The sequence below is a fragment of the Anoplophora glabripennis genome, unplaced genomic scaffold, assembly GCF_000390285.2.
Source record: "Anoplophora glabripennis isolate ALB-LARVAE unplaced genomic scaffold, Agla_2.0 scaffold189, whole genome shotgun sequence".
Classification (NCBI taxonomy): Eukaryota; Metazoa; Arthropoda; class Insecta; order Coleoptera; family Cerambycidae; genus Anoplophora; species Anoplophora glabripennis.
In genome coordinates this window covers 314,480-386,568 of record NW_019416355.1, presented here as the reverse complement: position 1 = coordinate 386,568, position 72,089 = coordinate 314,480, and the positions used below count along the sequence as shown (strand labels likewise).

Sequence of the window (72,089 nt, the reverse complement as noted above, 5' to 3'; positions counted from 1 at the left end):
AGGTACCTCGCGCTCAGTCATGGCTGTACTGTGGACAGAACAGAGGCAGCTGCTACCCAAATCGGTTTCCCCCATCCTCATAAACCAAACAACACTCGAGCATCGAATCCTCTAGATCGGAATTACGTGCTAAGCTAAATATTAAAATTACCGTTTATATTTGATTCCCCCTCGTAAATTTAAATGACACCACTTGCCCGATAAACCTTAGTATTGAGACAAGGCCTCCGTGGCATATTGAAAGGAGTTAAAACATATTACTACGTGCTTTTCTAAGTTTTCTTTAGTAAAACGGCGACGTTTATCAGTTAATACTAACTTGTGTAGGGAAAATGACCGTTCAACGTCTATTGTTGACAATGACAATATGAGAAATTTTTGAGGCATATACTATATATTAATATATTTTCTGGTAACTCCTGATATGTACCAGAAAAAACTTTACATATGTTTTCCAGAATGCTGTATCCTTAATTTTTTTCTAACACTTTACATTTTTTCTTTGGGCGTACATTATTGGCATCGTATACATTTGTTTGTACGTCATCCATTATATCATATTGTTCATTTAGGGATAGTCCATGTGATTCCAATTTACGGAATTACGAAACTTGGGGTTCTCTAGTTTGTTTAGTGGAATATTGCTTGAAAGAATGACGTCTGTAGGTTCATAGAGTCTTCTGCGCTGGACGAGGCTTATCACTTTAGTTTTGTAACAAGAATTTATAATGCATTCACACTCAGTACAAAACAGGTCATTTCCTTTAACACGCATGTCCCTGTAACCTTCGGAATCACTGTCAACCACATTTGAAATAATTCCCGTCTACTTCTTTTCTCTTTCCCCCCCAACTAGTAGTTGTTAGTGTAAATTATGTTACTATTTATAAATACGTAGTTATTTAAATACACACGGCAAATACAATTTACAGCAGACGTAAAAAAAAAGATATCGACGCGACACCAACTACTACAAGGTTCCGTAAATAACTGAACAGTTCAAAACGCGAGTCAGCTGTGAAGGCCACCGACTCCCGCGCCGGCTCTGTTAGACTCTGCACGTGCACTAAGCCTATAGTAGTAGTCATAATCATATTTATGTAAGAGAAGTTTATCTTGATACAGGTTGCATGTTGTTGAGATGATGACTTCCTTTAACATCAGAAGTGGAACGTTTATCTCCGTAACGCATATACGAGTATGTGCATTTTTTTCATAAGTGCGATTAAAATAAATTCAAAAAATGTTTCTAAAACATCCTATCAAATCTATACCAAAAATCGAAGTATGCAAAATATGCCTACCCTCGCAGACTAAACAACTCTCTAGTGTGAGCTACATGACCCAACTAGCATTGAATTATACCAACAATATCAGAACAATGTTAGAACAACAGAAATACAAGATCTTTTCTTTGAAAGATTACATTATTTAACAATTCCACTGTCAGATTTGCGTTTTTATATTAATACCATTTGGACATATCATTTTTAATTTTATTTTAGAAAATTATTAATTACTTAGTGTGATATTATTGGTGTAATTCAATTCAATCAGTAGTTAGGAATCTTTTCTGTGCTTTTTGGTACCGGTAATTTATTTGAATTAGGCTTAGAGTAGACTGTAAATCTTTAAGTGTTTACATTAGTAAAATATAATAAGTATGTATGTTGTTTGAAATATGACTGATTAGGACAGTCATTTATGAACTGAGGCAAACTTAGAAGTTATTTAATAATGATCTTCCTGGTATAATAATTGTACATTTTAGCAAACCATTAAAACAAGAGAAAAATTGTTATGTTACAAAGTGTAAACAAGTGATGTATTAAGTTAGTAATAAATGATAAAAAAGTTTATATAGGCAAAAAAGTTAACGTTTGGGAATAGTTTTTATTTTCATTTTGTCAATTTTATTTGTAGTGTGTCGATGTACAACAAAAAAAGTATGATTTTTTTATAACCTGAAGAAAGTATTTAGTGATTCTAATTTGAAAATAGTTAAGAAATTCACCACTAATAAACGTAGTTACAGTTTATTTATAAACTCTACACAAAAACTGTTGAAAATACATCAAATTTACATTGGGGAATTGCTTGCAAGTTGCCGTTATATTTCTGATATTTATTGGGGAACAAACTAAAAAATTTTTACCAGATAAGTATAAAAGTATGTTACATGGAATACTGAGATACTATGTATCTGTTTAAAATCTCTTAAAAGTGGCATACATGCTTGCAAATAATAAATTCTATAAATTAATATAGATGTTATTTTAAGTTTTAATAACAGGGTGTAAGAAGTAAGAATGTTTGACTGCCATTACTTCAACATGAGATAGAGTAATCATAAATGAGCAAAAAAGTTATATATTACATGTGCGTGAGATTAACAGTTTTCAAAATACAGGGAGTATTAATATTGGGGAGTTTCATCACAACGTGACAACAGCGCTTAACCTGCTGATGCAATGTACACGCACCATACTTGTCCTACGGAAAAAATGTAAACAGCTATTATTGTGAAACATTTAGTAAATTTCAAGACAATTGTTTTCCAGTTTTTAAATAAATAAAATGTATCGATTTTGTAGATAGTGTTGTGCTTAAATTTTAGCTCGAATTTTAGAAATTATGAATCTCTTAAAACAGGAACTTAACTATTAATCAAATTACGTACTTTATAAATATGTAATTAAAGTACCCAAAGATTCACGTCGTCCAAACAATCATACATATTAAAAATAATGTAGGTGTAATGTACCAAAATTCAGTAATTTTTAATCACACAAGTATAAAACAAACTACAACACATGCCCAAATGTCTACCACCATTTTCGATGCACGCACGACACCTTCGAATCCAATTTTCGCGCACTCGCCGGAAAACACCTCAAGAACAGGAAATAGTGACACGCAAAAAACACTCCGACACGGTCGAATCCAGATACTAACTGAATTGCGTATTGGTGGTATGTTAATATTTCTTAATTAATCGAACTTTTGTACATCAAGTTGGAGATTTTGATAATTTTCTTGGAAATGGTTGAGTTTAGGACCCATGTCATATAAGGTTTTTTTGTTTATTTTAATCTATTCTATCGTCTGTTAAAATTAAGGCAGTCAAACACCCTGTATAAGTTTTTATTTATTTTTTTTTGAAATTAGTAAAACTGCGATATTTTCAATTCATTTAATAAAACTTTGTTAAGCTGTCCTGTGGAAAATTTCTAATTTTTATAAACCTGATGACTCACAACAACAACAATAACAAAAACTTCGATAAATACTTTCCTACCTCGTTACTAAAAAACAGTACCGAATTACGCCATGCTAATACCCAGTAAACCGCTAGTAATAAATAATTATATGAGCAGCCAATTCTGATCAGCAAAACGGGAAATTACACGATCAGGAAATGATTCATGCAGTAATTGAATTGTTTCCTGGGCTGTATGGCATGTGGCACCGTCTTGTTGAATTCACATGTTGTCTACATCCATATCTTACAATTTAGGCACGAGAAACTGGATTACGCGTATCATGTCGCGATAGCGAGCACCATTGACTGTTATTGTCTAACCAGCCGCATTTTCGAAGAAGAATCATCGGACCGATGATGTCTCCAGCCCAAAATCCGCACCGAACAGTGCATTTGAGAATGCTTTTGTTTCTCAACAACTCGTGAATTTACTGAACCCCAATTGCGACAATTTTGTCGTTTAATGAAGCCATCAAGATGAAACTGAGCCTCATCGCTAAAGATGATTTTGTTCGATAAATCAGCATCCACTTATTGCTGTTCCATAATCCATTCAACGAACTCTATTAGCTCTGTGTGATCAGTAGGCTTCAGTTCATAAGTCAATTGAACTTTGGAAGCATGAAGATGTAAATCCCACCATCTGCTTCGATATGTTTTGTATTGAAAAACTTGTTGAAGGACGGCCAGAGTATTTAAGATCTGTAATTGATCCAGTCTCCCTGAATTTTTCAATTAATTTCTTCAGAGTTGTTGAAGTTAAATAACTATTCCGACCATATTTTGTACGAAAATTGCGAATTGTGGCTACCAAACTTTCATTATTTTTTTAAATATTGCTCTACAATGAACCCATTGTTCTTTCCTGTGGAGCTCCATTTTCAGTAATCCTGAACTGTCAGCTGTCATGCTGTCTTTTTTTCGCTGGCAACACTTTATCGCACAAAAGGCGCAAAATTAAAATTTTGCATGAATTTTGGGACACCCGATACAAAAACGTATCCTGAAATATTTAATGAAATAATGCAGTTATTCAAAGAAACATCCTGTATTCTTATTGTCCTATTATGATCACCCTTCACACAGACTAATCACGTAAAAAACAGCTGCTACACCTAAGGAGATCTCTTTGTTTCCACATTTTACTTGGGATTGGTTCGTTGTTTCATTTCATTGTTTCGCTAATAATAAAATATAGGTTTTAAGACTTATTTTTTATAAATAAATAATTATTGATCTTCCTTAAACATAATATCTTGACTTCAGATATTCTCAGCATTGACCTAACGTTTCTTATATCATATTCATCTAACTGCAGGTAATATATTTCAAGAAAAAAGTATTAAAGAGAATTATATGATCCCCTTCTAAGTTTATTACGTTGCCCGGACGTACGTCGTTAGATAAAATGAAAGATTTACTCGAGTAGCTTTTCGTTTCCGTATTCGATGCACCCCGCTTAGAAGATATAAAAATACGCTCGTATTGAAAAATAACCTCAACTTAAACGGAAGGAAGTGTAAAATCGTATATGGCAGAGTATATTTAAAATTACATACGTAAGTTCGCTCACTTATATGGGTATACAGGCTGACTCAGTCATAATGTCATTAATTTTAAGAGCAGATAGAGAAAAATTAGTATAATACGATGGCGTGATTAAAAAAAATTAAGTGTATATTTAAGCTGAAAAAAAAATTTTCAAATCATTATTTAACTCCCTTTTCAGGCTATTACTGACCGGCTGACGTCAGCCGGCTACGATATAAACAAAGCGCCCTAGATGCAATGTTGCCATATTTATATATTTTCGCTCATATAAAGACAATAAATAAACGGATTGCTCACGTCAGCCAATAATAATTTAAAATGCTATAAATTATTTTTTATAATTATGCATTCAATATATTAAATTGTTAGATACTGTTGCCCAGCAAGAACCTCGAGGAGGTCTGAGCATGACTTGCCAAAAACCATTTTTTATGAACATCATAGTGATAATTTTTTAATTTGCTGTAAGCCTTCTACTAAAAATTGAAAGTAACGCGGCCCATTCAGATGTTCAGGTAGACAATGCGGCCCAATTAAACGATCGCCATATACTCCTGCCTATACATTGACACCGAATCTCCTCTGAAAGCTAAACCGACGAGTAATGTGCGGGTTTTCATCTGACCAAATGTGACTATTATGGCTGCAAAGAAATTAGCTCTGTTTCACTTTAAATAAAATTTAATATTGAAGTTACAAAACTCCAAGAGTTCAAATAATTTAAATTTCATTTCATAACCATTTCAATTTCATTACAGAAATAATGACATAAAAAACCAACACTCACTAGATAAATTATAAAGAGAGGGTGAAATGTATGTAGTATTTAAATATTGACTGTAAGTAATAGAAGATAAAAATACAATCGGACGGAGACAAATAAACAACTCGGTACGTGTTTCCGACCTAGGCTAACCTGTGTCGAGGTCAATAACCTTCTAATTTGCACGTGCACTTTAGTCTAGGAGCCAGACAGGGTTCCGTTGCCAACCAGAGTGCCACGGCTGCAAACAACTTATTCTAAAGTATTTTGACCTCCTGAATCCAAAAAACTTGGTCGCAAAGCCTGAAAGTGGTCAGTTTAATTGTTATCAACAAATTAAATGTTTAAATGGCTGTAAAAAGTTTATTTTTATAGCTAGTACACGGAACCTGATCTGGCTCCTAGACTAATACGAACTGTAGTAGGATCGTATTCCATGCAAAGTAGAGCAAAAAGTTGTCGGTCTTTTATCAAAGGAAAATCGTGTCATCAAATTGAATGTAATGACTAGGGATGATTGTTTTCAAATGTACGGTTATTACAATTTATCATTTTTAATATTATTAACGTTTTCACGTTTTATAATTTATTATGTTAAATAATACACAGTTTTAGTATTTCAATTTATTATTCAATATGCAGTTGCGTATAACCAAAGTTTACATAATAAATGTAAACTTTAGTGTAAATCTAAACTTTGGTGTAACCTAGGTAGGCACTTATTGTTTTTGAGAAAGCAATACTGATGTTTTTTACCTGTTTAAAATACCAGCACGAGTAAAACAGCATTCATCCGTCAAAGCACTTTGTTAATAAAGTTCTGCTGCACTTAGGAACCAATTGCAAAATTCAAGACGATTGGGGAAATCAGCTGCTTCTAAAGCTTGAACTTTTTGAAAATGTATTATGTTAACTCCTTTGCGGGAAAAATGCGGGAGATATGGAGGGTGGTAGATTGGAATAAACCCTTTAAATTGTTAGGAACTTGGCAACACTGTTCGCTTCAGCTGACGATTTGTTCGTGACATTACGTTACAAAGTTTTCCGAGCATCCAGGCATCTGGCAGGGCCGCCCTCTTAGCGGGAGTTATGGGTTGATTTCCTTCATCTTTAAAAGTCGAGTAAAAATTTTTTTCTGATTTTCTGTCTTTATTAAGCCTTCCGAATACGTGGTTAAAATTAATGACATTATGACTCAATCACCCTGTATAGCTTAAGCTTAGGACACATTATTGTGTTGTGTTGTAATATCGCGTTAACACGTTTTGCAGAAATACATATGTATTACATTATTTTAAATACAAGCATACACGATAAGGTATACGAAATCTAATTCAATTCCCTGTGATCCAAACTTATTTTTTCGTCTAATATTCATAATTTTAATTTTCATAAATTATTCTGATGTCTCGACAGAAGCTGATAACTTATTTAAATAATGTAATGCAACCCTTGTTTCGAATATCACATAGTTCGAGATAACGCTGTCACCGTGTTAAGGCATCAGCCGGCGTTTTTATTTATTATTATAAAATATCTACCCAACCAGCTAAAATGCCACTAATCTCAAGTCTCAATGCAATATGTTGTAAATGCTATTGGTTATAATTATTTCTGTAGCAACACTGAAATGGAAAGGAGAAATTTTAAATAAATAACATCTTGAACCAAATAAATCAAGTCAAGAGGGTGATAAAGTAGGGTGGAGTAAGTGCTATTAAAATTTTTATTTTTAATATGTATGTGTTGCCATCTATCATATATGTTGAATAACAACCTATAAATGAAATCTATCTCTTACTTGACTTCCGTAGTTGATCTGATTTCGTGAAATATGTTACGGATATTATCTCGGAATGTAGTTCACTTTTGTTTTTTTAAGATTTCGTTGCATGTGTATTTAAACGTTTATAACTTTTTATAAGATAATAAAAGATTCAGTTCTGGAAAAGGGTTTAATAATAGACAAATATATTGCATATACGAAGGTAATGTTTTTTTAGAAGGCGTTCACCGCTCAAATATTCTGTTTATTTCTGCGTATTAAACAAACAAACACAATACATTTTCAATATAGAATTATACCCAAATTATAAAATTTATAAAAAATTAAAAATAATTTTAAATTGCACAACCAAATGGAGATTTTAGATGAAGCGGTGCGTCACTTGCGTCACCTGATGAGCCGCCATTTGACTCAAATAATAGGCACGGAATGCATTTGCCCCGTCATGCGGGGAATGTCGGAAATGATATGTCAGATCTTTGACTTTTTTGTGTGCCTGATATTCTATTAATTAAAATGGCCAACCCTAATTATTAGGAGCCAAACTTTGACTAAGAGTGTGTTTTATCGATTATTGACATCAAAATGAGTAGCACTGCCGGAGTCAACATCTTCCCACTCGAGGTTTTTTGTGTACCGGTGTTATTAATTATTTAATATGCTTTGACGTACTCTGAAAATTTCTTAAATGCCAATAATAAACTTTCCTATCTCTCCATTTTTCTATCAAATTACCTTGACAATTGTTTGAATTTGATTTTTAGTTCATTTTCCTCTATTTTTATTAGAGAGATTATAAGTACTTTTAATAGTTAACAAGTATTTTCAATGTCCCAGATTTGTAGCATCGTAGAGTATAGGTTTTCATTTAAAATATTTATCTTATTTATTTATTGTTTTGATGAAAGGAATCAGGTCTGAGAGTTTATCTCAACATCGCTGTTACATCCTGTATATTATAATATTCGGCACACACCTTCATGTATTCAGCAATCAATAAATAACTTTTTGAAACTTTTTTCGTATTTCACCAATTTCGTTCGTTATATGAACCATCCATAGGAGAAATACAATAATTGGTCAGCACCACGTTTTCCTAATAATTTTAGTCTAGACTGCGGTAATTCGATTAACCAATAAAAGCACCTCGAAGCGCAAAGGTGTAATAAAAATTATCCAACAGCACCAGAGAGTTGGAAAAAGTTGAAGTAATGCTATTAAATCCGGGATGGGCGGGACTACAAATTCACAAGTAGAACGAGTTTTCTGTGTTGTAAATCTCTATAATGTTTGGTTCTATTTTAATGCACTTATATTATCGTTTTTGGTCTAGTTGTAGGCACTGTCGCATGTTTATGTACTTGGACGTAGACCAAGACTTTGCCAATTTTGAACCAATACGCTGTTATTTTCCTCCGTGGCTATATCTTAATGGACCTACTTACTGCCCCGTTTTCGATGAGTGTCCTCGAGCTTGTCAAATTAGAACTATCTCTTGTATTTGACTTGAATAAGATGATACTGATTTTCTTTATATTTTCGACCACTTCTGTAAGTCTACCGCTAGATGGATTAAAGTAAAAATTGTTCTATATGAACTTCTCGGAGTAAAATTATTGGTAATATTAGTTTTTCGTATGTCGCATTGTTACGGAGATATGTGAGCATATGTCTTTTTAATAGATGTTACAATTAGTCATAGTCTAAAATACTACATATTATGACCAAAAAGAAAACATGAAACAAGACGTTGGGATATTATTTAATTAGTTAAAGTAGTAGTATATATTTAAAACTGATCAAAAGGTCAAATAAATTAATGTTTATAAAAGTATGTTCTTCTGCGTGTTCAAATTTCGCTGCGCTTTCCAATCGAGGTCGTCTCAAGCCCCCATACGTGATTCCAACCCCAATATTTGAAGATACATAGACGCGACCCCTCCAATGAAGTCGAAGACTCGGTGCAGACAAAATTTTCATGTGAGTTTCGAAAATATTCGTCTGTATCCTCCACGAATTTTCATTTTCAGCTTCCGAATATCTCTTGGTTTGTCAATGAACACCTTGCTTTTTAGATAGCCCCACAAAAAGTAGTCGCATGTCGTAAGATCTGGCGATCTTGGGGGGCCACTCAATGTCTCCATGTCTGGAGATAACACGACCTGGAAACAATCTTCGCACGGAATCCATTGATGCTCTTGCGGTATGTGAAGTAGCGCCATCTTGCTGGAAAGTAGTTCTAGATAAGGCCAAGGCCTGGCTTTGTTTTCGACTTGAACGTTTTGGACTGCGCTCTACAGATGCTCTAACGCGATCAATGTTTTCAAGACTTCTGACACTTCTATTTGGTCCCTTAAGTTTGACATTTTCAGCTGATTCAATATCTTCAAATTTACGAACCCACTCCTTTATGGCATGGGCAGATGGCACTCTCCCGTGACGAGCAATGTTGAAATTAATTCGAAATTGCCGCTGTGCTGCGACCACACAATCATTATTTTTGTAGTAAGATTTAATCACAAAACAACATTGTTTGCCGGACCACTGTTCCATGATTACTAAATGGCATAAAATGACAGATAATTTGTCAAACAAATACGCGGCATCCTATGCATAGTAATGAAATAATAACATTTTCAAAACTTCCCGCTCCCATGGTCCACCTGTTACTAGCACGAATCAAGCAGATTATAAAGATGGACAAAAAGCAAAGATCGTTGGAGGACCTCTGCAGAGCCATTGTATAAAGTGTTCGATCGTCAACTCTGACACCTGGCTAATACATGTAGTACGCTCCAAACTATTTGTATTTGCATTGTATAAAACCCTTTGCAGATCATAAACCTATTTATTGTTAACACATTTAATCAATAAATCCATTTTTTCATCATTCAAAACATTGTCGAAAATTTTCAAATTTCTGCCTAGAATCATGTCTAGTTGCCAATCATCCAGGTGTTTCTGAGCTTGTGGCGAAGCTGACGCGGGATACATCAAACTCCATGAAGTTTCCAAAACCACTAAGTAATCTAAAAGGACCTACACAAGCTCCAAGAAGCTTCCAAAACCTTAGGCAGCCTAAGGAGAATTACATAGTCCTAAAGTCCTTAGGTAAGACAAGGCCTACAAACCACTGCTTAGGCAATTCAAAATCTACGAAGACAGCGATAGAGCATTAGAGAACTCATACTCGAAGGACCTAAAAAATATTTTATCAGAAAAAGGCTCAGTTGAAAGCCTCTGGTGAAACTAGTGCCATCCCGAGAGGCATCTAGTGTGGTAAGGGCAAATAAATTAGAGCGTGGATGAGACCCCTAGGCAGAAGACTTCGCAACCGGTGGAGGACGACAAACAAGCGCGACGTACTCTTACTCATAGGCGAGCGGTTCACCCCAAAAAAAAAGGCATGAACCGACTAAATTTTTAAAACAAAAACCTATAGCATGAAACTTTTTTTATTTTATAAAGTGTATTTTTCTGATAATTTACATTTTTTTTATATTTTTCGGCGTGGTCAGTCAATAGCCAAACAAAAAAGTTGTAAAAAAAATTACGCGTCGAATGGCTTTGAAAACAGTTTTTATTGTAAAATGGACCAAAATAAACACTTTTTGTTCTTTGACAAAAATTCAAAAAATGCTTGAGTGACGAAAAGTGATGAAATCGACAAACTTTTAAAATTTTTTTCTCAAAAACTACTGAACAGATTTTAATAAGTCTTTTAAAGAATATTTTGATAACACTCCAAATTTAAATTTTCTTTTTACAGTATCTTGGAGTAGATTATATTTACAATAAAAATTATTATATTTTTTAATCGATATATGTTAACAGTACAAATGCTCAAAAGATCATTTTGGTTGGTTTTGTCCGGAGTAAGGTTTTTGCAAGTAATTAGTAAAATTTAAATATTCGATTTTTGGTTTTATAAATGGCTAAAATTGACTTGAAAATTATACCAAAACTAAACTAAATAAGCTTTTTAAATCGTAAAATTAACCTAATNCGTGATTCCAACCCCAATATTTGAAGATACATAGACGCGACCCCTCCAAGACTCGCTGCAGACAAAATTTTCATGTGAGTTTCGAAAATATTCGTCTGTATCCTCCACGAATTTTCATTTTCAGCTTCCGAATATCTCTTGGTTTGTCAATGAACACCCTGCTTTTTAGATAGCCCCACAAAAAGTAGTCGCATGTCGTAAGATCTGGCGATCTTGGAGGGCCACTCAATGTCTCCATGTCTGGAGATAACACGACTTGGAAACAATCTTCGCACGGAATTGATGCTCTTGCGGTATGTGAAGTAGCGCCATCTTGCTGGAACCAGTTATTGTTCTGTGGAAACATGTTCAGTTGCTGTGTAAGGAATTGGTTAATCATGTCAGTATAGCGTGCAGCATTGACTGTTAAAGCATTTTCATTGTGATCCTAAAAAAAAATAGGGACCTATGATTCCCATTGAAGATATTGCGCACCATACTGTTACCTTGGAGCTGTGTAACAGCTGTTGATGAAGTTCTTGTGGATTTTCCAAAGCCCAATAACGGCTGTTTTGTTTATTGGTATAGCCAGATAAATGGAAATGTGCTTCATCAGACATAAATTATATTATATAGTATCTTGGATTATATTATATTTACAATAAAAATTATTATAATTTTTTTAATCGATATATGTTAACAGTACAAATGTTCAAAAGATCATTTTGTTTGGTTTTGTCCGGAGTAAGGTTTTTGCAAGTAATTAGTAAAATTTAAATATTCGATTTTTGGTTTTATAAATGGTTTTTATTTTACAAAAATATTAAGAGCAATAAAAGTATATTAATTTCTTTTTTATTTAATTTTTAAATAATAAGTTTTTCGTTATTTTCGACAGGTTCTTGAGTTGAAATAAGCGTTTCATCATCAATTTCGAATGGAACATTCTGACATTCATCTGAGCACGCACAGACTACACAGCATTCCAGGTTCGATGACAAACAGTTACAATTTTTCGTAGAACATTTTCCACTACATGAACAAACATATTTTTGAAACATATCTAACGCAGTTTCTCCTTCGAAATAATTAAAATCCAAACAACCATTTTCGATTTTCCATCCATGTGTCAATAGATCTAGAGTTACAATTTCGCTATTTTTAGCCTGCTTCCATTCACTTATTTGCCATTTTGACCTCAAATAATGTTGCAATAATGCTGGGTACGAAGGTAGCAATCTATCGTCTTAATTTATTTATAGATTTCGAGCAATCTTTCCATTTATTTTGAGACACATAAATTTTTGATAAATATAACATCAAAATTTCAAGCGCATCTTCTAAAGTTAAACTTTCTACATTAGCAAATATTTTTAATTGATCATTTGTAAGTTTATTTAAAGCCTTTAAAGCAGTCTTTTTTCCAATATTAAATATCGAACATGTCGTATCACAGCTATTACTATATATCGATTAAAAATATCCTAATGACAATATGTTTACTGTAAATATAATCGCGACGTAGCGCCACTGACGCCGCCATTTTGATGCGTATGTTTGTCATGATTTTCTTTAAGACTGTTTTTTACTCGCTTTAGACCTTTTTGAGAAAAAAATTCCGAAATTTTGTCGATTTCGTCACTTTTTTCACATTAAATTGTAAATATCTCGGAAACGAAGCATTTTTCGAATGTTGGTGTTTATTTTCGTCCATTTTACAATAAAAAACTGTTTTCAAAGCCATTCGGCGAGTAATTTTTTTTACAACTTTTTTGTTTATAACAATTGACTCACCACGCCGAAAAATATAAAAAAATAAGTAAATTATCAGAAAAATACACTTTATAAAATAAAAAAAGTTTCATGATGTAGGTTTTTGTTTTAAAAATTTAGTCGGTTACCTTCATTTAGAAGCATCTTTTTAGGGGTGAACCGCTCGCCTATCAAGCATCCGTTAAGGTTGAGTGGTGAAGGAGGCGATAATCCCACCAGTGGCTGCTGGAGCCGGGGAGCGCTAGGGCGCCGTCCCCCCTATAATTTCATAGCAAAAAAATTTAATTTAAAATTTAGTTTACAATTTTATCTAAATAAATAAACAGATTAGCCTTATGAAACACATTAAAAAGGAAATAAATGTTAAATTTTTAATATGCAGTCAATTTAAATCGACTTGCAAGATTCATTTGAAAAATACTGAATACGTGGATTCCTCGCAGCTCGCACTGAAATCTGTAGTGTTTACAGCGGTGGCCATGGTTACTGCCGCGAAGCAGTGAAAGACGAATTGGTAGTAGCGCATGTTTACTATGCAGTTTGGGTTCTGTTTAGTCTGCCCGTAACTAAATAATAGCTATTTACCGCTTTTTTTTTATTAAAGGTAATTAAACTAGATTCTAAAAACAGACTAACAGCGCTTGCTGCTGCAGCTATTGAAAAATCAGTGGTATGAGAAATATCAGAGGTGAAAGAAAAAATAACTGAATTTACTACGTTTTGTTCAGTGTGCAACAAAAATTTTTGACATAATGAGAAATTGTAAATGTGCCAACATGGTAGTTTAACATTGTTTTTTAAATTAACTAATGTAACATAAATTTGAGACAGAAAAACGGAAACAAATTTTAATTGGCAATTAAATAAAACCTTGTAATTACAAAGAGCTTCTCAGCGCACTCAGATATATTAATCAGGACTTGTTTTTACTTGTTAGTAGCAAAATATAAACAATGGTGTTATTAACAATTAAATTATTTATATTTCCTTATTTTTTATCTAAAACGAGCATCAACATTTTTCAATATTCTTATTTCCTCTTTAAAAATACATTGAAAATAATTGAAAATAAAATTATTACAAGTTACAAAATATATAACCTCTGTAAGGGTTTCTTGGAGCCTTTCGGAACTACAGCTACATCATTCTTTTAGATGCCTCCTTGTTTCCGGAATTCTTCCTAGATTGTACTTGCCCATTTGCCCTTCTGCCGCACGTTGGGCGCCAGATGTAAGGGTTTTGGTAAGTGTTATCAGTAGTGAAAATGGTTTTTAAGTATCAGACACACCTAAAGCAGTTGTTGAATAACTGTACTGAATAAGTATCCATAATAAATAATAGAGTAATTAGAAATATTAACAAATTAAACAGCAGGTATAAAAACTATAAAAACAGTAATTATGACAAACAGCTTAATTAGTTGATTTTAATTTAATACAAAATAAAGAGGTAAGTAATATTTCCTCGCAGGATACTTACCTAAAACCAGGTCTTTGGGTCGTATTTTGTACACAAAATCTGCCGGATTACCTTGTAGCTTTTAGGAACAGCACATGAAATCTTATTACCACATATTCTTTTAAGCAGAAAATTTAAGAAAAGTTTTATATATAAAGTGTTAATAACTGAACGGACAACTACGGACATCTGTTCATTCATTCAATTAAATACAGATTTCTTTACCTGGATATTGTTGTTATTTTATTTCAAATATTCATCCCTTTTTTTTTCTCCTTATAAATCACTACAAAATGGTTTCAAACAGTCTTTAAATGATCTGATAGTAACGATAAATATTTTATTTTTCTTAATGATAATGTTTTTGGGAACAGCTGACTGTCCTTCCATCAATTCATCAGAAAAACCAAAATGCAACTTTAACAGAAAACACCAACAAATTGATCGGTTTAATTAGAAAGTGTTTAAGTTTAGATGCCTTCTAATGCTTCATCTGGTAATGAGAAACTTTCGGTTACTTATGCCATTGTCCCAAATTTAGAAAATTAGTTGTTATTTTCATTTTTTTACTCACTTCTTATGCATATTTCTACTAGAAATGATGACCGTATTTATAAAAAAAGAGGTGTTAAATAATAATAAAAGTGGAAATCACCCATAAATTTTAAATACCAAACTTTTTTTCCATTTAGTTCAACACATAATAGTTTTGTCTCAGATTTATTCTCTCAGCCTTTCTCAGTAAAATTTCATATACCTATACTCACGTGTAGATAATGACCATTCATCACGAAACTGAACGTGACATTTCTTATAAATTACTACCCCCTAAACTTTTAATATTACCAGACATGAAAGCCTCTGTTTCGAAACTATAAATTTTAAACTGTCGCTGCTCTTTAATTATTAATTATTAGCGTAAAAATATTAAAGCTCCAGAGTTATTAACAATAATTTAAGGCGTGGAGACGTATAATCAATTTCGTACTGTAGCAGAATGTTATTTGAAACTACATCTGCTTATTCAAATGATCTCTTATATTTATAAGCCGCAACTAGGTATGGCGTCATCAATAAGGCATGCGTCATGCGGGAAAACTTCTTCATCAAATAATCCTTGTGACCCGACATGTAGAAATCACACGGACTTAGATCTGACGATCGTGCGCACTAAAAGACCATTGCGTCTTATCCAAGTACCTGTAAATCTTTAATATAAAAAAATTGGGTACCTCGCATCGAAGTGTGGTAGAAACACATCATGCAACAATCGCAAGTCCTGTCAAATATTAGTATACCATTTTGTAAAAATGCAAATAGCGCCACAATGAGTTCTCATAAGGATTTTCGATGGATGTGGCTATTGTGAATATTGTTTACATATAAATGTTGTCTCATTAGTTATTAACACACATTTAGTGGAATTTTGAGTCTCATTATTTTGTTCTAATAGTTACTCGCAAAAACCGACCCTTTCAAGATGGTATTCGGTTTCAATGCTTGTACATAATGATTATGGTATGGATACAGTTGGATTTTCGAATTTAACCTCACTAGTTTGACTGGTGCTAGTCGTAGGTTGATCTGCGATAATGTTGACAATTTCTTCCTTAATTTATAATATCCCATTTGATAGAACTCATCAGCATATCTTACTTGATGGATTTTTGGGATCTCGAATGTATCCTCCGCACAGATTTGAAATGCTTGTATAGCATTTTGATGACATACCCCGTAAACTAAAATCATGACCTTAGGTCAAAAGCGATTATTAAAATGTTAAAAATGAATGAGCGTTAAAACACAATGACAATAAGCAAGTGCTAGATTATTTCCATGCGGTATTAGGAAGTATACAAGAAGAATTTAGAAGAAATCCCATTAACTTCAAGTGTAAATATGTGTGTTATTACTGCTATTAGGGAGATTTTTGTGAAATGCATTATTTCGGCGACAGCTTCAACACTTTAAAATTAAAATCATACTTTCGAAAACACCCTGTTAATAATATCCTTAGACCAGGAACAAGGAACCAACTGAAATGAAATTGATAATGGTTACTAAAAAACGAAGCGTCGCCGTAGCACTGAAAATCTGTTCCATATTTAAAACAAAAATGTTAAATATGTTTTCATAATACCTAAAACTGTTAAAAAATTAGAATCAGATCAGTATTCCAGTTTCGCTTAAATTACGCAACAGCATCAGATATTTTCCGATATAGCATTACTATTGCTTCTAATTTAAAACACTCTGTATTTATCTAAATGTTCTAAGGAATATCAATGGCAACGCATAACATGCACGATGCCATAAAAAAAGTGGAATGTTTAAAACAACTCAGGTCCGATTTCGTTTAATTTGCCACTTAAGGAACAGGGACTGCTGAACATTTTACGCAATCTTATACGCTCACAGCACAGCCTATCTGATTATCTAAGTCTATAACCTTCTCATCTTCTAAATCAGAGTTTTCTCTTTTCCGAAAAAAGTACCGAATCACCTACATACAACTAATTGGAAGCGTATCCTCATAAGGTAGTTTTATTTATTTATTTATTTATTTATTTATTTATTTAAGTATTTATTTATTTATTTAACTATTCGCATATTTATTTATTTGCCTGCTTTCTTGTTGCTTATTTGTTGGCGAGTTTCGTAGATGCTTTGCTTGTTTGCTGTCGCTCACTCGCTTGTTTATTTATTTATTTATTTATTTATCTGTTCATTTATTTATTATAAAAATAGCCGACAAGCTTAGCATTTAATTATAGGATAAGTTTAAAAATATATTTTTGTAAATGTATACGATTAAATATCAACAAAAAAATGTGTTAACAAAAAGAGACAAATTAACCATAAAATTAGGAAAACGCATATTTATTATTTAAATATTTATTTATTTACTTATCTATTCATTAATTTGCTTATTTTTTGTTTATTTGTTTGTTTGTTTGTTTGTTGGTTTGTTTATTTTGTTTGTTTTATTTGTGTGTCTTGTTCGTTTTGCTCGTTTTGCTCGCACGTTTGTTTGTTATTTATTTATTTAATATAAAATCTCAGTTAGAGGATAAGTTTGAAACTATATTTTTTATAAATGTACACGATTAAATAGCAGGAAAAAATATGTTAACATCGAGAGATATTTATTTATTTACTTATCTATTAATTTATTTTCTTATTTTTTGTTTATTTGTTTGTTTGTTTGTTGGTTGGTTTGTTTATTTTGTTTGTTTGTCTTGTTCGTTTTGCTCGTATTGTTCATTTTGCTCGTTGTGTTCGTTTTGTTCGTTTTACTCGTTTTGCTCGTTTTGTTCGTTTTGCTCGTTTTGCTCGTTTGTTCGTTTTGTTCATTTCGTTCGTTTTACTCGTTTTGTTCGTTTTGCTCGTTTGTTCGTTTTGTTCATTTCGTTCGTTTTGCTCGTTCTGTTCGTTTTGCTCGTTTTGTTCGTTTTGTTCGTTTTGCTCGTTTCGTTCGTTTTGTTCGTTTTGCTGGTTTTGCTCTTTTTGCTCGTTTAGTTAGTTTGTTTCTTTATGTGCCTGTTTGCTTGTTTGTTTATTTGTGTATTTGCTTGCTTGTTTGCTGGCTCGCTCGCTTGTCTGTTATTTATTTATTTAATATAAAATATCTCAGTTAGAATCTCAGTTAGAGGATAAGTTTGAAACTATATTTTTTATAAATGTACACGATTAAATAGCAGGAAAAAATATGTTAACATGGAGAGATATTTATTTATTTACTTATCTATTAATTTATTTGCTTATTTTTTGTTTATTTGTTTGTTTGTTTGTTTGTTGGTTTGTTTATTTTGTTTGTTTTGTTTGTTTGTCTTGTTCGTTTCGCTGGTATTGTTCGTTTTGCTCGTTCTGTTCGTTTTCTTCGTTTTGCTCGTTTTGTTCGTTTTGCTCGTTTTGCTCGTTTGTTCGTTTTGTTCATTTCGTTCGTTTTGCTCGTTTTGCTCGTTTGTTCGTTTTGTTCGTTTCGTTCGTTTTGCTCGTTTTGTTCGTTTTGTTCGTTCGTTTTGTTCGTTTCGTTCGTTTTGTTCGTTTTGCTGGTTTTGCTCATTTTGCTCATTTTGTTTGTTTGTTTATATGCCTGTTTGCTTGTTTGTTTGTTTCTGTATTTGCTTGCTTGTTTGCTGGCTCGCTCGCTTGTTTGTTATTTATTTGTTTAATATAAAATATCTCAGTTAGATGATAAGTTTGAAACAATATATTTTTTATAAATGTAGACGATTAAATAGCAGGAAAAAATATGTTAACATCGAGAGACGGATTAAACATAAAATTACGACATGAGTAAAATAGGATTAACAACCATTTGGTAGATTGGCAAGCTCTTATCAAAATCGGTATAATGGTTTACAGTCCAGAGCAGGTATTATTTCTGGCATTTAGCCTAAATGTGTGAAACCGTAGATAAAGTAAGTGCTCGCAATTTATTTTGTTATTAACTAGGGAAGTATTATCAAAAATAAATGCAGCTGATTTAAAAAATCTACGTTGAATCCTCTCAGTTCAAGTAATATGTATGTGTGAAATAAATTGCACTCCACACTACACATGCATATTCAAGCTTTGATCTCACATCCGCATTGAAAAGTAATTTAAGCGCTTCAAAAAATCTGACTGCCGTGTGTTGCGAGTTAGAAAACCAATACTGTGTATTCGACACGAAATTCTGAATTCGTAAATTAAAAATGCTTAGGATCCAATATGATTCCTAGGTCTTTTATTTAGTTGGGCTAGTGTAGTTCCATTAATTACATAGTCACATATTAAAATATCTATTACGGTATACGGAATTGCATTACATTTATTTATACATATTAAAAAGTAATTGATTAAAGTGTACACCACATGTTTCCTTGAAACTGTACAAGTTCGAATAGAATTAATTACGCAAAATACCTTTAATGTAAGTTTACAGCAATATCGTTGATAAAAATACCGAAATGCAATGATGTGAGACTTGAACCTTGAGGGACTCCAAAGGTCTGAAAAAAAAAGACTGTTGCTGTTCCATAATCCATTCATCAAACTCAGTAGGCTTTAGTTCTTGAGTAAATTGAACTTTGTAAGCATGGAGATGCAAATCTTTCGTGAGAATACGCTGTAGAGAGCTTTTCGAAATGTCCAGTTCTTGACCACGGTACCGAATTGATATTCCTGGACCCTCACCAACACTCTCAGGAACTACTTCGATGTTGTGTGTTGATTGACTTGTTGAAGGCAATTAATCTCCTAACATCTGATGTAGTTAAATCAATATTTCGAACATATTTTATTGAAAATCGCGAACTGTAACTGTTCGTGCCTAAAGCGATTACGATCATTTAAAGTTTGGACTTAAAACGGTTACTAGTTTTACTCAACCATCATTGAAAATATTATTATAAACTTCAAACTAGTTTCCTGAAGTTGAATAAAAACTGACTAGTCATTAGGAGGAATCTGAAGGGTTTCAATTACCGAAAAAAGTGGGAAATCGACCTTGCAACTTTGTTGCTATATTGCTGTTACACCCTATATAAAATGAAAAGTATTTATTTTGAACCAACGAAAGCCTTTATAACATTATTATAGAAAATATTTTACCAAATAGTATGAGTACTGTAAATTAATTGATAGACAGTGACACAAATTTAATTGTAGGTATAAGACGCAGACAGAAACTTCTGAATTGGCAAAAAAGCTCGTAGGATCAAATCAAATTTTTAGGGTCGTTTTCTCCGGTTAACTGCGAACAGTAAAATGTCACTTTAATATGAAACCTTTGAGGAATTTCATTTCGTTACAACGACTAAGCAACTCATTTTATACTACTTGAAACCTAAAAGAGATCAAAATAATGTGTGAACACGTTTCGAGTGTTCGGGAGACCCTAATCCAAATTCACTAATAACTATGAACAGTCACGTCTATGCAGAGTAATGGCATTTTCGGATTTTCCTTTTAAATTTTTTCTCTTAGTAGGCTTACGTCTGACCTGTAGGTTAACAAAATCTGTTGGAAATTCATTCAGCTTTTACATGATCATTTTTCTTTGAACATGAGTGAAATGCGTATTCTGAATAAATGGAGAAATATTGGCTACCGAAGTAGTATGATCTACAGAGGATATATAATCGAGTTTAAGAAATTTAACAAAAATTTCATCTGACCAAAACAAAGCCAAGTACCAAGGATTTTTTAGAAAAGATCATTTTGATTTTTTATGAATTTTGTTATATTAATATTTATTATTTCCATACAAGGAAACAATCCCAAGTAAAATGTGGAAACAAAAAAATCTCTTGTCGCAGCTGTTTTTTTAAGCGTTCATCTTTGTCAAAGATTGTGAGAGAACAAACATAAAAACACTTCTTTGAATACTAATTATATTTAAACATACCATTTTTCGCTTTTACTTTGAACAATTATTTATTACTAGCTATTTACTGAGCATATAGCCCACAGAATACCTAGTTGTAAAACAAAATTAAAGTCATATCAGTCATTAAACGTTTGTTTTGGTTTATAATTTTCGACAATTCATCACACTTTCCATTCAGTACTACAAAATCGGAAAAAAACGCCTCAAACCAAATCGATCATAGCTGGAGACGAAGACAATGTCCCAAGGACCAAGCACCCCAGCGTGGCGGGAAATTGGAAATTCCTGTTGTGCGACCAAAAAACTGCACCATGCACCCCAAACTACTCTGAAATAGCAGGCCACATCCCTGACAGCTCGAAATGAGGGCCGCGAAGCTGATATTAAGTCGTACCTAATTAAAACTAACACCCTGTACAACGTTAAAATGGATATCATATTTCTAAGAAGCCAAAATAGACCTAGATCACGCGCGAGATTTTTTAACAAAATTTGAAACATTTAAGTAAAAAATCTCACTCGCTGCCGTGAGCGACATTAACGCGCATGCGCGGGCCCTGCGTTCTTTCTCCCGCCTGCAGGCCGTTCATTAACATTAACTTTTACTGCTACTAGAACGTTTATTACATGAACTATCAATGTAGAACTTTCTAAAAATAAAAGTTTTACACTTACTTTAATTGTCTCTAAATTCCCGGTTCAATACGTCCAATTGTTGGTTAACAATTAACGTTATAAAAGAAAAACTATCTCATGAACAAAAAGGCGTAGGTGATTTCTCTTTTTTTTTAATTACAGTAAAAATAAGCTTTATTTAATACAAAAAGAGCGAATTCCCGAACGGCTTTTGCCTGATACTGGGACAATTTGTTTAGAACGTTGTTTTGCACGTCCTGCTACCTACGATATTAACTTCTAAAATGAACGTTTAGTAATTAAACAATTAGTTGCAAAAATACGAACGAAATTAATTAACAAATAACTGGAGCAACAATTTTCCATAAATTTCATCAACATCCATCGCTTTTTGCAATAACTAATAATGACCAATTTTCGACAACTGATTTTTCCTCGTTCGACATTTATTTCACAGTTAACAAATTGGTGAAATATGACTTACCTTAAACTGTAGGTAATTTAATTGCCTACAACATAAAATAACTAATTTTCCCATAGGTCAACTAGATTTTCATGGGCAGTAGAGTTACTTTTTTGATATTATCATTCTACAAACCGTTTCTCGCTATTAAGTGCAATAAAATGTCTACTAATAATTTTTTCACGTTCAAACGACTGGAGTATTAGAATATTTGTTGTATTAAAGTGTTGCAATATTTCGCCTGTACTAACTGACAACGTAAAAGAAAAAAAAGTTTTGTATGAACATAGGTCCACAAACGCTTTGTTTTTTGAGGTTAAGGTTGAACAGTTTCCAGGCTCGTTACCACTTCGTCTGTTTAAACTTCTTGACGTTTCGACATATTGCTATCTTCTCAAAAGAAACTCTGTAACTCAATCAAGCTAACAGATTAAGGTTTTATTAATTTACTAGTTAGTACTTGGTAAAATGAAATTAGCATAAACACATTTTTAAGTTAGCAATATACCAACAATTAAACTGATGAATGTAAAATTAATGCCCTTCTGTAATATTGTTATTGTTAGTAACTAATTTAATCTGTTTAATGCTCTACATAATAAGTTTCTTTATTTAAAAAATAATCTGTTTACATTTTCTGCTTGTTTGAACTATAACTGTGTTAACATGGATAAATGTTAATGTAACTAACTGGGGAATATCATCACCTCATTTTGCACGTGCTTATAGCCTTTTAATCCAACAAAATTATATCTGCTCTCGCTTTTAATAGAAAACGTAACGAGAAAGGATATTATTCTAAAATACCCAAACGTTCTGTTAATTTGTAATTGACATACCGGGTGATTCAGTTTGATATTCGCGGCCTAGTATCTCTTTTGTTTTATCAAATGACTATAACAAACCCTATATATTTTTAAATCGCCGCTCAAACTCTATCAAATGACATTATTAGATCGTCTCCATGTAACATATGTCAACTGTTTTTTGTTCAAATGGCACAACTATATATTTTTTATCAATTCTGGAAGATTTTTTTTTTCTGCATTCAGCTATATAAAGAAGTCTATAGTTTCATTAGAAATATTGCTAGAAAAACAGCAAAAAAGATGAACCCTACTTTCAGTAGCTTTATTCTGAAAAATGATAGCCAGCTGCGGAAACAACTGAATTTTGACGTTTCTAAATAACGGTTTTTCAAAATAATTGACATTTTGTACCTACCTATTTTATCTGTAACTCGCCATTATTCCATAGCTAGAAATTGGCCTCAATGATTTGGGATCGAGGGGGATTATCCCTCTTTATCCTGCCTCATCTCGTGTAGGCCTGGACAGCCTTCGTAGGTGGGCCCCATCCGTCGTCTACCCCGACCGCAAATGCGGCCGGTGTAGGCGCTTTGTGGGACCTCCTTTTGTCCTGGCTGGGCCCCGCCGGCTAGGGCCCTTTCTTCTGGCGCTCTTCTTGCTTCGCCGGCTCGTCTGTGTAAACCCCGGGGGTATATCTGTAACTAATTATTATTACTGTATCATGAATACTTATATTACCTAACCAAGAAAAACTAGATATGATTTTAATTTCTGGAGAGTGCTGAAAGAACGCTAAAGCTGCCAGGCATTTATACCAACATCGTTTTCCGCAGAGACAACTTCCATCAGATAAAATTTTCGGAAAGTTAGTCAGGTATTTGGAAGCAAGAAAAGAAGAGTTTTTAAACCCAGAAGGGTAAGAGATGAAGAACATTCGATAAAGATGTTAAATGGCCTGCTACAGATCTCCGGATCTCATTCCTATAGATTTCTTTCTTTGACCTTACCTAAAAGAAAAAGCTCACTCTTCGCCCTTAAATGATATTGGCGACCTTAAAACAGAATAAGAGTAGAATGTCGGAAATTAAATGAAGAAATACTAGAATGTGTTTGTAGAGAGGGAGTGATAAACAGAGCTATTCTGTGTTTGGAAGCAAATAGAGGTCATTTTGAACATTCGAAATAAGTATTGTTTTAAATTGTTATCTTATTATCGTATTAAAAATAAAATATGTTACTTTAAAAAACATAGTAACTTGTTTTCGCAGCTGGCTATCATTTTTCACAATAAAACTACGAAAAGTAGGGTGCATCTTTTTTGCTGTTTTTCTAGCATTATTTCTAATAAAACTATAGACTTCCTTACATAGTTGAACGCAGAAAAAAAATATCTCCCAGAATTGATAAAAAAATATATAGTGAGCCATTTGAACAAAAACAGTTGACTATAGCAATTTTGACATATGTTACCATGGAGACGATCTAATAATGCCATTTGATAAAGTTTGAGTGGCGATTTAAAAATATATAGGGTTTGTTATAGTTATTTCTTAAAATAATAGAGATACAAACTGAATCACCCGGTATATAGTTAGGGCCATTTGCAACATTGTTACTTGTATTTCAGTAATGCTCAAACATCAAATTAATTCTCAGAAATATTCTGATTATAGAAGTAGGGTTCTTCATCGTAAGTGGCCTATTAGAGGTTTCAGAGGAACCAAAGACAATATGACTGAAATTTTGTTAACGAGGTTGTCAGATAATATTCTCTTCAATAAAATAAATTCAAAATATCTTCTTTAGAATAATTATTCTGCATTTTTCTTGATAAGAAAGTACTTGATACTAGTAGAATCAGTGGCGGTTTTACCATAAGAGCTGCGGAGCTGCAGAACACATACAATTTTATGTATTTAATCATATTATTATATTATTTATTGCGACGCGAGCTACGCTTCTTAATATATGCAACCTCATATACAAAATGTGTGGACAGCGAACAATTAGATGCGTCCTTTGTTTTTATTGGCTAATCAGGCACGTGACCCAGTACACGAAGATAGGGACTTTTGCGGCTGCAATAGCGACAGCCACTGCGCTGCAGTAAATGCAGTAATATTTCGTACGTGGTATGTGGTGGTTTATTTCTGCGAGCGGCACGTGTGAATATTTTCGTTTAGGCGTCTACGGATATTATAGTTATTAAAATGAATAGCGTTTCGTTTAAAAAAAAAACTTTATTTGGTTCTCTGCCTTATGAGGATAAACTAAAAATAAAAGTAAAAGTTATAAAGAAACAATAATGTATACACAAAAGCAGAGTGGGTGTGCGGGTGTGATTTAAAAAATTCACTGTTTTGTTTTCCGTGCTTACTTTTCGGTGGGGATAAAGCATGGACAATATACAGTGTGAAAGATTTAAGTCATTAAGTCTTTAGGAAAAATAAACATAAGAAGTCAGTTAGATTCTGCATATTGGGATAATATACGGAAACACAATCAAAAATCGTTATGTATTATCTAAAATCATAGATTGCATAAAATTTTGCGGAGCTTTCGAATTAGCACTTCGCGGACACGACGAGACAGAAAATTCGGACAATCCTGATGTGTTTCGTGGACTCATAAATTTTAGTGTAGATCTTGACGACATATTAAAAGAACATCTGGCCACATGGGTATGACCGGGATTTTCTGTGATTGTACCGGGAATTAGCTGTATGGTCCCGGATTTCGGATTTGCACGTATAACTCCCGGAATATAATATAATGTACATATATAAAAAAAGATAAAGAAAAAATCATAACACGCCGAGGAAAATTAAAATTCGTTGAATCGTTGGTAAATTTCACAAACGATTTTTTTGTTTATAAACAATATTCAATAATTTAATAAAATATATTTAGTTTATTCCAATTTATTTATACCATCAGTAAGTAATTCGTAAATAGATATTTCAAAAAGGTATCAATTTCAAAAATCATTCTTGTGAAAATCTGTATTTTTTTAATAAATTCATTGTTCCTTGAAATTCAGAAGTGCCAGGAAAACGCGTGACCTTGAAAATTTTAAAATTTTTCACCTGCGGCGCCATTTAGAGACTCCGGGCACTTAATATCTCGGAATTCAATTCAACAAATGTAACAACCCTAAGCAGAACACATTCAATCAATGTTCACGCGCCGCCACTGAGTAGAATACTGAATGACAATACTAATATTAGCCTTTCAAGGCACATGTGATGATATTACGTAATATTCTTGAAAATGTAAGTAAACCGCAAATATCTGAGAAAATTGAATTTGATTTTCTATAATATGATGCAGTGTGTTCCATTTGAATTTAAAAAGTTTTGTCGGTTTTCAAAATGTAACGTGAAAAAGGGACACTTACTATAATTTTTTTCAGGTAATTTTGATAGAGGACGGTAGTGCATCTTATGTTCTTTTATAATTCCGAAAAGCAAGTGAAAGCTCCCAGAACGAAGAAAGATATAAGGAATTTTCGAAACGCTTTGTATCTATTAAAATTTATGTAAAATGGTGATTATCTCGAAAACGGTTAGATTTAAGTACAGGGAAGCTTTAACATTTTTGACTTATTTTTTATTTATCTTCTCGATAATGCAATAAATACCTATATAGGGTACCTATTCCATTTAAAATAACGAAGTTGACAGCTACTTCCGGTATAACCGGCATTATTGATGGCTTTATTTTCATTGAAGAGAACATATATGAACCCCCGTAATCAAAATTTCATAGTCATATTGTCTTTGGTTCCTCTGAAACGCCTAATAGGCCACTTACCGTGAAGAACCCTGTATAATTCTATTATTATCTCTTATTATAAAGTATCAAGGTGTGCACGAGATATCTAACCTCACAGGTTGCCAATGGTTAATTCGTATTAATTAAAATAAAAGAAATGTTTACTCCATGAGTGTGCGTTAACAACTAACAACGCGAGGACTCCTAGACTCCCAACAGGCTACCTGTTGCTGTTGCTTGAACTTGCCTATATACATTTAGTTCGTCTAGTCCGTGTATTTTAATTTCATGTTTCAAAATCCCAAAATGAAGAAAAAGCTAAAAATTTCGTTGGCACTTCCATTGGTGAATAATAGATGTGGCGAAATTTAACCACTTTCGTCCTTAGTGTACAGAACAGATTTTACCAATTTGCAATAATGTGATCCCTTTATTACCGTTTATTTATTTATCCTCATTCGCTGAGTAATTATTTGTCCGCAATTATAATTGCGAAGCGAATGTCTACAAATTATCGAAAACAAAAGAATATTCATTAAGCAGATAGAACCAATTAACATCGCACAGTAGAGGAATGCTGCGTAAACATTAATGCCCTTAAAATGCCTCGCTGGGGCTTTCTTTGCTCTGACACAATAAAGGCGCTGGTAAATAAGTTGTTGAATGCGGTGGTTTACTTCCAAGGCACGTCTTTCAAGGTACTTACATAAATGACACCTTCAATAGTTAGTTTTAAAAGGTAGTTAGGAATTTATTTGATTTGAAAGCTTTTGTGTTACAAGAGGTTTTGCGCTTTGAAAGAACAATAAAGGCGATGATAATGGAAAGGACAAATAATGGCTTTCCATTTAATATACTTTTACTGCTTGAGTGTTTCATTGTCTTAAAGGAAATTCTCCTGTTCTGCGAGACATTCGAAGAAAATCCGTAACTGTATCATTTTCTTCTCGATTTTTACTTTATTTACTGCATTCTTCGTTAGTAAATTGAAAAGTTGGAAGTTGACATATAGCGGATATTTTTTTGTTATACTGTAAAACGGCAGATCCTACATCTTAATATAATGTTAAAAGTTCCTATAGACATAAAAGGATCCATCTTCGAAACAAGGAGTACTACACAATTTCTAAAAAATTTCAATGTCTTTTAAAATAAAAGAAAATAGTTGACACGACTAAAGTTTTTATAAAAATGACTGTTCGTTTTACTTTTACTTAAAAAATTAAGATTTTTACTTGTTTTATTACCTACTTCCTACCACTTTCTCTTTCAAAACGACTGTAACAATCTTCACATTTCGCAACAATCACAAAGCTCACTTGTTTGAAACAGCAATTCAATTTTACTACGTACAAAAGACAATCTTTGACAACTTCAATCACAATGTTAGAATGTTTATTTAGAAACATTTCCAGTCAACTTTATAGGTTTCAACTTATTGTTAGTTTATTCTGTATATTTCCAATCCTTAAGTTTATAACCAAAATATGTTGATCAATTAACAGTACTTACGAGTATTTATTAATATTTCTGTGAATATTATTTTATCATTGATCCGAAATATTTAAAATACATTTTGCTTGGTACTGATTTGGATAAGACAATACAAACTTCAGATTTGAAAGAGTGTCGATATTATAGATATAAAACTTAAAGTGATTTTTCGTGAGCATAATCCAGGATAATCTCAGAAGATTTTCACGTAATTTGCCATTTCCGTGACATAATGTATCACAAGAGAGGCAGTTATGACATCCTCGTTGTGATAAATCAAACAAAAGGCCCTCTGGTTCAGATTATACTACAGAAAGTGGGGAGGATATGGATTTTTTACAATTCGATACGTGACTTAGCTGATACTACTTCAAATATTTGATAAAATTACAAATGAGCAATTTTCTACAGGGTGTTAGAAAAAAGAACTGTAAAAAAAAATTAAAATCCAAAAATTTAAAATTGCATATGCTAAAGAGAGAATCTCCGTAAAACAATATATTTTTGTTTATATCCTGGAACCGAGTTGACCAAATTGATTCACATTTGGTGCAGAGTATCTAACAAGTCCACATAATATGAATACAGGGATGATTAATGAGATAATTCAAGGGCGGATTTTGTGTTACCGTCAAGTTTTTTGCGCAGTCCCTCTACACCACTGAAATTTTATATGATGAAGTCATACGTCGTCGTGAGCAAAATCGAAAAAGCTTTAAAATGAGGTATATCTCAACATAGGGTGTCATTTAAAGTTTAAAGGTATTTTACATCCCAAAACTTACGCCATCATGTGTTCCCCTTGAAGAGAAAATCAAGGTGTCTCAGGTCTTTTTTTTATTTCCTATATTTTGCAGGTAGGAAGTTTTAATTGAAACACCCTGTATGACATAAATTTCATCAGTTACTATAAAAGTAACAAATCTTTAGCGCTTCTTTTACTTATACACATACTAATTTGAGGCTTGGGGTAGAAAAAAATCAATTTTTTTATTATAAAAATGGAACGTTCTCATTAATAGCAATATATGTTTGACTAATTTTTCATAGTCACTTTTTAAATTTTGATTGTCAATGGCGTAGAACATCAAAAATTACATTATTTTGATTTGTCTTATGAAAAAAATAGAACACTATTATCCATAGGAGTAAATTTTCACACCCTTCCCTCTAATTTTTATTTCCAGTGGCGTAACTTCAAAAATAAAAAACAAAACAATTTATCTCGGGTATGTAATAAATATGTATTTTTACCTGTGTAATATTGCAAATAACAGGGAAGAAATTAAAATGTTTCAACAAAAATAAAATCTAAAATTTGTTTTACAATTTTTTTTTTTCAAAATCTTGTAATTCACAAAGAGATGTTTAACGTTATAATATTCTGCAGTATCCCATCACACCACGTTTATTTTATTAAGTAGGAAATAGCTGTTACTACATAGTTTCATATTATAAGACAGGCTTGAACTCGAAGTGAGTGAAAGTAAGTTTACATTTTAAATTACGAGATAATTTTCCTAGTAATCTGAGACTTTAAGATTTAATATCAAGCATCGGTGGTTCAGTGGTAGAATGCTCGCCTGCCACGCGGGCGGCCCGGGTTCGATTCCCGGCCGAAGCAATTTTTGTTTAATTTTCATAAAAAGTAAAATATAATAACAGTACAGAACTCTGAAGAGCAGATTTACGACTTAATCAAAGAAATTTGCTCTTCTTTTTTTTTTGTAATGGCTACTACCTGCCAGTCACTGTTGTTTCCGCAGCGACTAAACCTTTTAACACTGTTTCCAGAATCAATTTCTGCAAAATTTATAACGAAAGAGAGCCAAAATCATACCGCTAATATGTAATTTCCATTTTCTTATATTTTTTAACAAAAGAAATGAAAACAAAAAGAAAAAGTTGTTTACCTTCCATTTAAACTACATATAAATGTTTTAGAAAACAATAAATCACTTTCCCATTCGTTAAATTTAAATCACGATTCATAATAAATTATCCTCAGATACTAGGAACGAAGGGTATGAAATTACTTGAATAATGAGCCTAAAACTTATCCTAGAAAGATAAACAAAAATAAGCAACAAGATCGTTTGAAGCTCCGGTAAATTTAATTAGCGCTAGACGGTTGAGGATCAGATAACAAAATAAGAACCGAAAAAGAAAATATGATCATAGCCAGTTTAAAGTTAGTCGTATAAAAATATTAACGTAAGCTTGAGATACTTATAATTAACTGCTATAGGCAGACAGTTTTTTATACGCAGAGTACACGTCTGTTTCGTGGATGAACCGTTTCTCAAAAAAAGTAAAGGAAAAGCTTTATCACTAGATAACACAGAGACGTTGGTTTAAACCGTTACTTAACGAAATTATTTCTCTGGGAATNAGAGCTCTGGCGCTTGTTTAAACATTGGTCGAATTTTTGTACTTATAAACAATTAGAACTTTGTGAATATTTAATCAAATCAAATTTTTTAAAGCAGGTTTTAAAAGTTCTTGGAAAGACGCTTCTTTTAAAAAAAAACAGATCGATTGATCAATTAGTTACGTAGTTATAGCCGTCATTTACACTAAATATACTGGGACATCCGGGCTAATTTTTCGGAAAATACCTTTGGTATTCCGAGTACTTACCAGGTCTAAGATTACAATACTTTTCTTCATTGGCAACCTACTTTAAAATGTGTTTAAAGTTTTTTATGCAAGCGTGAAATTCAATAAAATCGTATGGGTGGTGGTGGTGGGGAAGCAGAGAGCGCGGCCTCTTCGGCCTGCTCGAAATTGAATCGGCTATAACTATGTAACCAATTGATCAATCGATCTGTTTTTTTTTTTTAAAGAAGCGTCTTTCCAGAAACTTTTAAAACCTACTTTAAAAAATTTGATTTGATTGAATATTCACAAAGTTCTAATTGTTTATAAGTACAAAAATTCGACAAATGTTTAAACAAGCGCCACAGCTCTCCTAATTGACGAATTCGAATTTTTCAAAAAAAGTTTGAAAACTTGAGAGCCCTTCTATATGTATTTAAATTTTCAAGTATTTAAGGGCCTTCAAAATCTGGATTGCAAAATGATTATGCAAAAACTATCGAACCGATTTTGATGAAATTTGGTGTGATGATTCTACATAACATGAACTTTTCTTGAGCCAAGTATGAAGGTCTTATACCCAATTTAAATACCCCAACAAAATTCCCTAAATAGTATTGTTTTTTAACTCCATTTTTGCGATTTTTTTCGATTTTTACCATAATAAACATGATTCGTTCGATTTGTAACTAGACGTGCTTTGTAAAAAATTTAATTGCGAACATTTTTTTCCTCTTCGATTTTCGCCTAGAATCAACTCTTGAAAAGATACATATTTAAATAGGAAAAAAAATATGAAATTTTTCGAATTTTTTTAACATATTGTGCCGCCAAAAGTTAAGCCCACGTTTTTTTTATGCGCATAGAAAAATTTTCATTTCTAGTGATATTTGAAAGCCAAAAAGCCAAAAATCTCCGTGGATATACGATTCACCCAAATATGGCTTTTTGAAACAGATACCGTTTGGACTATTAAACAACATTAATGAAAATTGTGATATGTCTAACAGTATGAACTATAAACTGTTTTTCTTCAACAAACTTTACCAAACCATTTGATAGGTACCTAAATCGACTTAATCAAAGAAATGTGCTTTTTTTTGTAATGGCTACTACCTGCCAGTCACTGTTGTTTCCGCAGCGACTAAACCTTTTAACACTATTTCCAGAATCAATTTCTGCAAAATTTATAACGAAAGAGAGCCAAAATCATACCGCTAATATGTAATTTCCATTTTCTTATATTTTTTAACAAGAGAAATGAAAACAAAAAGAAAAAGTTGTTTACCTTCCATTTAAACTACATATAAATGTTTTAGAAAACAATAAATCACTTTCCCATTCGTTAAATTTAAATCACGATTCATAATAAATTATCCTCAGATACTAGGAACGAAGGGTATAAAATTACTTGAATAATGAGCCTAAAACTTATCCTAGAAAGATAAACAAAAATAAGCAACAAGATCGTTTCAAGCTCCGGTAAATTTAATTAGCGCTAGACGGTTGAGGATCAGATAACAAAATAAGAACCGAAAAAGAAAATATGATCATAGCCAGTTTAAAGTTAGTCGTATAAAAATATTAACGTAAGCTTGAGATACTTATAATTAACTGCTATAGGCAGACAGTTTTTTATACGCAGAGTACACGTCTGTTTCGTGGATGAACCGTCTCTCAAAAAAAGTAAAGGAAAAGCTTTATCACTAGATAACACAGAGACGTTGGTTTAAACCGTTACTTAACGAAATTATTTCTCTGGGAATTTTTTAAATTGCGATCGATACGGAGGCTACATTTGACCTTTAGAAACACGTATCAGTAGCTTATTCCGTTGTGAAAATTTTTTTTTAACCTTTTTTTAGTCATTTTCATACCCGACCGCTAGACCTTAAACAACGGAGCACGTAAGTCGTAGCGCAAGCACAATTGGGAACTGGGCTGTACATTGTTGTCATATTTCATAATTTAAAGGTAACGTTAATAAAAAGCAAATGACCCCGCAGGTTCCTTATAGAAAATGGATTTCAGCCGATAGTTCTGAAAATTTAGATTTGAATAGTTCTCGAAGCTTAGATAAAAAGTTGTCATCCATACTAAGCTGAGAAAATTATATTTATAGAAATATTGTCGCCGAAAGGTAGGAGTTATAGTACCGCGAGGTATAAATTGAAGAAGACTCATTGTAAGGTCCAATGAAGAGAAGCCGTGCAATCTGTCCAAAACACATACTTCTTAGATTGTCGGGGTTACTGAATCCGAATTAGCCATCCATTCGGATATACAGATGCTATACAGGGTATACAATATACAGAAGGTGCTTAGGGAAAATAATGATGAATTTCAATTGGATGAACATATATGTGAACCAGGACTGCAAGACGTCAAATATTCATTAGTTATGTCAACGTGGATGAAGACTTAGATAATTATGGTGGAGATCAAGATAATGGTCCAATCCTAGCATATTATTGCAGGGGCGAGAGTAGTAGGAACTTGTGCTCATGTGGCCAATGTTTTTTGGTTTCTAGGCTATGCCCGCCATCAATCACATGTGAAGTACCTAGATGATACACTATTAAATACTACAATAAATGCAAATAATTAATTGATAATTGAATTACTTAATTATAATTTATGTTATACCTTTTATTTCAGACAATATTATTTCTTGTTTGAAAATGATTCAATATGTATTCGTTACGATGTATAGTAAAGTCAAAAACATATGTATTCATCAATGATGTTTGATAGGTGTGTAGTACAATATTAATAAAGAATATACTTTAGTTAAACAAGTGTTTACTTATCGATTTTTCAACCTACCCAATTAATTAGTAAACTCCAGAACCAGGTTGGACGTGGAACATCTTACAACCTGTTATCCTCTTAAGACTTCTCACTGTATTCTTTGCAAATGCGCAATACAATATAATAAAAAATATCCTAAAGCTGTAATAAAATATTACTTAATATTATTATAATATGATTACATATGTTTGGGACAGATTACATTTATAATGATCTTACAATGACCTTCATTTGATCTTGATGTGACCTTGAAACTCATTCGTACAGCCGAATGGATGGCAGATTCGGATTGAGTGACCACGATAACGTAAGGAACATGTGTTTGGGACAGATTGCACGGCTTCTTTTCATTTGACCTTACAAGCTAAGAGGCTTCTTTAATTTATACCTCGCGGTGCTATAACTCCTAGCTTTCATTGACTATATCTCGGAAAATATAATCTTCTCAGATTAGTGCTTATGATAACTTTTTATCTACGCTTCGAGAACTATTCAAATCCAAAGTTTCAAAGCTATCGGCTGAAAGCCATTTTCCATAAGGAACCTGCGGGATCCTTTCCATATCATCCGCCTTGAGGTGTTCGCCATAACATTCCACATAAACGAAAATTTAAGTCTTTTAAATAAGATAAATTATGAAACGGTACTTAACAAGTGATGTAACAAAACTCAAGAGATAATCAATAAAAAATTAAATACACAAAAATAATTAATAATCTGTTTGTTCATCTAACTTTTACAAGATATGACTTGAACTTTTATGGCTAATCTTTGAGTACTGCTACAAGCTCCTGCAATCTTTTAAATGTGAACCAGTCTTGTAAATATTTCCTTATTCGGTATTTATAAATAGAAATAATTTATCTGACATCGTCATTGCTCTTGACGAAAAGTAAGTTCTAACCATATCAGCTCTTTCTTGATTCGTATACATACTTCTTCATAATAGACAAAAACTTGAAAATAAAACAAAAATACACTTTACTGTTACTGAACACTGAAATAAATAACTAAGGTTATACACTTACACCACCCAGACAGAGACACTTTACGAACATCCTCTCATAAATCGATCAAGTCAAAAACTAAAATATATGTAATCAAATGAAACAGTGATGATGTATTCAGTAATCGACAGTAGCCGCTCTGAAACGCGGATATATGACATTGAAAGAGAACAGCGGTGGCTAACCTCCATTGCCCCTCGGAAGCGTTAGGAACCAGATGGAATTCTGCTTAAATTTAAACTGGTCAATGGCTAAAAGTTTTTAATTGGCATACTTACAAGAATTTTAATTTGTATTGTCTGTTTTCCTTACTTATGTTTTTACTCACAAACAGGTGTTTTTTATCTAAAAATGTGCACCTTTCACTTGCCATAACTACAGGGGACCTGCGTCGATCGATATCTAGGAAAGTACTGCTCCAAAAAATATGAAAATTTCGCAACATGGCAATATCCCTGGGGTGAACACAACTAAAATATCTAGAACTCTGCGGCACTTCCGGTTATATTGGAAGTCGACTCCAACTTCGTTATTTTAAATGGGACACCCTATATATTATTGCATTTTCGTATTCTACGTTAAATTTAAGGGCCACTTTATTAAAAATTCCCTGTACCTAGGAGTTATAGATTTTGATATATTAATTTTTAAAGAAAAAAATTGACAGACGCAAGGGTCCGCGGAGATGCTAGTAACTCTTTTCAGGAGCGTGATGCCAAGTGTATTTTTGGTACCTGTAAAGAGCATAGGTAACACTACATTATGGCATACAAACAAATTAAAACATTTAATACTAGTTGTTTAATTTTTGCTGTTACATTTTGATAACTTCAAACAGCTATAGCTTTGTTAACTTAAATGGAACACCCTATATTTTTTACTCAGTCGCATGCAGATTGAAATTTCCTTTCAAGCCATATAATCATTGTTAGGGCTGCCGTTACTACTTTTAGAGATATTTGCAATTTTCAATTTTTTTGGAGAGTTTTTCTCGTATTAGACCTGTTGTCAAATTGGCCATGACCAGAAACACTCCAAAAACAATTGAAGTTAGTCAATTTGGCAATTATTATTGTACCTGAAATTTAAATAAAAATGCCTGGGGATCGGTTAAATTATAATAATGAGGATTATTATTTTAATTTGTTATTATTATTTATGGGAAATATGACAAAGTAATTTCAAAAACATGTAGAGAATCTGCTGCTTTTTCCATAAATAACAAACAAATTAAAATAATCCTCATAAGTATAATTTAAACGATCCCCAGGCATTTTTATTTAAATTTTCAGCAACAGACATAACAATAATTTGACAATTAACTTGACCGATATCGAGTTAACTTAATTGTTTTGGAGTGTTTCTGGTCATGGCCAATTTGACAATAGGTCTGATACGGGAAAAAGTGTCCAAAAATAGAAAATTGGAAATATCTCTACAAATAGTAACGACCCTTTTCCAACTAATGCTTATTCTTTGCCAGTCACTGTTTATTCTACAACGAATAAATTATTTTTGAACAAACAAGCCAAGTTCTTAGTACCCTATATTTTTTTTAATAAGGAAAGAAAAACATAAAAAGGAAATGTTGTTAACCTTCCATTTAAACAAAGTATCAATTTCAAGTAAAAAATATCACTTTCCTATTCGTTAAATTTATATCACGATACCTGTTAAATTATCCTCAGACACGAGAAACGAAGGTATACAATTACTTAAATAATGACTAATGAGCCTAAAACTTATCCTAGATAGATAAACAAAAATTAGTAACAAGATCGTTTAAAGCTCCGGTAAATTTAATTAGCACCAGACGGCTGAGGCTCAGATAACAAGGTAAGAACCGAAAACAAAATATAATCATGGCCAGCTTCAAATTAGTACTATAAAAATATTATTGTAAACGTGAGAAACTCTAATTAATTGCTGTAGATTGACTTTTTATACTATACTTTGATTTAGTAATGTCACTCATAAAAAAAAAATAAATAATGAAAAACTTGACTCCTACATAACAAAAAATACTTTGCTTTACCTTAACGAAATTATTTCTGTAGGAAATTTCCTTACTTTTGAAATTACGATCATTATTCATTAAACACAAAATATATAATTACTCTCTCGACGTTTTTATTTAAAACATGCCAAGTTATAATTATTTTGAAAAAAAAGTCCCGTTAAAGTTAGTTATTTCTTAACTTTCGTCCTTGCACAACTAACTGCAGTTCTTAAATAAAATATCCTAAACGACATTATAATTATTTTGTGAGGAAAACATGCTTTAAAGTTAGTACGGTTTTATTGCGCCTAATCGGGTTGTATGGTGGATATTGAAAGAAGAAAGGCTGTATTTATTTCATGTCGTACAACAAGATCATCCTTTACGATTTACTTTTGCAAAAGGCAACTAACGAATTATCATTAATGACAAAACTTCAATCGCAACTTCAAATATCAGGTGGAAGTAATTTTATGTATAACGGAATATTTAATTTACATAATACACACTTTAGGTGGTCTGTTAAAAATTCCCATTTGTGTATCGTCCGTTAATAGGACCTTTTGTGTTATCAAACCGCCTGAATGGGCAACATTAATTACAACAGTAATTCCACGAACTCGCATTATGTACTCATGCAGGATGCGGCAACGAACACTAACTACGCCCGGTATGTAGAATAGATATCCTGGCGAACCGCTGGTGTTCGGCCACCGGTTTTTGTTAAATATTTTTTATTACTTTTTCTCTTTTTTTAGTTCAATTCAAGCGCGCAGAGCGGTTGTTGTATTTTTCGGTTCGTTGGAACTAGTTAATAGTTATTGTGTACCATTGGTTTTGTGAAGTGAACCCCTTTGAAGTCGAGTGCATTCCCTTCTTTCCTTTCCTTTTGCCATCGACTTAAGAAACATCTATTGCATCACATTTTGGTGAGTCTAGTTTAGTTTAGTTTTTTTTTAATATACAGTCCACTTGGAAAGGGCTATTTGGGCCCCAACAAACACTAACTGCGATACGTATGCACTTTTTTTGTTGAGGTCAGTATTTATTTATTCTTTTTTGCCTCTTATATTTTAATTTGGCAAAGAAATAATTTCCAAGCTTGTAAATTCCCTGTTTACCGTTTTTTAATTGAAAATAAAGTTCAAATGTGAATATTTCAAGTTATTGGGTATAAAATACTTTCTTTCTTGAATGATTTGAAGTTCGTTGCCACCATTAAAACACACTGAATTTTAACAAATCCCTTTTGGTGCAATTTGTCAAAATAATGTTTTAATGTATGGTTATTTGGTTATAGTTGAGTATATAAAAAAGAAGATTTATATATGAGGTTAAATAAACTGTAAAAAAAAATAAAAGCGAAGGTTACTCTAAAAAGTAGGAAAAATCTGCTTTCGTTTATATCTTCCAGGCGAGTTGATCAAATCAATTCAAAGCATTATTTGATTATGGTGTTGATAACGGCACATATGATTCGAGCATCGAACATTCCTAAGGAACTACATAGGACCGGTCAGTGACACATTAAATTAAAGACCTATTGAGAAATACGGAACACCATGTTAAAAATGCTGACAAGAGGGTTTTGACGTGACGTCGTTATTGAGAAAAATGTCAATTAAATAAGCCTTGGAATAACTTCACTGAAGCCTCATTACAGAAGACAAAGACGAGAATTTAGTAGACTTGGCGAAGATGTGCCCCAGACGGACCTTCTTCTCCTTTAGGGATTAGTTCTACTAGGGACTCACCTTGTCCCCAGCTTTGGCAAATAACTAATGGAAGCCTTCCAGAGGAAAACTTCGGAGACAGCAACTCTAAAGCCAAAGTATTGGTTTAACAACATAAAAGGATTCTTGAACCTCATTAATGGAATGCATCAGCTTTACTATCGAGATGGAACAAAATGGTAGGTACCCTGTTATTCCTTGTTGTTCTTCTAGAGAAATTGGAACGTCACCCTGGTGCATAACCTTTATAGATTACCACCCTGCCCAGAAACTACATCACTTACGATCTACTGATAAAGGAAAGGAACAGAAATTTTCAAGCCAGCCATGCGAAATAGATACTAAGTATATCGAAAAAGAAGGAGTATCTGGTAACAACGTATCTCTCATGTATGTATAAGGAGGTACTGACAATATAGGGCGCATCTTAAGGGAGCACAAAATTAATGCCATCTACAATACTTGAATGAAGATTGGGGCAACTTTTCCCAAGATCAACTGCAGGAGCGATCTAAGTTAGTACGAGGATAAAGAAGCAAAAGGAATAACATCGTGGAAAAATCAGCAGTGGCGAAACACAAAGCAGATACAAGATACGTGATAGACGAACTAATAACAGAATTTTAATGAGATAGAGATTTTGTGAAGACTATACAAGGAGGTGATAGAAATTCAGAAAAATCGAAATAATTTCAATCGAGACTCGTTCCCAAATAGCAAAGGTTAAAAATACTGGGCCAGTGACTACAAGCCATACACCGGAACGTCATAGACCAGTATACAGAGTGGCCAAATGAAAACGAAACAGAGCCATTTTCAGGAACTGCGTCAAGATTGTAGAAAAACGCTCAGACCCGTCGATTTTAGATTAAAGGGGGACATTCTTTGCTGGTATTTTTGACTCCGCCACTTTCACCCCCAAGCAAGGGTAAGCATCACCCCAAAATATTTAAATGGCATTGGGGGTTGAGTAATATTTCTTTTGAAAGCTCTTACAATTCTCTTTACAACAGACTTTAAATTTTATAATTCCGCCCAATACTTTGAAAAAAATTTACATTTTAAAATTTAAATTATGTTTAGTTGCTTACTTACTACTTAGTTGATTAAATGTTCAAACTGATGACCGCCCGCTTCCATACAAGAATAAAGATTTTGTTCGAAACGTTCGCGCACATTCCGAAGCATTTCCGGAGTGATTCGACGGCATTCGTCGACGATTCTTTGACGCAAATCTTCCAGCGACGCTGGCTGTGTTTTATAGATTTTACTTTTTAGGTATCCCCACAAAAAGAAATCAAGGGGCGATAAATCCGGTGATCGTGGAGGCCACTCAATGCTGCCTCTTCTCCTAATCCAATTCCGTAGAAAACGTTGGTCCAAATACTGACGGACAATTAACGCATAATACGGAGGAGCACCGTCTTGTTCAAAAATCAAATGATCTTCATCATACTCCGGAACATTTTCAATAATAAGGGGCAGGGTTAATAGCGTCTTCCAATAATTGTAAATACATTTGGCAAGTCAAATTACCAGCCGGTCACCGAAAATTTCAGCCATACATTTAATTTTTCCGGTTGATGTGTATGCACCTCGTGAAAAACTCTTTGGTTTGAATCGGACCAATAGCGGCAATTTTGACGAATTACCGTCCCGTTCAAGAAAAAACTGCATTCATCAGAAAAACAGATGTTAAAAAGGAACTGTGGATCGTTCCCTGCTCGCTCACTCATTATTTCGCAAAATTGCAAACGGCGGTCATAATCATCCTCATGAAGTTCCTGGACTAAATGTATTTTGTATGGATGGAATTTATTCTTCTTCAAAATGGTTTGTATGCTAGTTCGATTGATCCCAGACACAGATGCCAGCTGCCTCGTACTTAATGTAGGATCAAGATGAACTTGTCCCAAAACTGCAACTTCACTAGCTTCATTAACTATAGGTTTTTCAATTTCTCGTTTTTTATTGGCTACGTTCCCTGTCTCTTGAAATTTTTTTACTAACTCTAGAACATACTTCCTCCTGACATGTCGATCTTGATGTTGTTCATTAAATAGCTGAGCTGTTCTATTCGCACATTTATTGTTCATAAAGTAAAGCGAAATGATATCTACCCTTTCCGCAATGGAATAAACCATAGTGTTTAATTTTCAAAAACACAATTAAATAAACCACCAACCAACGCCTCCAAATAATACTAGAAAATAATTTGGAATCCACTAATTTTACGATCATTGTGTGTGTATAGTATTCATTTCTGTTTTTTGCAATTGTGTTTTTTTTTACGAAAGTGATAACAAATCGCCAAAAACCAATATAACGCAAGAAATACTAAATTTTAACCATTGGCGTACTTAACTCGAATGACTGACATTTTTACCGTTACTAATTGTTTGTACATAAGTTCCAACTTTAAAATCAAAATTCTTAATAAGTATTGGGCGGAATTATAAAATTTAAAGTACGTTCAAAAGAAATATTACTCAACCCCAATGCCATTTAAATATTTTGGGATGATGCTTACCCTTGCTTGGGGGTGAAAGTGGCGGAGTCAAAAATACCAGCAAAGAATGCCCCCCTTTACAATCTTGACGCAGTTCCTAAAAATGGCTCTGTTTAGTTTTCATTTGGCCGCCCTGTATAAAGCACATATAAGTACCATATAAAATACTTAATTTACATTTTCAGTTTCTTCAGAAGAAATGAGCGATATGCCTCTTTAAACATCAAAAAGTCTAAACCGATGACGCATCAACTAGCTCGGATATTATTTAGCTATTGACAAGTACAAACTAAACCAATCATGGGTAAAGTACGGCCAGCGGGCCATATGCGGCTCTTCGGGCTAGTCAATCCAGCCCGCGACATGGTTTTGAATAACCCCTATAATTACACATAGGATAAAATGTAGGTAAAATGTAGGTATTTTATGCATAGCTACAATAGAATAACTTCTCATTGCGTTTTAAGTACGGTAATATCGCATCTAATATAAACTGAGTTTGCTCGCAAGCTCGCGTAGGCGTAGTACCATAGTAGAATTGTCTGTAGACCGGTAGCATGGCGATGTGGAGTACAATGCGTGTGTTGCTCGGCTAAGTTCGGAACGAATCGGGCATTTTCGTTTCGTCTGTTTCTTCTTAAGGTCGGTGTAGTTCGGACAGTCACGTAGTCAGTGTCAAGTCATCTGTGCGGCTGTCTATAGTTTTGCTTTGTTACAATGGCAAGTAAAAAACGTAAAGTTGATTCAGAATGTCGTGTTTTTAGATGAGTGGACTTGGAAATACTTTTACACGCCTAATGAAGCTGTAGCCGTATTCAAGGAATTCAACCTCTCACGACACTTCATGACAAAACATAACAACGCCACTTATGAAACTATGACCGAAGGAGAACGGAAGCAAAAAGCAGGAACTCTACGTAAGAAACTGCCTGCCAACAAAATATTTTTAAAAAACAAAGCTATTCTCAAAAGCTAGCTACACATGCTAGTTACGTTGTAGCATACAATATTGCAAAAAGTAACAAAGCATTCTCTGATGGCGAATTTGTAAAAACTTGTGTGCTCCAAGTATGTGACATTTTGTGTCCTGACAAAAGAAAGGATTTTGAGACAGTAAGTTTGTCTCGAAAAACAATTACTTCTAGAATTGAAGTAATGGATAAGCAGTTTGTTTCACAACTAGAGTTAAAGATAAGCGAGTTTAAATTCTCTTCTTTTGCGTTGAATGAAAGTATGAACGTAACTGACATAGCTCAGTTACTGATATTCATAAAAGGTATTGATGACAACTTTTGTGTTACTGAAGAATTAGCTTGCATGTGTTCATTAAAGGGAACGAAAAAAGGATCAGATAATTTTCAAGAATTTCATGAAACTATCACGTCTTTAAAAGTACCTTTGAGCATTATTTGTAACATTACTACTGATGGAGCACCGAATATGACAGGGACGAAATCTGATTTTGTATGCATATTTAAGGGATCATTTCCTGTGAACAAAGTTGTGTTTCTTCATTGTGTCATACATCAAGAAGCTCTGTGTCGAACGAGTTTGGGATCTAAAAGACGAAATAATCTCTTTCATGGAAGAAAAAGGAATGGACGAATGTGAACATTTGAAAGATATTGTATGGCTTTCGGACTTTGCATTTTTTTACAGATCTTCTCAGTCACATCAATAAATTGAACCTTAAACTCCAGGGATTCTTCCCTGGAGTTTAATTAATTAATCCATGATATTTGGGGTCATATCAGGGGTTTCAAAATGCAATTGAATCTATTTTCCAAACAACTAGTCAAGAACTTTACTCATTCCAGACTAAAAACTACTAATAATAATAATAATATCTCTATCCCTCATTCTAACCACGAGAATTAGCCCAGAAGTCGGAGACTTGTGTGGGAGAGGAGGCGGCATATTATTATTATTAAGCAGGCCGCATTTGCGCCCAGGAACCACTTATGTTGGTAGGCCCTAACCACCATTCAGTGCAGGAATGAGGGAAACCTGGAAAACCTCATTAATTAGGGGGGTGCCAACCGGTGTCAATCTCTCACATTGACCCAAGCCAGACCTGCCACCCTACCATACCTGAACAGAGGGTGCCAATCCTCTGTACAAACATAGCTAATCTACGGTTTACCGGCCGCGGGAATCGAACCCGGGCAGAATTAGCACACATCGATTTAAGTACTGACGCCTTAAACCGTACGGCTACCGACCGATAAACCGACCGATATCGCAGTTAGAGAAGACAAACTTAAGAGCTATGAGAAAAGCGTGAAATGTCTTCATGAAGAATTTGAACGAAGATTCCAAGACTTCAAAATTATCGAACAAGACCTGGACATTTTTAGCATGCCATTTAAAGTGGATTGTAGGTAAATCATTCAAACCAGAATTACAGTTCGAACTGATTGAGTTGTAATGTAACACTGAATTGGAGCAAATATTTCTCAACGTTTCTAAAATTGAGTTCTACAAGGCCCTGTCAAAATCAAGTTTCCCAAACCTGGAATCAGAAGCTCAAAAGATAATTGAAATGTTTGCATCTTCCTACATCTGTGAGCAGGTGTACTATGAAGCTTGAAGGAAAAACAGATTGACTGACCACCATTTAGCTTCATTACTGCGAATCAGCTCATCCCAGTTTCTACCAGATTATGAACAACTTTTAGAAGCTCAGTCACAGATTCATCTGTCACATACATACGCATTCATACTCTTCTAAAGAATAATCAATTTTTGTAACTTAAGTTTTTAAGTAAGTTTTTTTACCATTGTAGCATATAAGTTGTGTGTGATGTAAAAATCAAAAATAAAGTTCTTATAAAAATTTGTTTTGTTCAATTTTTTTTTCGGCCCGCCTAGATAATTTTTTATTTTATCTGACCGTCCCTTTAAAAAGTTTGCCCATATCTGAACTAAACTATTGTGTTGATAAATTAGAAAATTCAGCAGCTGTGGTTCAAAGAATTTCGGAATTGCAAAATATGATTATAAAATATCTCTTGACGGTGTGTACATGACAATACAAAATCTTTTGATATAACACACAAATTGATTTTTTATAATTTATTAATATGTCTGAAAAATAGTATCACCCTTTAAATATTACAAAAATAGGAGTTAATTTTTCACTGTGTATTCTTATTTAAAAAATATGTGGTTTTTTATAAATAAAAATTATTTTATTTTCTGTTCAAATAAATTAAATACAGAATCCACCTGCATAAACAAAGACAACGCATCTATTATGCCAAATATATGACATCCGACAGGTTTTCGGTGGAGTATTAAAGATTGGGCGATTTTATCTTTTGCTTGTGATGTAAAGTTATTTTATAATAATAATAAAACACCTTATTTCCCATTACTAGTTCCGGACTATCTAAATAAAACTTAGAACAAAGGTTGGTTGAACATAGTGGACTGGTTTAATAGCCGGTTAGATCGCCAGATCTGAATATGCTTCTTTATTTGCAGTATTTGGTATGTAAAACCATTTAAGAACGTACAAGCTCTACAATAGCGAAGAGAGTCCAACCTGGGATATGATATGTGAGAGGGCACATAATTTATTTTTAATATGTAGAGTAATGCAGGCTCTATATGTATGTATACAAAGAAGACGGTTTGAACACCTCTAATAATGTATTCTTCATTAAATAAAAACCTCCTAATTTGATTTACCGACAATTTGTGTTATGTCAAGAAAGGTGTTAAAATCAAATTTTGCAATTTTCTCGAAAAGTAATTTACCCTGGACCTTCACAAAATGTTTTTACTAATTTTACATTTTCAGTGGTGTAGATACTCAAAAAATTATTTTTATACACCCTCTGTATAAATATTATAATTCTTACATAGTTTCGGACACACATTTTTTTTAGTGTTTAAAAACTGGCCTTGCGTATATCTAATTCTTGAATATCTTGGGAGTGCCTAAGGATAGGTCAGTGTCAGGACTCAATCAATACAGATTTGGAAGCGAAGCCAGACGAGGCCTACTCATCTCATCTCATTTCTTCACCTCTAACCCTATATATCTATTTTTCTTGCGGCGTAACTCTCCAAAACTTGTCGCGCACCTGTCTGAGTCTGAAAACAATAACATACCAAATTAATGACGTGTTCAACATTTTACAAATTCTGTATTTGGTCATTAATCAAAAGGCGAATTAATTTTTCTCCAAACGTTCTTATTTTATGGCGAAATATTCACGAATAATTCGGCCTTGGGACTTGTTTTACCTCAGTCGCCTAAATGAAAATTAATCACAAAAAGCAATCGCTAAATGCACGAATTTTGCCTTGGAAATACGAAGAAATATATTGAGCAATTAATCTCCGTTTAACCTTTGACTCTTTTGCGTTTTTAAAGCAGCTGTTAGTACACTATGCTTAGCTGACATTTTTAAATAGAATAAAAGTGATATGGAATACCTTTAGCAATAAATATTTTTTTAAATATTTCAAGATTCATTTCTTGAAACCTAATTAATAAGTACTGAAGCTATTCAGACATTAATAAAATAATATGTTCTTGCTTCAATAAAATATGGAATCCTTAACGGTATATTGTTCTCACTAATAAATCTTTTAAGCCAATGCTATATGTATCAGTATTATTCGAATATAGCTGTAATTATTGTAAATATCTATCGGGTTACCACTAAAAATTAAACTAATTTCATTGAATCAAATATAAACTCATTTTTGAATCCCTACGATAGTAATTTATGAAATAATACCACAGAATATATAAACCAGCAGATTCATATAAGCGAGAATCATAGACAGTCTTAAATTATTTGATTTAAAATATCGAAAACAAATCTATATTTAAAAAAATATATCAGAATATTATGTCCGCGGATTGAGTTTACAAGAGGACAAATGGACCAAAAAGTGAAGATACGAAAAAAAGGCATTCTTGATAAAAGTTTTTGCTTGTTTAGGAATTACAAATCACCATGACGAATTTGAATTTTGTTGTACAGGGTGGGTTAAAAACACAAAAATATTATTTTGTGCAAGAGTAAACATACCTTATTTGGCAAGATACGAAAATTGTCATTGTCTTTATTTAATGTAAAGTAGTTCTCATCAAAATTCTATCTACTGAGCAAAAGATTTTTATAATAAAATGTTATGGCGATGGTCATGTATCATATGTCATGGAACAATTTAGCAGGATTTGTAAGAATCTCAATAAGTCGGATGGCAGTCTGCAAGATAAGAAAAAAGTTTCAAAGAACTGCTTCAGTTTTAAACGTCAAAAAAAAAGAAGAAATATGACCATAACGATGCTGCCACAGTTTTAGTTCTGCAGTCGATTTTAAAAGGAAATTAAATATTTCTGTTGAAACCACACTTTAATCAAACATTAAATTTTAATTGGAAATATTGATTTTTTTAAGTTTATTATGTTTTCTGATAAACGTAGGTACATTTTTTACTAATGGAACTGTAGTATCCCAGCAAGCCAACGTTTGGTGCGCGATATCTGTCCATGGAGACCCAAATTTTTACAAGAATACCTGCAATAGAATATCGTACTTAGAAATGCTTGATACATAGATGGATTGGTAGAAATGGTCCAGTTTTGTGGCCCCCAAGAAGTCCTGACTTAACCATGGCCGATATGTTTCTATGGGGCTGTTTAAAACAAATTGTTTATGCTAATCCAATACCAAATAATATTGAAATGTTAAAAGGCAGAATTACCTAGGCTGTCCGTTCAATATCCCAGGAAGAAATCAGAAATTTCTACAGATATCTAAAGAATCAATTAATAAAATGTGTTCAATATGGAAGTTGTGTTTTTGAAATTTTATATATTCATCATATTCATCATATTACTTTGTTTACTTTTCTTTAGCTTAATTGTTGTTATAATTATGTTCGTATTATTTAAAAATTGCACTTGAATAAGACGTATTTGTTCCCTGTACAAAAAATTAAATTTTTCACAAAATGACTTACCCATTTTTCAAGCATAAACTTTTATCAAGAATGCCTTGTTTTCGTTTCTTACAAAATAAGGTATGTTTGCTATTTACCTGTACCCTGTACAACAAAATTGTAGTTCATCATGGTGATTCTTATTTTCTAATAAAGCAAAATTTTTTATCAACCTTTTTTCGTATCTTTCACTTTTTGGTCCATTTGTCCTCTTGTAAACTCAATCCGCGAACAACAAAATTAAATTGAAGTAAACTCTTATTTTAACCAATATGCTACTTTTTGAGTACATCTCGGAGTTATTAGAAAACCCACTTGAAAGTTACGTACAACGGAAGGTGGTACTTAATTTAATTTAACTTAAACTCAAACTGAATATATGCAGAACTTCAAACAGGAAGTAATTTGCTTGTGCTATGGAAACTTACTTGCTTATGTTAATTATTTGTTCGTATGGGTTAGAACCATCTGCTCCAGATAATTAAAGCAAACTTTAATCAAAGTCAGTTTTCCGCCTACGACAATTATTTTTCTTTCCTCTCTAGGAGTAACAACTTGATATTGAAAGAAAATATTTAGTCGTCGTCTTCATAATACTTTTTTTTTAATATACATATTATCGAGTGCCTGTGTTTCGAAGGAGACCTTGGGGATCTAGATTATCTTTAAAGATATAATCAGTCAAATTAGGACAAAGTTGGAAAATTTGATTAGTGACATGCCGAAAAGAAGTTTTCGACCAAAAACTGAATATTTTGATTTCCTTTTATTTTTTCAATTAAAAACTGAAATAGACGAACATTTTGCGGAATATTACAATATCTAGTCGTAGCGACTATCAAGGTTGAGAAACAATCAACTTTTGTTTTTCTTATATACAGGGTGTGCCATATAACACTCCCGCTGCCAATATCTCCGAAATGAAGAAATTTATTTTAGTTCCGGAAACTGAAGTTGTAGGTCCCTCGAATAGCTTCAAATTGCAATTAGAATTGTTAGTTTAGTTTAAATCTTTCTGTATAGATAGCATGGCATTACTAAAGAAATATTTGATTCCTGGAACGTGGAAATGCGGTCCATCTGAAAGATCGTTAAATTTTGAGTAATTTTTGTAATATAAAGTTTTTCCCAATAATTACTTCTTTTGGAGACATGTCGACTTCAATAGGCAATGTATCAGGAAAATCTTTATTTTATTTAAATCACAAAATATTCTTTTAAAATATTACATATTACATATTACACATACTAACTAACAACTAACTTAAATGAAAGGATATATCAAAAATATTTACTAATGAAAATTTATCAGAGAAGCTCTTTTTTCCTAATATGAAATGAAATAGGTATATTTCTGGGAAAAATGTTTTTTATGAATCATAACAGCCATTTCCAAAAGATCCAAAAATAACATGTTTGCTCAAAGGTAAGCCTAAGTCATCCTATTTGAAATCCCAAAAAAATGTTATTCGCGTTTTTTATTAGCCAATAGCAGCCCTGAGGCATCGAGTGTAAGACCTTGTACAATGTGTCCACGGAAGGAATTGAAAAGAGGAAAATCTGTTTTATTTTCAAATGCAGCAAAATGTTTAAACGGAACCAATGGCCACTAGGGATCATCTCAAAGGACAACCATTACCTAATAGCTAGTCCGTCTCCACAGAGTCTAGCCCGAGAAGAGCAGGTCAGAGTTTCCTAGCTACGCCTACGGCTAGGTCATTATGTAACTGGCGAGAAGTTACACAGGCAACGGTATAACAACCCTAAAAACTATCAACCTACTTTAAAACAGGATAGATAATTTTTTTGAGAGAAACAAGATTTATTAGGTGACAATACTTTTTCCTTAAAATAAATAGGTATATGGTTATTCAGAATTTATCCCAAACAAATTTTTTGAATGTACAGGGGACAAATACAATTTTGTAAAAAAAAATCGAAAAGAGCAGTTCGGAAATCATTTAAAAATACACTTCTGCACGGCACTGGAATCTGGTCCACTGTAAAACATGCAGTATGAACGGACAAAAAATTGAAAGAATTTTTTTCCTAAGGAAAGAAATAAATAAAATCTTATAACACCTATTTTATATCAACAAATCCAACTGCTTTTGCCGCTATTGTTATTATTAATTAATAAAATTAATTTGTGGTTTTAATTAATAAAATAATTTGACCCGGTGTTACAACAACTGTTCAAAATTTAGTCCACCGAAGTGTGGGCCCGTCTTACCAGTTACTACGAACTAACACAAATGTTGTCTTGCATCACCATAACACAAATGCTTCACCATAACAAAAATGTTGTCTTGCTTATTCATAAATTAAAACGATCTTCATCAACTACGAGTTGCCATACACATAAACCATTTTGACACTTGAAAAACTAATGTAAACACTATTCGGAATCACCTGGGGCCACATGGAGAAAGAGTGCATTGCGTACAGCGCACAACGCGAATGACGCTGAAGACTACAGTAGTCCAGCGACATAAGGGTTGTAAATACTACTTCAATATTTTTTTCTCGGAAACTAAGGATTTTACAAAAAAAATTGATATACAACTATATAACTACCTGTACTTACATTTTTTAATAAAAGATATAGTCTATGGTAAGGTTAATAAAAAAAATTATTTATACAGGGTGTTAATGAATAGGTGTTCAAACGGATATGGTATGTAAAAAATCCAAAAATAAGTGCAGTTTACTTAATAAACATATGTCCTAAAGCGGCTCATTTTCGAGATACAGGGCGTTGAAATTTAAAAATAATAAACTATTTTTTCCTGTAGCTCCGGTATTAGTTAATATTTCTTTATCAAACTCAACAGACAGATTTACTAGCTTAAAGGATGCATAAATATGGCAGAAACCATTTATTGGCTTCTTCTAGTGGCGTGCGATAGGTGTCGTTTCACCTTTTATCCCCCCTAAATTGTGCGGCACTGTACAAATATTAGTTTTTCGTATGTTTTTGAATTTGCTAGTATTTTTTACGTAAATAATGTATACTTGTTAGACTTCCATAAAATGAGTATTATCAAGTTATTAACATTTACATTACTGAGGTCACCTTATGCTCCAAAAACTATGTTTTTCTATGCTATGCTAGTTTTCGAGATACAAAAAGTTAAAGTTGTTTAAAAGGTATTTTTATTTTGCACAAAAAAATTACAGTAAATGCTCAAAATTACGGCCACCAGTAGCGATACAAGCGTTAATTCTTCGAAGCATATTTGTGTACATTCGGTCAAAAGTGCCAGGCGTCGTTTCGATCTCCTGCGCTGCAGCTAGAATGCGTGCTACCAAATCTTCTTCTGACTCAACAGGAGTTTCATAAACTAGACTCTTCATATGGCCCCACAAATAAAAGTCAAGCGGGGTCATGTCTGGGGAACGTGGTGGCCACGCCATAGGTAATCCACGGCCAATCCATCTTACACCGAATTGTTGATTAAGGTGATCTCGGACAACAAGCGAAAAGTGCGCTGGCGCACCATCATGCTGCAGCCACATTTCCTGTCGAATGTTTAATGGCACATTTTCTAATAATTCTGGAAGTACTTGTTGTAGGAACGTTAAATAAATAGGACCTGTAAGACGATTTGGAAGAAGGTGCGGACCAATTAAGCGCCCGTCAATTATACCAGCCCAGACATTGACGCCAAACTTCTGCTGAAATCTAGTGGAGCGAATGGTGTGAGGGTTTTCTTCAGCCCAGACATGGTTGTTGCGAGAATTAAAGATCCCTTCTCGTGTGAAGGATGCTTCGTCTGTAAAAAGCACAAACCGCGGAAAATTTGCTTGCAACTGACACTGTTGAAGAAACCAATGGCAAAAGTTTAGTCGTGGCTGAAAGTCGGCGGGAGTTAAAGCTTGAACCTTTTGTATATGATAAGCGTGAAGCTGTTGCTCGCGTAAAACTTGCCAAACGCTTACATGGTTTACATGCATATTCTGAGCAATACTTCGACTGCTGGTGGATTGGTTTTCTTCTATCCTATTAAGAACTTCTTCTTCGAACCTTATCGTTCTGCGGTTTCTCCTTACCCCGCAGTTAACCCTATTTGTTGTAAAAGTTCCTGTTTCCTGCAACCTGCGAAACACTCTTCCAAATATCTTATGTGAAGGGGTTGGACGATTTGGAAATCGGATTGAGTATAACCGACGGGCAGCCCTGCCATTACAACGCGCTTGACCGTACATTAATATCATGTTTGCATAATCAGCAGAAGTATATTCATTCATGATGTATGAATGTTTTAAACGAATGGATAAAGATATCTATCTAATAATTAAAACTTACAAACTAAACTTTACACTAAAATAACAATAATAATTAAAAACTGCCTCGTTTCACAATCGAAAATAATTTGACATTAAAATACAAGTAATGTCAACGGCAAATGTTTTTTTTCCAACATTTTAAACTTGCTTGAGGAATACGGAAACCTTGAATGTTTTGTATCTCAAAAAGAAAAAGCGACACATGTATGCATTTACTAAACAATTTCGTGAAAAATTTACTCAACATGTCACTTTTTAAAAATTTTTGGTTTTTGGAGCATAAGGTGACCTCAGTAATGTAAATGTTAATAACTTGATAATTACTCATTTTATGGAAGTCTAACAAGTATACATTATTTACGTAAAAAATACTAGCAAATTCAAAAACATACGAAAAACTAATATTTGTACAGTGCCGCACAATTTAGGGGGGATAAAAGGTGAAACGACACCTATCGCACGCCACTAGAAGAAGCCAATAAATGGTTTCTGCCATATTTATGCATCCTTTAAGCTAGTAAATCTGTCTGTTGAGTTTGATAAAGAAATATTAACTAATACCGGAGCTACAGGAAAAAATAGTTTATTATTTTTAAATTTCAACGCCCTGTATCTCGAAAATGAGCCGCTTTAGGACATATGTTTATTAAGTAAACTGCACTTCTTTTTGGATTTTTTACATACCATATCCGTTTGTAACATCTATTCATTAACACCCTGTATACATAATTTGTTACTAATTAAATATGCGGTGATATTAAAACGAAATTAATCAATTTACTGCAAAGTTTACTCATGTTCTATTATAAAAAATTGGTGTCAAATAAATCACGTATCTTTTTTACTAAAAAAAGCGTTTTCTTTATCAAATATAAGATAATTCCATAAATAACTGAAGTGTATAAGCCCCTCACTGATGCCTAATCTGAGTAACCCTAGTGAAAGATTTGAGGATATGTGCCTCTGTTATCCATTTTAGGCGGGCATGTAAAGAGATTAAGGGAATCGGAGCGTGTCTACGCATTTCTCTTAACTCGACGACGACATGAATACAAGACATTTTCAGCTTTCGCTGCATAAGATAAACCCTTTCTTTAAAAGCAACCCAAAACAGAAACTAATGTACCCAAAAACTTAATTTGTCACTCGAATACACATGGAATTTCGCTAAATTTTAGTAGAACCTGAACTATTTACTAATTTGATAACAGCAATTATCAACTAAAAATTATTAATTATTTGCAGGTTGATTACAGCTTGGATACTAAAACAAATGTGTCTCATATGACACTTCACCTCATAGTAAGTTTTCTTCTTTATCATCACTATGATGCAGCTTCAATCAATAGCGTATTTTAGAGAGAGATTTTTTTAAATTTCCCCCCCACCTCTTTTCCGCCGCCCCCACCACTTTTTCCAGATAGTTACTCCCACAAATTTGATCTTTTTTCATAATAAATGAAAAGATGTAAATTAGTTTTGAAACAGTTATTTAATATTTTCCACATTTTCCGTACAATCGTTTACGACCTCTCTGACTGATCTAAAACTTTCTTCGGTATAGATCTCCGCGCACGGTAATTATTCAAGAAGAAACTGGTGGGGTAAAAAATAATATTTCACAAAATTTGTATCTTTTATCAATTTACCTTCAATAGTTATTACTTAAGTAGTCTATGTTTATTTTTTTTTTTTCAAGAGCTCTGCAAGACTGTCAGCCTATCTTTTTTCCAGTCTCATGAGTTGGATATTGCCTTTGAACAGAAACTTAAGTAGTGCGGGATTGATGGGAAGGGAACTTTCAACTCTCCGACATCACATCGGTCGATACAAAACCTGTTTGAAAAAGTGGGGGGAGACTTTCTACTCTACAGCCTCTCATTGGTCGGGATAGAACTCTCCCGCCTCTAATTGGTTGAAAACCAGTTTGTGGGCGGGGCTATCTGGGAAGAGTGGTGGGGGGAAAAATTGGTGAGGGGAATTTTCAACTCTCCAAAATACCCTACTTCAATCCAAAATCAATATCATCAATTTCTCTATCATACCCTGTATATCTTAAATAACCTCAGAAATAAATAGGTACTAAGGGTTATGTTCGGAGAATGAGGAGGCCACAGAAATTTTACACTGAAATTGTTTTTCAAGTCGCTAAATACGAATATGAGCTCAAACTTAAAATTATAAAATTAATATAACACTTATTATATAAATCGAAAATGTCGAAACTATAAGATATATCGGGGTTATAAAAAAAATTGTTATGTATTTGGCATATAAATACTTTAAATTGTTTCATATTTTAACATTAAATTTTTATAAAATGGCAAAATTTTGTTATATTGCATTGTAAATGTTTAGGTAATAAAACCATATTTAAGCCCATTTCCTACGTCTAAGCATCTCTCATTACGAGGATACTGTTTTAGTATAGTATTTTTTTTTGTATTTTTTTAAATTATATAACTGGTACACCACCATCTGTACATTAAATTTTAATACATGGTAGCGATGTTGTTAACCATGTAGGTTTGTCAATTGCCTTTTCCTGCTTTTTCTAGTTCTTCCCCACCCTTCCTTGTCAAGTTTTTTCATCCACTTATACACTTATATTCATCTTTTCAGTATCTTTCCAGTTAGTCATTTTCCTTCCACATTTTCTTCTAAATATCTGCTACCACTTTTCTGTTCGATGCACAGTCGAGTGGTCAGTGATTCAATTTGTTCTACTAATCTTTCATGTAAAGTCGTTTCTAACATTTGATTTTTATTTGTTTCCATTATGTCTGATTTTTTTCTCTCAAAAATAAAAATATTAATTAAAAGCATTTCTTGTAGTTATCGTTCTTTTAATTTTTCATATTTATCTTACGTTGCCACCCATTTGTACTTACTTTTTCAAAGGTTTTCCTCTAAATTTTTAAATTTTTGTCATGTACTTCATATTCACCTATTATTGACCATAACCATATACAGGTGTTATGAAAATCGTTTATAATGTCTTTCACGTTCTATTCCCTAACCTTAAATTATATCGTCTCCTTTCCCGTTTCTTTTATGGCTTCAGTCAATACTTTTCCAAACAAAAAAGGTACCACCTTATTATTTGCAGGTGTTCCTTTCCTTTTTTATTCAATATTTTTAATATGTAGGTGTATTCACTACTTACTCGGTTTTCAGATTTAAAGAGTATTGGACCTGATATTAAATATAGAGGAAAGGTCATTAAGCAGGAATGCTTAGAGAAATTATGTGTCATTTTTTGATATAGGCCTCCTGCTCCAGAACACGTGTCCATAAGCATGTGGATGTTCTTTATAAACATAAACATCCCAAAAGAAAATCAATCTAACTTTCCCAGAAAAGGTGAATCTTGAATTGTTTGACATCATAGCCAAATATGAGATGCGGTTGTTGGTGCTTCAATGATTATTTCTTTCTGGTTAGTAATGATGTACTCATTTGCAGAGTTTTTGCAATTTTTGCATGATTGCATTTTTGAATTTGCAGAGATATGAAAAAGGTTATTAGAGTGATCCAAAATTGATGAAAAATACGTACGTACCAGTACCAGTACCAGTATGTTAGAAATCAGAATGGCACAGATAGTTTCTGTAACCGATCTTATAATACAAAACTGTATTAAATTATTATTTTATTAAACAATGTCTATTATTGTTTCCTTCATAATTAGTTAGGTTAACTGCCATAATAAATATTCCTAGTCGACTTACTAGATTCGTAAAGAATGCCTGGTTACCCTACGAGAGAAATGATGGTTATGATGACTGTTCAGCATAAAGGAATATGTAAATGCGAAATTACCATTCAGTTCCACTTTTAGATATTAAAAAATACAGCGTTCATTAAATCAGACCAAGGAGCGCTATTCAAATTATGTAGATCGTGTTTTTACTGCTCAACAAGTGTAAAAATTAAACAGTAAATTTCTGGTCCCATTGCTAAACGAATCTAGTTTCTATCAAGTTAAAATAAACCGAACTGATCATTTTATTAAGTTTTATATTTCTGAGATATTAAGCACAATTTTTAAATCACATTTTTTTATCGCCAATATCTCAAAATTAATTGAATAGAATTAAATCTGATATATGTTTCAATTGTACAGGATGTTTAACTTTACCGTGCTTACCTTAAAATACATAATAACAAAAATACCTACATTGTGTAAAGTAAAAAATGTATTTTTGTATTCTAACGTAATGAAAGTACTTTTTCAAAAATTGTCTCTAAAATTTATAGCAATGATTCAATTTTTAGATTGTACGCATGTGTTGAATCTTGTATTTTAATCTTCATTAATTAACTACTTTAAGTAAAGGGTGCCAAAAGTAACGCAAGATTTAAATTGTGCACCATTTCGAAGAGTTGGCAGCATTGTGCGGGATCTTGTAGTAAACACGTTGCGATTAGGCAAAATATTCATCTGAACGGCCAGTGCGAGGCTGTCCTATTTTTTTATTTTCTGCAACCGAACGTGTTTGTTCAAATTTGGCAACTAATCTTTTCACAGTTGTTTTATTCGGGGCGTTCCTTCCACGTAATTTGCGCACATTCTCAGCTACACACTCTCGGTACATCTATCGTATAGCGCTCCATTTTGTCTAACCACAATATGTTTACTACAACATGTGACCCTGCACAATGCTGCCAATTCTCCGGAAGCAATGGCGCACAAGTCAAATCTTGCGCTACTTTTGGGACGCCCTTTATTTAGCAATATCAACCACAGATTTATATCCCTTACTTCTTTCATCGTCATTTTGTTTAATTGTTGCTAACTTCAAAGTGACTTTGTTTCGACTTATCCTTGATCGTACTGGGGGTATAACCTAAAGGCAGTATTCAACAAAGAACAAAATATATTGATTCTTGAAAAGTAAAAAACAAATAAAAATTGAATACGAGACACTGGTTTTGGATATGATTTTCATCTGGAGGGCGACTTAATAACTTACAAATAAGATCTTACCAAACTCCAGCCATCGTGAGGCAGGACGAATCCTGGGCACTTTCACTTTCCGACGACTAGAAGGAAACTCCTCGAGCTCTCCTCCTGTCTCGAGCATCCAACCAGCTACCCCGTTTTTTCTCAGCTTGCAATGTTTCCTGAGTGGTTGACTTCTACATCGTTATAGTTATGTTTCAACCACTCAGCAATCAGTGTTAATGAAAGCAATAAAGGTTCGAAGTGAATCCTTTGAGTGAAATTATTGAGTACATTTTCACTCAATATTGGACATTTTGATCATTTTACTCAATTGTGATTATATTTGAACTAAAACTGAGTACATTCACTCAAATATAGGTACTCCTTAAATAAATTCTTCACGTAAACTCGTATTTGGGGCACTTGTACCTAAATCAGAGTCAATGTCCTCATTACTGATGAGTATAAATGTATATTAATTTCGAGTAATTTGAGTGCCGACGTGAAGATGGTACCACTTACATGTTGCTTCTGAAATCTCGACCACAGTTGATAGGGGCCCATTAGATACTCCAGAAAAGCGTGATCGCCAAGAGAACAGACTTGGTTAATTAAAAATCAAGTCTGAGTAAAAAATGACTCGATAATAATTAAGTTTAAAACATATTAGAGAAAAAGTCAACTCTAAATTGGTTTTATATACTCAGAATAGAGTAAAAAATCGTTCAATTCAGCAGTAACTCGGATTTGTGTATACAGGGTGTATTTAAATGGAGGGGCACAAATGATACCAGAGATTCCTTGGGTGAAAATAAGTCGATTTAACCTAACATACCTATATCCCAAGTCGCATAATAAAAAAGATACAGGGTGTCAAAGTGAAAAATAAAAAATGGTTTTTCCTTAATAATTTCTATAATTTTAGTCAGAAATGTTTCAAATTTTCAACAGAGAGGTTTTTTAATGATGGGAAAAATAATATAATAATGATTTTTGAGTGTCGAGTACGAGGCGCCCTCTGCAGGCAACGTTATGCATTGAATATGTAGTAACTTTTTTGCCAACCCCCGTATACAGCTTTTAGTAACAAAATATGAAATATTGGACTTTTTTGAACAAAAAAGGTATACTTATTGAAAATGGCTAAAGCCAACCGTTTAGGAGATATCTTTAATTTCATAAATTAGTGTTACGGATTTATACCTCCACGAATACCAAGGTATAAACAGACACTTTTGTTAATAAATTCAGAACGCATTGCCTCACAGTAATTATTAGTTGTGTTCTGTATTTTAAAATTCGACCAAAAGGGGGCGCAGAAATCAACTGAGACAACATTATTTTTCTTGTTTTAAATTTACTTTACTATTTTTGCATACCTATTATTTTAGCGTGTGTGAATACACTTGTTGCATAATTTCTATTTAATTGTTTTTTCGGTGTCTTTATTAAAAAACACATTTTCTTGTGTATGTGAAATTATTTAAACTCTGAGTTAAAGAAATCTCATGAAATAACAGTTCAGCTGAAAAAATATTACAAAATACTTACCTATTTATTGTTAGTTTAATAATAATTATTAGAAAAAGAGCAAAACAACTAACACCAAGAGTCACTACTTAACAGTCAATACCTAGATAATTTAAGAGAAATATGTATTTGGCTGGCAATAAAAAATTTTTTAAATGATATTTTCGAAGTCATTTCCATTTTCCTGCAAGCATAGTCTAATTCTACGATTAAAATTACGGCGAACTCTTGAAAAAATATGTATGTCATTCTTTACTTCGCCAGCTGCTGCAAAAATTCTTTGACGAAGCGTCTCCACACTATCAATAGGGTTGGAATAAACAACATTTTTTAAGTGACCCCATAAAAAATAGTCCATGGGTGTGAGATCCGGTAATCGCGCAGGCAATTTGACTGGTGCATCGTTCCCTCGATCTATCGATCTCTCAAGAAAATTTAAATTTAAGCATTGTCTAACAGCTACTAACCATTGCCTAACAACTATGAGCAAGAGCTCCGTCACGTGCGTACCACATGTGTTCACGGATAGCTAGTAGCACATCTTCAAGCAATATTGAGAGTTGCTCATTTAAAAATCTCAAATATTCAGCTCCGCCGAGATGCCGAGGAAGAATAAACAGACCAATAAGATAATCTTCTAGGATTCCTGCCAATACATTTAAATTAAAATTATGTTGAAATTTGGATGTACAAACTTGGTGAGGATTTTTGTCAGACCATGAGTGAAAATGACGCTTAATCACCAAACAAAATACTGGATAAAATATTTCTGTTTTCCCTTGAAATGTTCATATACCATTGACAAAAATCTATCCTGTTAGGTAAATCCACAGCAGTCAATTCCTGCACAGGTAGATGGTAGGGGTATAAAAGATTATCATTTGCAATTTTCCAAGTCGTAGTATGTGAAACGTTATACTGTGTCGCCAATTTTCTGGTACTAGTTTCAGAATTCTGTTCTTGTAAATTGACAAGGACAACTTCTTCAAGTTCTACATCGTGAATAAGATGTCTTCTGCCAGTACCTTCAGGACGAGGTTGAATGTGTCCGTTTCCTGAAGTTTTTTTTTACCGACGCAAAAGTTTTTCTAGCAGGAACACGACGATTGAGACAACTGGCATGATAAAGTCGTACAGCAGCAGCACAGTTCTTGTAACATTTAAAAAATACTTGCAACATATCGACATACTCGTCATTAGTATACATAATTTGTTATTTTATTCAATTCCAAAACTATTTAATATCTAGGATGCAGGTAAATAGTGACTAAAATCAATTAACACTTTAAACTAATACTTCAAAATTGCAATTTACGATTATTATCAACTGACATTTATCTACTCGATTTTTAAATTTATTTAAGCAACTCGAACCTTGGTATTCGTGGAGGTATAAATCCGTAACACTAATTTATTAAATTAAAAATATCTCCTAAACTGTTGGCTTTAGCCATTTTCAATAAGTATACCTTTTTTGTTAAAAAAAGTCCAATATTTCATATTTTGTTACTAAGAGCTGTATACGGGTGTTGGCAAAAAGTTACTACGTATTTAATGCATAACGTTGCCAGCAGAGGGCGCCTCGTACTCGACACTCAAAAATCATTATTATATTATTTTTCCCATCAGTAAAAAATCTCTCTGTTGAAAATTTGAAACATTTCTGACTAAAATTATAGAAATTATTAAGGAAATACCATTTTTTATTTTTCACTTTGACACCCTGTATCTTTTTTATTATGCAACTTGGGATATAGGTATGTTAGGTTAAACCGACATATTTTCACCCAAGGAATCTCTGGTATCATTTGTGCCCCTCCATTTAAATACACCCTGTATAAGTCACTCATTTCTGATGCAATAGTTTCACTCAGTTGTACTCATACTAATAGAGTGAAAATTTCACTCAATCGGGTGTGGACAGATATTATTATTGAGTAAAATTAAGTGAAATTTGAGTGTAATTTTTTTACGGTGTGGGTTGATGTTCTTTTCATATTTAACGTTAAAAATTCTTAGTTAATAATTACTAAAATTTCCATATTTGACAATATTTGCCATTTAGTCTATGTAGTGAAATAAATAAATATATTTCATTACTTAAGAAAAACGACGTTACAACAAACTCTAAAGCGTGATTCGAATTAAACAGCAACACTTTTTTTTCTAAAACGATGTAGTCGCTGGCCTGAAATCAGTTGAAGATAAAAAATTCCAACTCAAAATGGGTTTGAGTGGTTCCAACAATAAAACCACGATGTCAGAGAGATTTGAATGGACCAAACTTTTGTATTTCTGATACAATCACCTTTGATTGAAATTTTGTTTTTACAGATTTTACCCTGGTTAATCAGCTAGGTAATTATGATGTTACTCAATTCATCCCTTGAATTATCTTTCATTTAACTGTATTTAACTGTGCCCATTATACTGTCATGAATTTCATAGTTTTAATCATGAATTACACATTTTACAAAGAGGTTTCAGTATTAGTTAGAAAAATTTAAACAAGATTCTCATCATCAGTTAGTCTTTTTAACAACCAAAATCCTTAAAAATCTCTTCTGAAAAATTAACCTTTTGTTATTTTAAGAGAGTTTATTTTTAACAGAGTAAAATTTGTTAGAACATAGTTGTTACACCCTGTATTATATTACAAAGACATTAATTTCGAAAATTGGTGAACGCCTGGCAAATCATAATTACGTATAATGCGAATTTATTCGATATGGAATTGAAAGTCAGTCCGGCAATTTGGAAGCGTGATTCCCATTACGGTAAATCAATTCGCGGAAGCAGGGCGCTTGCAACTGAACGTGCATTGCAATTTCCCTTTGCAATATAATAAATAAACTGTGAATAAATTGGCGGAGAGCTAATAGAGGTGTACGGGTCATATCTCTTCTGTCGGTTGGGTATGCGCAACAGTCGCGAGAGACCTCAGTCTAGTTAATATTGTTGATGTAAAACTTGACAATAAAAAAAATAATGAAATTGTCTACAAACTACGTTTTGCAATCAGAACTCTTTCATAACCAGTAATTACCCTTATGTTCTTCCCTCAAGTTTAATAATGATATTTTATGTGTTACAAGCTTAAATCTTCATGTGTTGTCAAAGAAGCATATAAAAAATACAACTGAATATTGCATATTTGTAGGATAAATATTTGTAAAAATCAGATACATCGAGAATATAGAAAAAATAAAAATAAAATTAAGGATGGGGACGTCATAAGTCAGTGACGTCAAATAGAGAATCAGTATACACAACAAATGGAAATAGCGATCAAGGAATTACTGAACCTCCACTTTTAGATGTTTTTATGGAGAATTAAACCAAACATTGTAACTGTTTTTCAATCAGATGCATGACTACTTTGGATTTGTCTTATTTGTCTCGAAATTGACGCCGTTATTGTAGAATTTGATTTAAATAAATCAAACATGAAAAAATTTTCCAATTAGCTTCGAAAACACAAGATATTGCCCGTATACGTCACAAAATGCATTCGAAGTATTCATCCTTCCAGTATTCACATCCTCTGAAGTATATTTTCATTTATTAGGTCTATTGCTACCACACCCTCTGACCGAGGTATGAGTTATAACGTTGGACAATAGTAGGTGCCAAAAAATAAGAATAGACTCAGTTCCCATTAAGGTCGGCCCAAACGGCCCAGTACGGAATAGCTCCAAAATAGTAAAATCCTCAGGGTCGTTAAATTGCCCAGGGAAAAGACTGTCTGTGTTTGTGACGGAGACTCAAATAAGAGCTTGAGAGTTATGTTCAGGAATATTCCTTCCTTAGCCTAAGGTACAATCAAACTTCAATCGTCTATATAATAGCACTAGGTATATTCACCGATTTGTATGGGCAGGTGGTAAAATATTACAGTAGAGAGACGGCTGAATACCTCTGCAGTATAGAGTATAACTACTAAATACTACTATAGGTACTTATCAGTTAAACTAGGTAGTATGCTCCAACGGAGGCTTCAACAGTTGACGAAGGCAGGAAGTCCTAGAAGTCCGTCCGACCAAGTTGAGATGGAACAATATAACCAAATGGGGATATAGCTAATTTCCTAGCTCCGAGATAATTCTCTCTAAGACGGGAACAATGGGTATGTCACTGGACAAGAGACAATCACATGTGTGCCTAGCGTAAGACCAGGAAGATCGCAAGGCGAAGAAAACTTCACTTCGGAGTGGAAGGAAGGAATGAAAATAAAACACTTTTTAATAAGGGTTTTTTCCTTTAAATGCCGAAGCGGACGGACAGGCTTTCGATTAAAAAAGTTATCCCACTGACAGAAAAAACAGAATCCATACAAGGTCAGGTAAAGGACGGCATTCAATTCTGGCAAGTCGTGGTCATCGACACAACCTCGCTGTCGTGTAAATGAAACCCAGAAACGGGGAATAATTCTCCACAAAACACCAAACACGAAACAATCCACAAAATTGGAAAATCACTTTCTTCAACGCAAGTGATAAATCCCTCGAAGGATGTTTAAAATAAAACTATATTTCACCACACGTTTAAACAACAGCCTAAATAGACCAAGCAAATTAAATTTTTACTCGAAAAAAGTCCTATCCGCTAGATTATTGTAAAATTGTCTAAAGGAACATAATACAAGACATCTCTCGTCTCGTGAGTCAAAAACTTTTATTAGCTAACTTTTCTATTTAACAGTTTTTTCACTTTGCAGGGAAAACCATCAATTTTAGCGAAAAGTGACTCACAGACAGCTTATAGGAAGTAAAATTATCTACAAAATGAGACTGTTAAATTAAAATCGGTTAATAAACAAAAAAGTTATTGCAAAAAAACAAGAAAAGTGCCCATTTTTTAATTTGTTTATAACTATCGCATTTATTGTTAAAATTTTATAAAACCTATGACAAGTTGAGGGTTTTGTCATACTTAAAAGTGTGCCAAAAGTGGGCGCTGTAGGTGCAATAGTTTTCGCACAATTCTATTTGTTTATAGCGGAGGCTCCAAAAGTTATGAACTTTAAGCCTCTGTACAAACGTTAATTTTCAATCAAACATGATTCTGAAAGCGTCATTGTAATCTTAAAGACGCAATTAAGCGACCTATTAAAAAATATCACGGTTTTTTTGACATTAACATTCTCAAATTGTGCATTAAGAAACCGTGCGTTTTTCGCTTATAAACAATTTGAATACCATTGTTGCTATTTATGCTATCTCACCGAAAATAGGTGCAATGGATAGCTGGCAAAAAAATACAGTTTTAAAATAAAAAAAGTGCCCTCTACGACCAACAGGAGCCAAGATAAGAATCTTTTTTTAAAAAATCGTAGCGCAATTGTTTATAAATATTAAGACTTGAATTTTTCGCAAAATAAAGTTTACGACGTAAACTACGATTTCCCGTGAATTGCATTGAAGAATGGGGAAAATTAACGACTCACGAGCCCTTTAAAGAGAAGGTACTCGCTAAGAAAACTGTCCGGCGGCCGGCGGCGTGGTGGTGGGGGAAGCTCGTCCAAGCGGTAGCGCTGGCGAGAAAAGTTAAATCCAAAGTTTAAATAGGTGCGCGCTCTAAATTTTGCTATATCTCGGCTTCTATTCATCGTAGAAACTTATTTTTTTTTTAAACAGGGGTAGCTCGTCGAAAAAATAACAATGGGCATATTTACGAATTCGTAGAATAGCCCTGAACCCCAGAAAAATGCGTTTTTTATAATTCATTTTTATTAATTTACAGAAATGTCACAAAAATTATTGATAAACGAAATATTAATTAAAATTTCAGTTTCGGAATTATTTTACTATTATTAAATAAATAAATGAAGCTATCGTTCATTTAAAAAGTTATTTTTTACATATTAAGGCAAAGTAAACTTGTTTTTTCAATATTTTGTTAGCTATTTCATTACGATTTAAATGTAAGATTAAAGTAAAAATTCATAAATTATTTTCAAATTATTATTTCTCATAAAAATAGAAAAAATTTTAAATTTTAAATTGTATTAAATTGCATTATTTATATCTATTATTGAAAATGGTTGTGATTAATATTTTTTGAATTAATGTTGGTTATGTTTATAAAATTAGTAACAAATATAATAAAAAAACTTTATATATTAAAACATAAAAAAAAATAAAAGAAATTAACGATGCTCTAGCAGATTTGGACGATCTGTCGGAGGAGGCTGATCCGACAGAAAATACATTTTCCGAGGTTGATGAACCTATAATATTTACAGAAGAAGAAGATGACGAAGAAGATTCAAATGATAAAGAAGAAGAAAATGATATGGAATCAAATTCACCGCCTTTCAAGAAGTTAAAATTGTAATTTTATCGACCGCATTATTTAAATCTTTTAACAATAAATAATAATTTGAAAATAATTTATGAATTTTTACTTTAATTTTACATTTAAATCGTAATGAAATAGCTAACAAAATATTGAAAAAACAAGTTTACTTTGCCTTAATATGTAAAAAATAACTTTTTAAATGAACGATAGCTTCATTTATTTATTTAATAATAGTAAAATAATTCCGAAATTGAAATTTTAATTAATATTTCGTTTATCAATAATTTTTGTGACATTTTTGTAAATTAAAAAAAATGAATTATAAAAGACGCATTTTTCTGGGGTTCAGGGCTATTCTACGAATTCGTAAATATGCCCATTGTTATTTTTTCGTCGAGCTACCCCAGTTTAAAAAAAAAATTAAGTTTCTACGATGAATAGAAGCCGAGATATAGCAAAATTTAGAGCGCGCACCTATTTAAACTTTGGATTTAACTTTTCTCGCCAGCGCTACCGCTTGGACGAGCTTCCCCCACCACCACGCCGCCGGCCGCCGGACAGTTTTCTTAGCGAGTACCTTCTCTTTAAAGGGCTCGTGAGTCGTTAATTTTCCCCATTCTTCAATGCAATTCACGGGAAATCGTAGTTTACGTCGTAAACTTTATTTTGCGAAAAATTCAAGTCTTAATATTTATAAACAATTGCGCTACGATTTTTTAAAAAAAGATTCTTATCTTGGCTCCTGTTGGTCGTAGAGGGCACTTTTTTTATTTTAAAACTGTATTTTTTTGCCAGCTATCCATTGCACCTATTTTCGGTGAGATAGCATAAATAGCAACAATGGTATTCAAATTGTTTATAAGCGAAAAACGCACGGTTTCTTAATGCACAATTTGAGAATGTTAATGTCAAAAAAACCGTGATATTTTTTAATAGGTCGCTTAATTGCGTCTTTAAGATTACAATGACGCTTTCAGAATCATGTTTGATTGAAAATTAACGTTTGTACAGAGGCTTAAAGTTCATAACTTTTGGAGCCTCCGCTATAAACAAATAGAATTGTGCGAAAACTATTGCACCTACAGCGCCCACTTTTGGCACACTTTTAAGTATGACAAAACCCTCAACTTGTCATAGGTTTTATAAAATTTTAACAATAAATGCGATAGTTATAAACAAATTAAAAAATGGGCACTTTTCTTGTTTTTTTGCAATAACTTTTTTGTTTATTAACCGATTTTAATTTAACAGTCTCATTTTGTAGATAATTTTACTTCCTATAAGCTGTCTGTGAGTCACTTTTCGCTAAAATTGATGGTTTTCCCTGCAAAGTGAAAAAACTGTTTTCCTCACTTATTTGTTTAAATAAAAAAGTTAGCTAATAAAAGTTTTTGACTCACGAGACGAGAGATGTCTTGTATTATGTTCCTTTAGACAATTTTACGATAATATAGCGGATAGGACTTTTTTCGAGTTTCTCTTTTATTTTCGCTAATTTTCCTGGTGTAAAAACCCATTCGCCAGTGACTGAACTTTTTGACAGTCCCTCGATAATCGTCACAAAATAAGACCCGCAACCAGGCCAACATCTGATAGTGTAGCTGGTTGCATACTAACAACCGCGTTAATCGTGAATTAATTAATAGCTGTATAGGGATAAAATAAAACTGTGGCACTGTCTCTGCACGGTTGAGGACTGATTTGGAACTGTCAGAGATATTTGACCAATTGATTCGAGACTTTAGTCTGGGTGAAAGTAAGTGACAACGTAAGTATTTTGCAAAAGCAAAGCTAACCTAACGCTACTATAGCGTGATTACAAGTTACAACATTTTCATGATTGACTAGTGTTAAGCTTGTTCTTTCAAATAACCCTATAAAAAGAAGTCCATGGGACTCAGATTTGCGAATCTAGAAGAACAAATGATGGGTTTACTTTTTCTAGAGAATTTTTTGTTCAGGAAATATCTCACTTGTAATTCATAGTGACTTAATCCACATTAATTAAGCAACCCCATAGCGATACAAGCTTATCTTCAAACTGCATTTTTGTCACATTTTTCAACAGAAATAATACCATTACTTTTTAGGTACGTATAAAAATAGTTCCGTTGAAATTAAGTTAATTGATAAAACTTTCGTTCAATTTAGTTAGTTTAATATTTAATTCAACTAATTTAGAACAAAGAATATCTTGATAAAAATTTCATAGGATTTTCTGTAATAATTGGCGGCTTTGCAAAAATATAATTACTTTCATTACGACATATACTAGGTTTATGATTTCCAATCTTTCACGCTGTAAGAAAAATTGGACTTATTTTCACTCATTTTCCCAACACTCAAAATGTACCCAATAATTTCACTCAATGGATTCAATCCGCACCTTTATTGCTTTCACTCAGACTGATTTAGTTACAGTGCATATAGGATATTCTAATGCTTTATTTTTTTGCTCGGTTTTTACACACTCTGTAGGGACGTTGCGCCTCAGGAAAGTGTCAAACTGTTCGGCAAACCTAGTTGATCCTTGGTTGCGATTAGCATGAAGTTTCACGCTCCCTTGTTAGTGTCACCTGATAGTTTAGTTACTGCTATTATTCAGTTAGTTTAACATGGCTTGACTTACTAAGAAGATTAATTGTATCGCTTTGATGAGAAGTTTGTCAAAGATACGATCTTTGCTAAATTTACCCAACCATAACTTAAGAGATGCGGTGCTGCCTACTTCAAGTGGCATTTTATGGGATAATTAATGCAGTGCCATTACTATGACCAATCGATATGAAATGATACTGGCTAAAATATAAAAAATGTTAAAATCATTTCTTGCGCCGATTTTTTTTATTACAAAGAAGCCCCTGTCTCACCAGCATCTTGTAAATCGTAAAAGATACGAAACAGTTTAAACTAGAAAAAGGCGCGCATTTTCATTCGCTTGAAGGCAATACCAACGGATTCAACGGTGCATCCGTAAAGTGAAGCATAAATTCAATAGGTATTTGTACATTTTTATGAGTATAATCAAAAAATGTGTGTGTGAGAAAAACCCCAAAGAAATATCATTATTTCTCTGAATGTACGAAACACTCTCGTGACTCGTGTAACGTCACAATGTGGATCAAGATAACGCACGAGAATTTGTGCACTATAAAAAAAAATCACTCAATTGTACTCCAAATGTTGTAGTATAACAACCCCGGGTTCGATAAAAAAATATAAAGTAAACGTAGTTGTGGCCAAATATATGTGATCGTCATGAGGACTACCTACGTTGTATACATCTATTTTTAATTGACCGGAAAGCGCTGGCTACTAACTTTAAAGATGGGAAGTATGGTTTAATTTTATAAAAACAAAAGCAGAGTAAATACACCTAACTTTATTATTTACGTACAACAGTCTTCAAATTAAACATGAGACAAATAGAAAGAACAACAAAAACATTAAAAACCATTTAACATAAAATGAGAGTGCCAGGTTCAGCTAGAGCTCCTGTGGGGAAAGAGCATGGCAGAGAAACCCACGATCGTTGCTCTAACCACCCAAATATAAATACAAAACAACCGCTAACAAAAGGCATAAATTAAGATCCTTTGCTAATGGTAATTAAGACCTAATTAATGTGTCACTAAATGTCACTTCACTCGAATCAGACATACACACTTCCAAGTAAAACTGAAGCGGTTTGGTGTTAGTTAGCCGGCAGGGCCGGAAGGTACTGGAGTCCCATACGGGAGTCATTCCAGCTGCTATGAGTTGAGAATTCGGAAGATCTGTTTTAGCAATTCTTTTTTTGTATTTAATTATTATTTTTTTTCAGATTCGTTCCTCACGGGCGAAAATGTTAGTGAATTCAACGAGGCCTTTATATGCGTCTTGACATAAAGTGAGCACAAGAAATCAAAGAACAACGTAATCATGACAAAACAAGTTAAATGTGAAACAAAGGAGTTGTTATTGCAATATCCGGGCAGTCACGACAATATATACATATTTTAACATGAAATAAATAATGAGCAATCTTTAATAATAATTGTAACAATTTTACGTTAGAAAAATATACGCCCCTGAGCGTAAGACAATGAAGGCTAAACATACACAGAATTTTTATCATGAAACATCTATAATCATCATAAGCATAAGATTACATAGAACAATCAATTAACAACAAAGTACTTAATTACTGCTAATTAATACCGGTTAAACACTTTAATTTTTCACTACTTATATATTTTCACCATACACCGATCGTCTTACTTTTCACTCTCCACACTGTTCTCACTTCAACTGTTTAGGCTTCCTTCCAGAATTTCCCACCTATAAGCGCTTGTTTTTGCGCTTCCTTCTACCAACTGTCAATTTTACGTTTTCATTATTGTGCAACACCCATGTAACAGGTGACGTCGAAGTTGATACGATAAGTATGGTTTTGCACAATGTATCAATTTCTACCCACGCTCGATTGAGTGAAATGTTCACTCCATTAGTATGAGTACCACTAAACTTTTGTAAGTGAATCTATATTTCAACAGCTGTGCGTGAATATTACTCAAATCCAAGTTTCTGGTAACTATCAAGTGAGTGACTTTGAGTATATAAAACCAATTAAGAGTTGACTTTTTCTCTAAACTTAACTATTATTGAATAATTTTTTACTCAGACTTGGTTTATATTCTCTTTAAATTTTAATTTAAATATTTTAGTATTGAAGTCATAAAGAGGCAATATTTTACGTCTCGATTAAAAGAATTGGTTAACTGTTCGGACGAATAGATTGCCATGACCTATATTGTACGTTACAGATACGTAAGTAAATATAGGTAACAATCTAACTATCCATTGATCCAGACTCGATACAGGGTCTTAGAGAAGTTTGACTGCCTTAATTTTAACAGACGATAGAATACATTAAAAAAAACAAAAAATCTTATTTGACATGGGTCCTAGACTCAACCGTTTCTGAGAAAAAAATTATCAAAGTCTCTAACTTGATGTACAAAAGTTCGATTAATTAAGGAATATTGACATAACTGCGTATAAAATACAATGTTTATCATTTTTTTTTAACTTCTTTATGCTTAATTCTAAAAAATAATTAACGTTGTAATAAATTTAAAATTCGATAAAATTCATATCGAGCAATGTGACAACGTTGCGCGGCGTGTAACACGAAGTATTAAGCTATTCAGCAATACTCAATTCAGTTGGTGTTGGTATCTGGAATTGGACCGTGTTGTAGTGTTTTTTGCGTACCACTATTTCCTTTTTTTGAGGCGTTTTCCAGCGAGTGCGCGAAAATTGGATTCGAAGGTGTCGTGCGTGCATTGAACATGGTGGTGGACATTTTAAGCATATGTTATAGTTTGTTTTGTACTTATGCGTATAAAAATTACTGAATTTTGCTTTTTGGTAAGTCCCTAAATTATTTTTAATACGTATGATTATTTGGACGACGTGAATCTTTGGGTACTTTAATTACATATTTTTCAAATTCATAATTTGATTAAAAGTTAAGTTCCTGTTTTAAGAGATTCACAATTACTAAAATTTGAGCTAAAATTTAAACACACAACCATCTTCGTACTACAAAATCGGTACATTTTATTTTATTTACCTACTTAAAAACTGGAAAACAATTGTCTTGTTTACTAAATGTTTTACAATAATAGTTGTTTACATTTCTTCCGTAAGACAAGTCTGCAGCGTGCACAGCTGTGTAGCGCTGTTGTCACGTTATGATGAAACTCCCCAATATTAATACTCGCTGTATTTTGAAAACTTTTAATCTGACACTCCTATAATATACAACTTTTTTGTTCATTTATGATTACTCTATCTCATGCTGAAGTTATGGCAGTCATACTTCTTACACCCTGTATATTATTGTTTTTAATGATTGCATTCAAACCACTACATTTAAATACAATTGTCACCAAAATAATCGGATTAACGGACACTGCACGCCATACACCACGCCACGAGATGTTAAATGTTTAATTGTTTAAGAAAAAAATTGTTTTTCTTCTAATTTGAACAAATCTTATGCCACACACATTTGTGTTTTTTTTTTCGAAAATGTCTCGGTCTACAAGATAGCAAATAGCACTAATATAATATGGTTCATTTTATAAAAAATAAATATTTATTTAACTCATACTAAACAGTTATAGGTATATTACGATATTTCATTTAGAGATTCATTTGAAATTCATTCTAATACTCTTATTTTTATTGACTAATTTTCCTATTCGTAGTAGTATGATGTTTCATTTTCATTTCATTTACAGTTTCATTTACGTGTTACATTCACTAGAAAATTCAGCCACTGGTTATGTTTTCTACAGTTTCAATATATTTTTATTCATTTTATGTCATGAAACTGCACTGAAAGAAATGCTTTATTCTTTATTAGAATTCTATATGCCATTATAAGACCATTGTATACTATATGTGACAGTTAAACAGGTGAATATTGGATATAAAACGAGTACTGCTAAGTTGTATAGTGACTATAGGTAAACCTTATTCTTTATTAAATTATTGTATAACTAGTATACAACGATTTTTATACCCTTTAAGAAATAATAGCAATAACTGTTATTAAAGTGTTCCATATCGTTATTAGAACATATGACTGGTTATAAGTTTTATAATAATAAATGTATTAAACTGTTGTATACTCTGTATGAGTTAAAAACATATGACATTAAGTTTTTAGAAATTTTATTGGATAACTGTAATTACAAGCTAAGGTTCTAATGTAAACATAATGCATACATTTAAGTATTAAAAATGATGACAAATCGCTCCCAAAACTGTCCAGTTTATTTTCCTAGTAACGATGCACCCGTATTTTCTTGTTTTACATGAGAATTTGCACTATAACTCTTCCACCTTAAGAATGAAACATCCCCTGAAAGGTTGAGCTTCTTTCCATCTAATTCTATTTCCTCTGGTTGATTGACTTTATACCCATGCTCTTCTTTGTCATTGAGAGGTGACGATCACTTAACCATTATAAGACGCGTTTTACACGTTAAAAACGGAAACATATTCAGTATAAGAACGAATAATTCTGTTAATACAATTGTTATATACAAATTCGGATACTGGTCATTACACAACAAATCTTCCCTACTATACAATTGGAGCATAAAATCTATAACACATAATAATGTATAAGTAATTCATTATAACCTTTATTTCATAAATGCATAAGGTGTATTAAGCACCTTCCAGTTAAACTCATTGAATAATGAGTATGGAGCTGATTGCTTTTTTTAATAAATGTTGTATATTTGTTATAAAAATTTTAATATACGCTATACACATTATTCTCGATAAACAGTTTAATAAGCCCATTTCTTTCAGTGAGTTGACCCCGTCCTGAAGCATTCTTAAGTTTCGACACATGTATGTAAAGGTTTTAGTTGCAAATTTTTTCAGTCAGGCCACTCGGTCAATCCACCTAGTACTCCACTCAATCGTGTACACGCCACCAAGTGGCACCACTCTGTGACCCGTCTGAAAGCGGCCTTAATTAGGTAATAAAAGCAATAAATGTAGTAAATAATATTGATAAATGCGTAATTTGTCAATTCTGGCGGTGCCAATCCCAATGCTCCTGACAACCTATAAATGTCAAAATTTGAGGGCAGTCCTTACGCTGACTTACATGTCTGCCTCTGATCTGAAGTTTCACATCGATCAATTTATTCGATACAGCCTGCCTTGTCGGCCTGGAGTGCCGGTGAACAATTCAGGTTTTTTGCTGAGGGCCATTGGCAATGCATTTCATTGTCGTTTGTGCTTCTGTGAGTGAGTTTGACGCTTTGCTTGGTCGAGTGTATGGTACGTGTTTTATGGTAGTCAGTAGCATTGTGTATTGTGAGCATGGAGCAGCAAACGGCTTGACCACAGATTTAGTCCATTTCTTCTACTACAACGCATATTACCGCTTACAATAGCGTAATATAGATTACTACTGTTTATTTATTTGATGGTCGCCACAAAGTTTCCGATGTCTACTAATAACGTAGCTTATAACACCAATGGTATTATATTTTTCTCTGACCACCGATGCACCTTATTTAGAATACGGGATTTTAACGAAAAAAACATTCCTGAAAGTTTTTGCTGTAACATCGCTCTTATAACCTGTATATTCCTATATTTCTCATGTAGTGTGATTTGTTTCAGATAACACACAGCAACCAAAAACAGATCCAGCTGTCAAAATTAGATTTTTCTGCATCGGGCTCTTA

The 72,089-nt window shown here is 33.0% G+C and overlaps 1 non-coding gene across 1 annotated transcript; it reads left to right on the top strand.

Annotated features, from left to right (window-relative positions):
* Window positions 1-29,683: 29,683 nt before the first annotated feature.
* Trnag-gcc lies at window positions 29,684-29,754 on the top strand. The gene has a single exon. It is a non-coding gene; the product is annotated as a tRNA-Gly (tRNA).
* The last annotated feature ends 42,335 nt before the right edge of the window (window positions 29,755-72,089 follow it).